Source organism: Pinus tabuliformis, chromosome 9, assembly GCF_031772625.1.
Source record: "Pinus tabuliformis cultivar Carrire ecotype Pingquan chromosome 9, CPIR1, whole genome shotgun sequence".
NCBI classification, from domain to species: Eukaryota; Viridiplantae; Streptophyta; class Pinopsida; order Pinales; family Pinaceae; genus Pinus; species Pinus tabuliformis.
The window spans coordinates 1,125,100,918-1,125,173,006 of NC_142307.1; the positions used below are offsets into that span (position 1 = coordinate 1,125,100,918).

The 72,089-nt window shown below is 38.1% G+C and overlaps 1 protein-coding gene across 1 annotated transcript; it reads right to left on the bottom strand.

Annotated features, from left to right (window-relative positions):
• Positions 1-12,574: 12,574 nt before the first annotated feature.
• Positions 12,575-41,384, bottom strand: ASY1 (DNA-binding HORMA family protein). The gene is made up of 22 exons (XM_089443537.1): positions 41,229-41,384; positions 17,010-17,078; positions 16,678-16,774; positions 16,504-16,572; positions 16,238-16,330; positions 15,951-16,074; positions 15,787-15,856; positions 15,665-15,706; positions 15,428-15,553; positions 15,184-15,333; positions 15,005-15,032; positions 14,880-14,936; positions 14,629-14,753; positions 14,392-14,404; positions 14,170-14,246; positions 13,984-14,088; positions 13,739-13,895; positions 13,469-13,545; positions 13,309-13,366; positions 13,014-13,174; positions 12,728-12,901; positions 12,575-12,625 (listed from the first exon to the last, which is right to left on the bottom strand). Exons 1-22 carry the CDS (start codon positions 41,382-41,384, stop codon positions 12,575-12,577), a joined length of 2,079 nt encoding a protein of 692 aa, XP_089299663.1.
• Positions 41,385-72,089: the final 30,705 nt, after the last annotated feature.

Here is a 72,089-nt window from a genome sequence, read left to right on the forward strand (position 1 = left end):
CTTCATTCGTATAAGTAGAGAGGCCTAGGACCTTAGTAGGATTCAGACTTTTGATTGTAAAACTTTACTCTATTTTCAAGCTATAAGACTTGTGATAGTTTTTGATGTAATCCATTGTTTTGATAATAAGAATGAGTTTTGTTTTGAGCCAGCACTGAGTTAACTTAGAGGGTTGAAGCTCTTGGGTTAGGGCCAAACCCTAGCAGCTAAGGCTCCTCTTTATTGTACATGTATGCTAACGTAGATTCATGGTTTAATCGTTCATTTGCTTAAGTAGCTACATTTCCATTACAGTAGTGTAGCATAGATTAGTTGTGTTTTAGTTTGCTTCCATTTGTGCCTTCTTCCAATTAGCAAGTTAGCCAGGAGTCCTTGCATGAATTTTTTTATCTTGATTCAGTACTAGGTTCATTTCATTGTCATCTTTTTCCATCACTTTTTGCTCATATGCTCATTTCCTTCAGCACGAAATGCTTAAGCGGAAGCTAATAAAACACGTCTTGATCATATTATACCCGTAGATTTCCTTACCGTCCGATCCACAACAAACCTGACCAATCACCGTTTGATTCATTTCAACGCTTGACTTTATGTGCTCCAGATCTCCACCGTCGATCTATCTAGCTTGATCTAATGGCTATCGTGAATTCTTCCACCTACTTTATGTGCTCCAAATCTCCACCGTTGATCTATCGCACCCTCGATCCAATGGATATTCTGTCATCTTGCGTGAATTATTACATGACCGATACCCGACCGCGAGCACGCGAGAAAAGTGGTTTTCCCATGCTACATGTCATTAACTTAGGCCAATCACGTAAAATTTAGAAATATAGCTTATAGCCCTTAGGGCGCACGAGATACTGCTTACCACCTTTATTCATTTCAATGTTTGACTTTAGGTGCTCCACATCTCCGCCGTCGATCTGTCTTGGTTGATCCAACGGCTATCGCGCAATCTCGCGCGAATTCTTGCACGACCGATACCCACCTAAGAGTATGCGAGAAAAGTCATTTTCTCATGCTACGTGTCACTCACTTAGGCTAATCGCACAAAATTTAGGAATTCCACTTACATCTTTGAGGGCGCGCGAGAAACTACTTACCACCTACGAAGACTGCTCCATCATTCTTCACCTTTTTTTCTTCTGTCGCCACGTGATTTAGTGTGATCCATCCATCTATTGACTTAACCTCCTACGATAAGATCTCTGCCGCTTATCTTCCGTTAGTCCTACTTGTCCATCTATTCACTTAAACCCATGTGATAAGATCTCCGCCACTTATCTTCCATTAGTCCTGTTCATCCATCTATTCACTTAATCCCCTGCGATACGATATTCACCACTCATCTTCCATTTATACTGTTCATTGATCCGACTGATCCAATGGTTCCCATGCACTGCTACTTCGTTACGTCCTCCTTTCACTGATTTCGATCTTCGCTTGCTCTTCCACTTGACTCCTTGCATGCTTGATTTTACCAAAAAAACCAAAAACGTGAAAATAGATTTAGTCTAGTTTCCTTGCTTACACATTAGTTTGGTTTGATGCTCTTTACTTCTGTAACTTAGATAGCAGCATTACGTTAGTGTTGATTTAGCAGTTTTTCTTAGCATAGTTGTTTAAATGGTTAATTAGGATATGGTGTGATTTAGCATTACATGTTGTTTTCGTCATTACTACAGTAGAGTAGCTCCCTTAGAATAGATTTTCTCTTCTTCCATCCAAGAATCAAGCTTCTTCTAACTCTATAGAAGTCTAGCTTGGAACCCTTGGGGTCTCTCGCCAGATGAACAAGTGACAACAAGCAGGACCTTCACTTCTACTTGTGCATATAGCATTGTCACCTCCAAGTTTGTATGAACCCTGGGTTGATAAGTAAAGCTGGTAGCCCAAGAGTTGCAGCATCCTTGCTGCAATACTGGCGCTCATCATGATTCACATTTCAGAAATCAACACACAAATGGATTTCCTCGGATTTCTTGCGTACGGGAACAAGGTTTGAAACCTACATGGAATGACAAACTTTGTATATGATTCGTGCATCCAACAACTTGGTAAGCTCTTTCTGTATGAGGGGTTCACGTGACAGGTGTACTTTCATCAGCTTCTGCTGATATGGCTTGACCCTTCTTTGATCAGAATGATGTGTTGGATTATTTACGTGTCATAAGTTTTCAGATCATCATACATCCACACGAACACATCTCGATACTGTTTGAATAGGTGGACAAAGGCTTTCCGCTCTTGCTATGTGCAACATGTGCCGAGATTGACGAACTTCAAATCTTGTTATGTTCCTAAGTTGATCAGTTCATGCATCATGGTGGAGCTGTGGGTTTTGTTGTTCCTCGGCCCCTGAAATGTTCTTGCAAGTCATAAAGCTTTTCCAAAGATGCCACACCCTTCGTGATAAGGTGGCCTTTCATGTTACCATCTTCTGCTTGCAGAGAGCGCTCGTGCTCGTCATCATTTATCGCTGCATCTTTGAAGACGTCAATGTTGGCCATGAAATGCAGTATCTGTTGATCATCATTAAACACGCGTAAGTTAGTTATGTTATCTGGGATAGATGGTTTGTATAAAATTTCAATAGTAAATCTATCCCTAATCGATGACATTCTTGAAGCTACGTTTGCTAGAGCATTGACAGCTGCATTACGCGTATGTTGTACAACAGTGATGTTAAATGATTAGAAGTTAGAGATTAGTCGCCATACCTCTTGCTGGTAACTTTTGAGATGCAGTGACAAACAGTGAATGGTGTTACGTACCTGCCGTACCACTATCTCTAAATCACCTACCACTTTGAGTGTGACCACGTTGAGGCTGATGGCTTTTTGTAAGCCCAACACGAGTGCTTCATACTTAGCAACGTTGTTCATGCACTCAAACTCCAAGCGAATTGAAACCAGATGATTCCTGTTGTATAGGTTGATCAAGGCACTCCCCGCTCCTAAGGCATCCTCTTTCTTTGATCCGTCAAAGTACATGGTCCACAACTCGTTTGTACATGAACCATTTGACGCAGTTGTATTACTACTACTACTGTTTCTACTACTACTACTACTATTGGTACAATGTACTATACATGTTTTATTACCATCAGTTGGGCAAGGAAGGAGTCCCAAATGCGTGTCTGGTGGGGTTGGAGCTAGCCTTGTAGGATCACACCCCAATGTTGTTTCTAGGAGGAAGTTTCCAAACTTAAGTTCTGCAAAGGCCAACAGTTCATTCTCGCCATTGATGGCAGTGACATTGTGCTTCATATACCTCTCGGATAACACCCAAATTTGGTTGTTTTTTCCCTTGTACGAAAGCCACATGTTTGACCAGTCTGTAGAAAAATATTTATTCAGCTTGTTGGACTAGTCCCTGCAGAATAGTAAAACATATGCTTCTGGTATGTCCACAAAAACTATGTTGATGCATTGGTAGACTCGACTGTCATGATATAGTCGGATGATCACATCTCAGAGTTCACCAATGATTGGTACAGATGTTTGATCAAGTTGGATGATTCACGCAGATGTCTCGCTCCATTGTGCATTGATCTTCTTAGCAATGGAGAGCGGCATGACATTGGTTGTTGCGCCATAATCAACCAAGCAATTGCGAACATTACAGTTAAAAAATTCAAATGAGAGCAAGAATGGAGTGCAACCTGAGTTTACATCTTCCATCTGAAGCGTGTTTGGCACAATGGAAGTAATCCGGGCAGTGTGTTGGCCTCCTTACTGGTATAGGTTGCGTTGTCCATTGATGTCTATCCCAGTGCACATAACAGGATGTCTTGTTGAGTCTAGATCTTCGCTAACTCGAACAAACTAATGTTTGCGCAAGTTTTCTTCATGTCATCTGCAATGTTGTAGTCCAGAGGTGGAAGATTCACTGAGGTGTCTGGGATATGACTGATGTTCGCATTGTCCGACAAAGTGTTCTGTAGTTTGCTGCTCATGGATGTACTCTTCTCCATCATTGTCTTCTCGGGCTTGCATTGTGTTTTCTACTTTGGGGCAGTTGATGGATCAACATTCCTCAACAATAGTCTCATATTTTCTTGTGCTTCCCCAAGTGTAAGGGGAGCCGCTTTACTCCTAAGATTGTAACGGTCATTTTTTTGGGGGGCTATTTATCAGTGTTCATCTTTGACGCTACGTGCGAGAACTGATACATTTTCACCACATCCCTAAAACTTGATGCTTCATCAGGTGCAACACCTTCGTCATTATCCGTGTCTTCTAGTTGCTCCTGCATATTGTTGTCTTCATCAAATGTATGATTGCATACAAATCTTGTGACTCGCTTCCAGTCCAAACAAGAGTTCTTGGGGTGGTGTTCTTCATGGAATGAACAAAACTTAGAATTTGCGCACTGATCGAGGTGGAACACAGAGCTCTGTGCAGTTTTTGGAGTGTACCAGTTGCTACCCGATGACATGATTCCTTGCCTCTGCCTGGGCAGATGGCTACTTGCAGACATGTTCTTTTTCCGTTGTTTAACCTTAGACACTTCTATTTTCAAGCTTTTGACAAGACGAGTGAAGGTTTCAATATCATTTGCTTCCTTCTCTCTACCTTTGCTCGCCATTGCCTAGGACTTTCTGCTCACATCTTTGGAGTCCTTTGCTGGTTCATCATCCTTGATGACTCCAATCGCTCGTAGGTATTTCTCAACAACAATAGCCTCTTCACAGTTTTCCAATAGAGTTGGTTTCACATCTCGCTTGAAGAACTGTGCAATGCTGGTCAATAGTGCGGATGTGTAGTAATCAACAGTGATGGAGTCATGAGGTTTGCCATCCACTGCAAACTTGTTCAATATGCGTGTAAACCTCTGATTGAAATCTTTTACCTTTTCTTTCCCCTCCATCTTTAGGCTTCCCAATTCTTTAAGTAACATAGATGGGGTCTTGTCATCAACAAACTTTTCAAGAAACATGCATTTGAATGCACCCCAGTTTTGTATGGAGTTTGGTGGAAGGATGTGATACCATGCAGCTATGTTACAGTCCAAGATACATGGAAACAATATACATGATACGTCATCATACCATACCTCGAGGGTCTGCAATTGCAGGTAGAAGTTGTCCAAATGGTCTTCTACCTTTACTTTGATGTTAGGGTTGAACTTGATGTTCATTCTCTCCTCTCGCTTTGGCATCTTGTGCAAATCACCCGGGAGAGCTAATGGTCCTTGAGTCATCCATTCCAGATTTTGGTCAACCATCTCTTCTTCTTCTTCGTCCTACTCCTCTTCTTCAAAATCTGACGGTTCCAGCTTGAAGTCTGTTGATTTGTCTGTGCCTCCACCTCCTCCACTTCCTTCCCCTCTGCCTCTTGTACCCGAGTCTGATCCCAATATCACAAGGGTGTCTTGTTCCCCTTGTCGAAAGACCAGAGGTTCCTCTCTGTCTTCAATAGATTCTGCCAGACCTTCAAGTGTGGAAAGAACTGCTTCTTCCACTAACGATAGAACAACCCCCGTGGGAGTGGCTTTTGGTTTCCTTGATGCGTATGGAATATGTTATATTCATGGGATTAGTCCGACTGCTTTCACGAATTGGTGGGTGATGGGATGGACGGAGCGAAGGTGATGATATGAAATTTCGTGTTTAGTCTTGGGAGGTGAGAAGTAACCAACTGTAGAGTCGAGCGTAGGTGATAGGGAGTACAAGTCACTGCCTTGACCAAATGATTAATGAGTGAGTGTGAGAGGATATTCAGCCATATATAACTAGCGGCCCTCCTTCTAGCGCCAGAAATGTTGACAGTGTTAGACCCACTGATATTCTAGGGACCACCCTGGTATGAAGTCCCAACTAGACCTCACACCGTTTGGTGTGGGAATCCCATCCGGTATGATGGCCCAATTGCCATTATCTTAAATATTTGCCTCAACTCTTGCTTGTTATCACAATAGAGTGGTCTGCTTTGTCTTCGAGTAGTGAGGTTCACGTGCCCGGTGATTGCTAGTGTTACTTATGTTAATGGTTCTTTCACTGTTGAGGGAGAGCTTGGGAGTGAGTCCCAAGTCAGATGGGAGGAAGCCCCAAATCTGTTAGGAACACACAATGCAATAGGATGTGCACGGCTTCCGGAAGAGCAGTCCACACAGATGCGGCAGTCACAACACACAAGGAAAGATAACACGTACAACACACAGCAGAGGAGTTCGCGCGAGTGTGACGGTTGTTATAGCAAGTTTACGTGAAAGGTTTGTCTGATGTCCGGGGAGGTAACCAACACGGGCAGGATAATGTTAACAACTCATACAACACATTTTCATTAATATATATGTATTACAACAATTGAATGAGTTCAAGTGTTAAACATAGGTTAAAGCAACATGCATTACAAGTGTTCAAGATCAGTCTTACAACAGTTACAACACATGTGTGAAAACGTGTTGCCATGTTAGCAAGCTTATGAATTAAGGGAAAGTTCCAAGACACATTGTTACACCATACATCACTAACCCAATGGGTGGGGCATTTGAGCCACTACTTACTCCTCAAAGAAAAGATTACAGACTCTCAAGGCTATGTGGGAGGAGCCGAGGTAAAATTTCCTTTGCATGTACAAATGAGGGGGTATTTATAGCCAAGGGTGAAACTTACCCTTGTGTTTGTTCGAATACCCTCATGACTGTTTGACTTCCATGACCTTTCGACTTTACATGACTCTTCATATGACAAGTGGGTATCTTGGACTTCCACATTACATTACATTGATTAAAAATATGGCCCATAGTAGAGATGTGGATGACATGACTCATGAAAAGACTTGACATGACAGTGCTGGTACATTTGTGCTACTGCTGGTGTGCATGTCGAGTTGCAGTGTTGCTAGGTGATGGATGTCCTCATAACATGGCAAAGTGCACAGAGTCTTCGATGGTTTTTGGGTTCGCTTGATGTTGCATTTGCACGTTGCCCCTTGCTTTCATGTTGGCATGCTTGACAGGTTTGCCTTCTCGTGAAAAATGCATGCCCGTCCATCCGTGAACACATCCTTGCATGTTCATCATCCATCTATCCACGAACATATCTTTGCATGATCGTCCATCCGTTCGTGAACATATCTTTGCATGATCGTCCATCCGAAAGCACATCTCTTTGCATGCATTGTTTGTTAGTCCGTTGGCGAATATGTCCTTCTACATGTACTCCCTTTGTTCATCCCATCCGTCGTTGCGCCATGTTTGTTTGTGTACTTGTATCTGCAATCACTCATGACGAGACGACATCAAATCAATAAACCTCCTAGTCTACCATGATGCATGATCGTTTCGGATGCAGGTGATCGGGAGAGGAGACAAGGTTGTGAGTTGTGAGCTGGGATGGAGGCTCCGGGCACTGTTGGTGAAAAATGCGTAGAAATCACTGGGTGATGGACATGGGAAATCTGGATTGACAGTGACTATCCGCCAGGTCTGGCTCAGCTCGAGGGAAAAACTACGTAGTTTTTCCCTCGAGCTGTCCGGGCTGTGGGAAGGCTAGGCAGAGAAAATCTGCGCAATATTTGGAAGGAGCGAGAAGGTTGGGCAGACAAAATATGCGCAATTTTTGGAAGGAATGGGAAGCGGGAGCCTGGCAGCCAAAACTGCCCAATTCCTGGAGGGAACTAGTAGCTAGCTGCTGGGACCTTGGTAGCAAAAACTACGCAATTTGCTGGAGGGAATTAGCAGTCCGCTGCTGGGACATTGGCAACAAAAATAGTGCAATTCTTGGAGGGAACTGGCAGTCAACTGCTGGAGCTTGGCAGCAAAAATTGCGTAATCCCTGGAGGGAACTGGCAGTCAGCTGCTGGCGAGGAAAACTGCGCAATTCCTAGAGAGAAATATTAGTCAGTTGCTGACGGGGAAAATTGCGTTGATGTTGGTAGGCTGGCCTGCTGATCACCTCTGTGCAGTTTCTTTGCTGAGCGGATTGCTGGGCAGCAGAGGGCTTGCTCATGAAAACTATGCAATTTTCTGGGTGAGCAGCCAGTCCACTGACTGGAGGGATGGCTGGAAAAACTGTGCAATTTTATGAGGGAGACAGGGAAGGGCACTAAGTTTCTGTCCAGCCTATCTGTGCAATTTTCTCAGTCAGTCGAGCGAGTAAGGTCTGCAGCCTCTGCACAATTTTTAGGGGAGTCAGTCTTGAGGTGACTGTCGGGTCAAACTCTCCGTTTGACCAGCATAAAGGTTGATTAATCTATTTGCAGGTAGTGCGGCTTGAAATGGCTTTCTTGGTGCATCTACGCTGTTCTGGGTGATAGTCGATCGAGTCGATGGCAAGGCAAAGGTGCAACTGTCAGAGGGGAATCTGGTCGTCAGAATGTCAGCAAATGACTAAGTGTGTGAGCGAGTGAAAGATGCATACATGAACTTGCAACACACACACTTACATGACTTGATGATGAGACGATTCAAACCATCCAGACACACATGCTCAACATGGCTTATTGACAGTGTGAGTGACAAGCGCGACGCTTGTGATTGATCATTGGTCGACCATCACGACGCTTGCATGAAAGTGTATATGAGTCTGTGTGTGAGTGTGACGGATGTTTACATAGCGAACATAACATGTACACACGAAGCAGAGACCTTGTGTATGACCAGAACATGGTCGCAAGCATGACATTGACATCAAAATGCAAAAATTGTCGGTGGAATGATCAAGCAAGGTGGAAGCGAAGACTTACATGAGCTCACGGAGTGAACCCGAGTGCATGCAGTCATCAAGTAAAATTCTCTAAGGAGGCTCCGAAATTGGATGCAGGCCAAAATTTTGGAGGGTGTTGCAGTAGCTACAACAGAATGCCAAGGTGTTGTTCTACCTCCACTTTACGATGAACACAAAGACCCTAGCAATAACACATAATTTGGAGAAGAGATATACCTTTATACCGACGAATTCATTCGAGGTGAGTGAGTAGCATCGACTGGAGAGGCCAACAATAGTGTTTTCCAGAGCTTGACTATACAGGGACCTTCGGGGTTGGTATTGTGCCACTCTATGGTCCCAAATGAACACTTGAGTTCTCCTCAATCCAATTGCATGTATACACTTTCCTACATCTACTTTCTTTCCTCTACTGCACGATGCCCGTTCAGCGCATTGGTGGAGCCTTCTTGGCATACTGAGCAGGAATTATCCCCAAAATTCCTCTTTTCATTTCTTGGCTAGCTAATCCTCCTTCTCCCAACATCACTTGAATAATAAATATTCCCAAAGCCTTTGGACACTTGATGTATGGTCAATCAACCAATGGATATCATTTCAATGTTTGAGCATGATTGTTGCGTGTTGGGATGAGGTGACTTAGTGGCCTCACGTATCACTAATTGATCACCCTATCGAGGGAATTTTTATAATTATTAAATTAAAATGAGATATTATAAATTAATAAAATATTTATAATTTATTAATTATTTAATTTAATATATTATTTGAAATATAAAAAAGTTAACAAATAAATAATATTATTTTTTTGGTTAAGTTTGTCATGTCCTCTCTTTTCCCATTCATTTATAAGCAAATTTATGCCACATAGATTGGCTAGGTGGCATCAACTTGCCCATTGGGAAACCAAGTTTGTTGGCCACCTATCTGCATTGTATGCCATCCAAAAACATAAAAATTTCAGTCTTTCTATTCAAGTTATATATGTCTCTGTTTCATGACCATACTCTAGATTTCGACCTATACATATTCTTGCATAACAAAAATTAAAAGCTATCTGCATAGAAAAATTAAACAAGGGAAATTATCTAGTCATTCTTTTCCTCCGAGTCTGATTCCACTGGCGTAGGGTCTTTGACATTTGATCCAAGCATCTCAGACAATTCCAAGATACATGGGATGTGTCTCTCAATTCTTCCGAGCCTGATATCTTGCTTGTGGAGTTGAAACTCAACTTTCTGGAATTCCTGTTTGTAGCTCAGCATATCTTGGACAGAAATGACCATGCCCACCAAGGTCTGCTCCATAGCCTTGCCCAGAGGGCTTTTCATCAACCAATAAATGTATAAGATATGTTTAAATTGTGTCATCCTACCTCTAGTGGTACCTGGGTCTGGGACTAGGGTCCTCCAGTCATCCATGTCCTCCTCTGTCTCACTGCCCTTCTTAACTTCATCTTCCCATTCCTCTAAAATTTTCTGAATGCCTTTATCAATGCCCTTGCGATATGCCCTGACAGCTTCACTGATAAGATTTTCCATCGATTTTCTCCCCCGTGCGAGGCTCATACCTGCTCGGTTCCTTTTCATTTATGGGCACTTGGGCCCTTCTTCCACGACCATGGCTTTTCGCAAGTCAAGCCATGGTGGATATGCCTAAGACCTGTTCAGAGCAGTGATTTGTTAACCAAAAACAATTAAATATGATATCACAATGCTCCCATCCCTGAGTTGAATTACCAATGCTAATCGCCCCACCTTGCTCCTCCCCTTTCCCTTTCGTATTGGTACCTGGGCCTTCGTGGTCAGAGGTCCAATCCCTAGGAGGGGCCGACCTCCAGCCACCAGCAATGCGCCCTTGTCGCCAAACCCATTTGCTCGCGATCGCGGGCAAGTTATCTTCCCCTCACCAAGACCAAGCTAGTGAGCTTTGCCGCTTACCAGCATTAGGCCAGCCATGATTTGCAGACCCTTTCCCCTCTGCCCAAAATACAAGCGCACAGCCTTTGGCATTTTCTTTCCCGTCTTGCCCCCGAAGAGTCCTAACAATTCCATCTCCACAATAGTTTCTATCTATTTCCCAGTAGTTATAATGGCATCGACAGTAGGGGACCGCTCCTAGGCAACAACTTGACTGACACCCGCTCCCCTCAGCATCTAGCTCGCAACCTCTACCCGCATGACCCCTACCGGCATCCCTGCTCAGCCCTCGGCCCACAGTTCCCAGGACCCCCATGCGAGACAACATAAGTTCGAAACAGAGGGAGATTGAAGCAATACCCGGCGGTGACAGAACATATACGCAAAACCAAACCAACACAACTAGGCATCACCCCCAATTCCACCAGCAATTCTCGAATTCCCAATTAACATTCCTATTTTTCCCCCACTCCCACTAGCAGAAACCCAACTAGGTCAACATTGCAATGGAAGAGATGTGCTGGAAAACATACCTGTGGAAACTTGCTGGCCGTCTACAAGCTTGAGGCTGAGAATGGCATTGCCCGACCCTTCCAGAGCTTCAACTCCCCCATCTACGCACAAACATAACAATAACAACCACTTGTCTACCTTTTCCTCCATTAAGACTTGCTCCTTCACCACCTTCGCTGCCACCTTTTCCACTTCCCTTGCATGCAATCATGCCAAGGGCCACCACACCCATCGCCTCGAGCGTGTAGGGGGCGGTGGTACAGTACTCAAAGGTACTCTTCATTAATCCTCATCTACTATCCCAACAACTGGTTCGCACCGCGATCGGGGTAGTTTTTTAATTAATTTAAAATAAATTTAATATATTTTATAATTAAAAAAAATATTTAATTTAATAAATTTTTTTTTTAAATAAAAACTTACGATTAGTAACAAACAAATTATGTATGTCAAAAATAATTGCAAAACAGCATCTTAAAAATGAAAACAGGAGCATCCCATGATATAAAATGCATGTTCGACCGTTTTAACGACGGAAAAAGTTTAAAGGTGAGTCGATTAAATTTAGAAGGGAAAATCGTATTCCTGTAGTCGGATAGCTGGTAAGGTGAGTCAGGCTTAAATTAAAGAGGCGTGAAAATGATTGACCGTGAGTAGTGTGGGATGGTTGGTATTTAAATTTTGTTAAAATCATATTGAAATTTTAAATTTTATTTCTTGTGAAATTTTATTAAGAAAAATTTTATTTCTTGTGAAATTTTATTAAGAAAATTGGTTTGTGAAATTTTGACACACATTTTAAGGCATTAAAAGAATTAATTTTTAATTAAATAAAAAAAAAAAAAAAAACACACACACTTTCATAATTAAACAAAAAAATAAAAAGGAAACCCAAAAATAACTCAGAAAAATTGAAATTAAGGCTCAAATGGGGCGAAATGCTCCTTTAGTAGGTAAAGATTATACTTGCTTTGCTTTGGGTTTTAAACGGCGACTATGATAAAGTATAAGCACGGTTTTAACTTGATTCGCTTTGGGTTTTAACTTGATTCGCTTTGGGTTTTAAACAGCGACTATGATAAAGTATAAGCACAGTAATAACATATTTGGAAATTCAAAATACAGGGGTAAGAGAATTTTCATTTCCAAAGTTAGCTCCGAGCGACCTTTATTAGAAACAGATCACTTTCAAACGTTATTAAAATGTAATCCACCTTCAAACGTTATTAAAATGCAATCCTACAAAGTAATGAATTTGGGCCGGGACTCTTCCATCTAGGAGTCTGCAGTAGGCCAACGAAGTATACACATCGGAAAATAGAGAACTGCAAGCAGTTTCAAGTAAAAATTTCCTACGAATCCAGAAAGTTGCGCAAATGATAGAATCTGGGCTGCTCGTGACAGAATTTGGCAATATTGCACTCGGTCATCGCAGTGGATCTGGATTTCTCCGAGTTGGCAATCTTTACAGTTGAGACTTGAGACGTTTTGTGTTCTGGTAAATTGGCTCTTTCACCTGCACCAACACATTAACAAAGGCGATTACCATCAATATGTACATTTAAAGATTTTGTGAATAAAAGAACTGCAGAGTAACTTCGCAATCAAAAGTAGAAACCATGCTAGCTTTTCGAGTGCGCCTGTCTTGCGAATTGTTCTCCAGGGAGTCTTGACTGCATCTAATTACATCCGCATTGGGGTAAATGCTTCCCATATTGGCTTCATGATCAGCGATCGAATTAGGCTTTGCTATAGCCGTTCCTGGTACAATGCTTTCTACTGATGCCGCTCGCTGAGCACCGGGCACCATTGATAGGAAATGTAAGTTCAAATGCCTTGATCATCAAATTAGTTACTTTCCGAAGAGATTAAAGGTTATTATGAGCACGATAATTTACATTTACCTTGGCCATGCCTGCTCTTGTTCCTGCTGGTGACGCGGGTTTCTTGAAATTCCCTGGTTTAGAGCATGCTTGGCCGCTATGAAATGAACCGTTTTGATGTCCATGTCTAGTGACATCCGATCCCATTGAATGTAACCGTCCACATGTTGAGGTGTCTTTCTCTGTCCACATAACTATTCTTCTTAAATTTTATGAATGCGATTCTATTTCTGACAAATCTAAATTTGGCATTGATATAATCGTCTGATAATTGAGATAACTATTGACATCATGTACAGAGATATGGACAGCGTACCAACAACGGGAGTTTCTGGATTCATCGGTCTCTCGGAGGCACGATCTCCCTGAATTCCCTCGACGGTAAAGCCAGAGTTATCGTTTAACTTGCTTCCAGTTCTCTCCTGTTTTCTTTTAGTTTTCTCTAATTAATTAAAAATGAATGAAATTTATTTTACCTGTGATTGATTTTCCAACGCTTTTTTTAACTCGAGCAGTTTTCTCCTAGTCATTTCTGATTGAATTACACGTTTACCTGTATTGATTTCGATTTTGAACAACTGTTTTAATGGATCGAATCTCAAGAGAATAGGGGCAGATTCAATCAATATTTATCTTAAAACTGCGTCATCCCATCTACTATTGATAGCACAGCTAACTACTCATCAAACTACCTATGCGCCCTAGGAAGACCTTAGCTTATTAATCTAGCTGAAGCATTATATTACCGAGCCTTCTGTTGCTTGAGCCTCGAGCTTCGATAAACCCATCGCTTGCCATCTTATCCATGAGCTTCCGTACTGTACCTTGGTTTACCTGACCTTTGAATTTGTTTTGGAGCTTTGTAATAGTTACATAGTCCATTGGAAGCGCATGATACAACGCCTGAAAGAGGCGAACGAACTTAAGCTTTCGACTTCAATAAACCTATAAGCATAATATATAGCTTTTGAGAGCTAATAAAAAAACATACCTTCATGTACAACAGGTCCTCGTCAGCGCAGTCGACAGCGTTTTGATCTTTCGCTGCATGGCATGGATGTTGCTCTTCTTTGCTAGTAACGTCAGGGTTATTATCCTGCAAACCCACTATTCATGATGGAAATAATGCCAACCTGATTTAATTGCTGACTTTGCGAATGGATGGGTAAGTCCTTACCTTTCGTCTGTTAATTCTGTATTCATCTCTTCCTATCGCCGTTACTAAACCTTCTTTCTGTAGCGTTTTCAGTATTTCTGAAAACAATACTCGGAAAGCCAGGACGAGGAAGGTTAGCCATTTTCATAATGATAGTTAATTATCTAAAATCCTTGACATTAAAGCTATTTAAGAGATCACTTAAATGCACTTTATATAGATATCTCTGGTCAAGACCAGTACCCTCTGTCGATACCTGCAAAACGCCATCACATTTTGCAGCAATTTAATAGTGAACGTAGAGGAGAAAAGTACTCGTGTATAGTACTTGCTACCGAATTGTTAGAATTTATTTAATAAAATTTCTTTCGAATTTTACTTCAACATGGCCAAAGCTACTACATACATGAAGATCGCCTCAAGCATCGAATATATTTTCTACCAAATCAAGAACTGGATAAGCATCGAACAAGTGCTTACAACTGAAATCTCTGGAAAGTTGGACAAAATATCCGTTAGATCAAGCGTGTCAATATGCCTTGAAAGGATCCATTCCTTCGCGCGGGCCAGATTTTGAGCTTCTTGTTCAGAGTCTTGAGTGTCGTCTAAAAGGATTAGCAAAAACCACAAATGTCAAAGAAGTCTGGAATTTCCAACAATATTACCGTTGAATCTTAGAAATGACACAAATAACTATTCCTAATAATGTACCAAACAGACTGATATCTTACCATCAGATTCTGCCATATGCTGATCTTCGGCGGATGTGTTCTTTAATTTTTCAGTTTCTGTGGAAATAATCAATTAGACCAGTTTACTTTTAGAGAAGATCGCGGAATAAGATCATTTCACTTACCAGTAACGGTATGATCCAATTCCTCTTCCTGTAAATATTAAGTAACGAATGAATGACTATCAATAAGGAGTTACAATTGCATATATAAAAGAAGAATTCATCCAAGATCTTTATCAACATGATGGAGTTAGAATTGCACATTTCGGAAAAAAAATTCATCCAAAATCCCCATTTCGAACCTGTGACTTCTCTTCGGAGCTTTCAGAGTCGGTGCCTGTGGCGGACGAATCATTCTTGTTCTTCTTCTCAAAGCCACTGTCCAGACTAACGTCATCTCCATCTTGAAGGTCGTCGTTCTCGTCTTCACAAGGGTCTAGGACGCTTTTAACCTGCAAATTAGGATTTCTTTAAAATTGAGCTCGAAGCTTAAACGATAATGCAAATAAATATTTGGATATTACCTAGGGACTTCTCCGATCGTACCTTTAAAGCGATCATGAAATATTTGCTGTCGACGTCTCCAACTTTCATTTTCAGAGGAGTCCGGGACCATGGATTACTTTCATCTTCGCTGCAGCATCTGAAAAACGGAGGCTCATAGTCGGCTGGCTGCAAATTACTCACAAAAAGAAAACGAGCTTTGTGATGTCAAATTAAAGTAAAAGAATGACTTAAAAATTAAAAACACGCCCATTGGATCCTGTGGACAAATTGCCTTACCGTGACATCTTCGTAGTAGAAGAGCTTCATGAGTATTGTGCGCTGAAAATATGGTTATTAGGTTAATCTTTAGAACATAATCCTATCCAGCTGAACAGCGATGCTAAATTTACAATCTTTACCTCGTCAGGCATCCGATCAAGAGTCCTCATCAGCTGAACAAGCGTGCGTACCATTTTACAGGCAGAGCTTCTGCAATTACAAACGTGTATTATTCTTTCCATTAGCGAAAGTAAAAAAAGCCGTGAACAGTTGATCCAGTGATTACATCTCGATATTTGTGTACCTCATCTGGTTTGGAGAAAAATCTGCCGAGCTGGATTTGAAGGTCGTTCCTTGCCTTTTATTTCCACTTCGATTCACATTCATAGTAACGTCGCCTGATGAAGAGTTCGTATAGCTGAAAGAAACTGAAGGCGGAGAGAATAACGAATGAAATTCCATAAAATCTGTATTCGAAAGCTTTCAATGTACGACTCTCAAAAGCAAGCATTGTTCAGTCATGAATTTAACCACACATAGAAAGAAAATTTAAAGATATTGCCGCTCAAGAAACTTCTCTCTGAACATTACAGGCGTATTCTTCAATCATAGGACCGTCTTCATTCTCGCAGATGCAGAAAAATAGCGATTTGAGATATTTCTTTTGCAGCGCATCATAGACTCCTGCACCGCACACATAAATGATAATAGTAACAAATATTGGACTTAACACATTGTTCATTTGTGGAAAATCCATGTCAGTTAAATATTATGAACTTTTTACTTCACATGTAAATTGAGCAGTAGTACAATATCCGCTCTGGTACAGCTATGGCTCTGGTACAGCTATTTCTTACCTTTTTCCATCCAGTCTATAAGCCTTCGAGATTCCGCATCCATAGGCATCAATTTCTTGATTTTCATTTCTAAAGAAACAAATACAATCAGCAGCTAATAATTCATAAACAAGGAATAACTACAAAATCATTGAAAGTATCTAGAATCTTTAAACGCAAGCAGACACTCCTTACCAAGAGCCGGAACAGACTTATCATTGAAGTAGTTCTCGGGGAACAGTCCTCTGATGTAGCTTATGTTAAAAATCGCAATACGGAGGAGATTTCTTGTCTGTCCAGCCGAATTCAGAAAATGTCATATTGAAGATTCAGTAGATGTTAAATTCAACTGGTGAACTAACAATTTACATCATTTTTGGCCGACTGTCTTTGGTTCTAAAGTAGAGACATATGACATGAAAGAAGTGCAACATCAAAATGCCTTTATTTGTACCAGAACGTCACCGTTATTTAAGAGACATTTGATTTGGAATTCGAATATTAGAATGTAAAACGTGAATAATTACCAGTAGCAAGGAATCCTGCTCGGAGATTTCCATTTCTTTAACATTTTGAGCCTGAACCGAAGCTACAACCTACACAACCACCGTGCTTAGTCACACATTACATGTAGACACCTGAATGCATCATGAGAGTGGATCCTTACCATTGTTTCAGCGAATCGACGAATTTCCGAAAGGAATGGGAATAAGAGCAAAGCGGGCTAACTGTGAAAATAAAGAGTATTGGAGCCAACTTCGATAGAGATCTCCCCTGGCTTGACGAAAGAAAATAAAGAATGCAAATCGGTCCTTCCCTTGACATATAAAGCGGCAAATGGCGGTACTTTTCGCGGTGCAATTTCGTGCGATGAAAACATGGTTTGAGGGTTTCTGGTAAGATACTTATTTTCGGCTCATAAAATATTTAATATAAAAATGATAAAATATGATATAAAATTCATTTGTAACGGAAAATTTGATAAAGCAATAATAGGTTCAAGCTTTGATGTTTTTACTAAGGTTGGCCCTCAGCCTGGTATATTAATTCGAATGCATTTGGAAAATTTTGTACTTCTTTGAAAGTGCCCGCTAAAATAAACATTACTTTAAAGAAAGGGTCAGCACGAATGTCCTGTCTATTTGGAAAAGCAAAGCATGAAATCTGACCTTCAAAAGGGATCGCATGAATCAAATGTGATACTCCCATTCAATAACTTTTTGAAAGTGGGTGTATATCTCCACGTCCAAATTTCTATGTTTGGAAAACCTACTGCTATACTTGAATGAAAAAGGTTTTGTGTTTTGAAAGCAAGATAGATAAAATGTCTTCTTTTACAGAATTGTAACTTTCGAATATAAAAACAGATTTAATGAACCATTAAAGTTTAATCAGGGTAAAATTAAAGATATTTAGTTTGAGCATTGGAATAAGATGACTAGTTTGTGGGTAAATTAAAGATATTTAGTTTGAGCATTGAAATAAGATGGCTGGCTTGTGGGTAAATTTGAGAATTCCATTACAAAGAAATTAAAAGGGATTTGATTCACCATGACAAAGATCTCGATGATCTGACACCATTTTTTTTTGAGAAAGGTTTAATAAAATAGATTTTGAATATAAAAAATATTAAGTTTTTTTAAGAAAGGTTAATAAAAATTGATGAAGTATCTCATTTTTAATATACCATATCTATTTTAATTACGGATTTATCAAGAGCTTAGAGATCAAATCTCATTATAAATATACCATATCCATCTTAATCACATATTTATCAAAAGCTCAGAGATCAAATCTTATTATATGCAATCTTCTTTTTAGAATGCAAAACTTGAAAAATGATTTACACAAAATATAATCATTTTTAGTGCTTGATAAATACATGATTAAGATAGATTTATAGTGGTTTTTTGTCTCCTTCTATATAGACCATGTATAAATTTTCAATGTTTAAAATCTTATTTTTGAATAATTTATTATTATTATTATTATTATTATTATTTAAAAGTTGAATGAGTTCCACATTTTCCTCTTATTAAGAAGTAACTAAACTAACATTTGCACCAGATGTTGCAAAGGAAACGCGGTAAGGCATAAATTGAGGAACAATCATGACATCGGAATAGACAAATCTAAGATGTAGAGAAATGAAATTCTAAGGCTTTATAAACCAAAGTTGATTTAAGTTGCCTAAGAATATATTTTTTATTAATTATTGAATTAATATTGCATATAAATCTCATAAAATTCTTTGTTATTATAACTTGTAGCATTGTTCCAACCAACAAAACTATCTGCACATTTTGGAAGATCAAATGGCAATAAGTTTTACTTGGATTCCATTCGGTGAACTAATGTTGATGCTTCTACATGGTTCCTGTTCATGTTCATATAAGTGGGCTTCTGGTCATGCTTCTACCTTCCCTTACAGGTAACCATGACATGTTCATATAAGTTGGCTTCTGGTCATGCTTCTACCTTCCCTTATAGGTAGCCATGATATTATTCTTAGTTTTTTTTTTTTTTGTGGGGTTGTCTCTGTTTTTTTTTTTTAATTGCTTTCTGGGGCAGAGCTTTGGCATTTTTTTTAATTGTTGATAGATCAAAGGCTAAGGTAGATAACAAATTTTAATATTCATCAAACTTGGGTGGAAGACATATTTGTCTCTTCATGTAACACTAATCAAATGTAATGGAAAACAATAATGAAAAATAAACAATTGTTTTGCCCCATCGAAAACAATATGGAGAAAGAAAAGAAACATACCATAGAGCAAACCTAACCTGTATGAATGGCATGCTTGTCAAATTTGCTTCATATGAACTCACAATTTGCATTTGAAAATATGATCAAATGTAAGAAATCTGGTGTGTTTTCTAGTAGACTGTGAAAAATGTAAGACATGTACAACCAAGAGTACAACCACTCTTCTTCTTTGTCAATAGTGTTTCACTGTTTAATATCAAGTAATGTTTGGAAAAAATTTTCTTCAAGCACAACTTCAATCATCATATTCAAAGTGATGAGCCATTGCACTCTCAACAAATGTAGCTTGATTTATCATCTTGTGGGATTTTCATATTGGTCAGTCAATTTGTGGTCTGAAGTAATACTAAGATTATATATTTTATGTCCAACAAACAAATTCAAGGGGAAAGCATTTGCAAGTACACTGTTGTTGAGAAAAGTGATCTACCAACATCTAGCCACTACTAATTTAGTATTTCGCTTTAGAGCACAAGGAGTATTTGCATTATGTTATCTTTAAGCGAATTCATTTCAATTGCTTTGCTTATATCTGTGATGCTCTTGTGATTTGACATCTACGCATTAGTTTTAAGTGTGAAATTCTTCAAATAGATACACAAATGCCTTGTCAATGCAAAAAATTGATTCACCATGAAATAGCAGTAATGATTGCATAGATATCCCATACAACACTTCTTCGGATGGGCCAAGCACAACATGCACATTCCCATTTATGTTACCATGTTATTTCTCTTTAACGATGCCAACATTATCAGGGCTTCTCATAGATGACGATGATCCTTTGATCCTTGGTCCTGCCATGCTCATTGTATCTTTCCCTTCTAAACCTCCTCTATTCATATGCTTACTACTGCCACTCTCAACATTAATATCCTTGATGCATATTTTCACAAGGGGCTTCTTCCCATTGTTTCTTGGATAATGATGTAGAATCTCCGAATTAACACCTTGATATCTACAACGAAAAAGGACAATGAAAATTCAGAACAACCTAACAACTTCTATTTGGCCCAAAGAGACACCACACCTTGCAAAATACCATCCATAAATCCACAACACAGGTTCAAATACTATCAATGACCCTGAAATCCATGTCAGCAACATTAATCCCATTCTTTTTTGTAAAAAAGTTAAAATCCAAACCCATTAAAGCCCTTACAAGCAATACAACAACATCAAAACCTCTTTAACGGAAAACTAATCTCAATCCTATTACTAAAATAGAAATCCCATGCCATTAAAGCTCTTATAATCATCATTAGACAAACTTTTGCAGAGGAAATTGTTGCTATCACAAATGAACTCACATCGGCTGGTCTGGTCCTCACAATCACTAACCTGAGGCTTGACAAGGAAAGAGGACACATTGCAATTGAAGTAGAGAAAAGTATTGAAATTTGAAATGGAGAACTTTCTGCTGTTGTCAAGACTAAAGTTTATGCTATGGTTGAAGTTCATCTCCTACACTGCAACTCCAGATAGAAGGATATGAGATAATTATATGTGGATTAGCATAGTTGATGTTCTTCACAAGATATCTCCCTGTGGGTGTCCTTAGTTCAAGTTTGGTGTCATTGGTGCATACAAGCAATGATCTATATTCAAAACTCCCACACCCATCATCAATGCCAAAAGGATACTGGATGGGTAAGCCACCATAGCTTGTCCTACAGAGACTGAATTGAGCAACAACTTTAATAATTAACAAACCTGAAAGAGTTGCAAATATCACAATAGTTTTCGAGAACCTATAATCGAAAAATATCTTGTGCACAAATTGGTATTCTTCATCCATTTTGCAAGCTAAGAAAGAGGGAAAGTATTTTCAGAATACAGAGACTTAGACATGAAAATATTGTTATTACATCCTCTCAGTACTAGACATTTGTGTAAGCATGTTCTAGTTGTTTGAAAAAGGAAAAGGAGTATTCATGTGAATATGGGAGAGAGTAAAATAAACTATTATATTCTTTTTGCTTTTTCTTGTATAGAAGGGGAAAAATTCCATGACTAGCTGCAGGAATCTGAAGCTAGTGGAAGAGAAAGACACAGGATCTGCCACGAACATCTAGAGAACATTAAAATTTGATGATCCCATGTTTTTTTTATGAAGGACCATGGGACAAGCAATGACAAGCATTGATATTCCAAACTGTAGTGCTAACTCAAATCCATCCATCGATGTTGGGATCCATGTTTGAGGATAGTAAGAGCAACAAGAGACCTTAGAAAGAGCTTTTGGGCAATCAGACAAACTTTTGCAGAGGTAATTGTTGCTATCATAAATAGACTCACATCGGCTAGTCTGGTCCTTACAATCACTAGGTTGAGGCTTGGCAAGGGTAGAGGACACATTGCAATTGAAGTAGAGAAAAGTATTGAAATTTGAAATGGAGAACTTGCTGTTGATGTCAAGACTAAAAATTATGCTATGGGGAAGTTCATCTCTTGCACTGCAACTCCACGTAGAAGGATCTGAGATAATTATATGTTGATTAACATAGTTGATGTTCTTCATAAGATATCTCCCTGTGGGTGTCGTTCACTAAAGTTTGGTGTCATTGGTGCACACAAGCAATGATCTATATTCAAAACTCCCACACCCATCATCAATGCCAAAAGGATACTAGATGGGTAAGCCACCACAACTTGTCCTATAGAGATTGGATTGAGTAGAAACTTTAATAATTAACAAACCTACAAGAGCTACAAATATCAAAATAGTTTGTGAGAACCTATAATGAAAAAATCTCTTGTCACACAAATTGGTATTCTTCCTCCATTGTGTAAGCTAAGAAAGAGGGAATGTATTTTTAGAATACAAAGACTTAGACATGAAAATATTTTTATTACATCCTCTCAGCTCGGACATCTGTGTAAGCATGTTCTAGTTATTTGAAAAAGGAAAAAGAGTACTCTTGTGAATAAGGGAGAGACTAAAATAAACTATTCTGTTCTTTTTTCCTTTTCTTGTACTAAAGGGAAAAGAAATGCCATGGCCAGCTGCAGGAATCTGAAGCTAGTGAAAGAGAGAGACACATGATCTGCCACCAACATCTAGAGAACATTAAAATAGACACAAGATATGCCACCAATATTTAGAGAACATTAAAATTTGGTGGTCACATGATTTTTTGTGAAGGACCATGGGATAAGAAATGACAAGCACTGATATTCCAAACTGCAGTGCCAACTCAAATCCATCCATCGATGTTGGGATCCATGTTTGAGGAAAGATCCCAACTTCCCCAAAAATGAACCAACCAAGCCAGGTTATAATAGCAGCTGCAACCACTTGAATGCCACTTTTATCATCATTTTCTTGGAATAAATAAATTGCTTGTCAAGATAATATACTTACGAAGGGAACAAAGAAACTGGAAATATTGTTAAATAATACAAAGCTCTCAAATAAGTTGAAATAAAATACCTTCCTCGAAAGGTTTACCCTCCATTTTCTATTGTACAAATCTTAAAATTAAGACTTGGTCAATGACGAATATAACCCTATGGGAACTCCAGGCAACCATGAATACAATTAAGCAGAGCAAATGATAACCCAGGTGCGAAGTAAACCCATTAAATTCTTCAAGCAATTCGAAGGAAAAAGAGGAACCTGGAAAGAAATTACATGAGTGAGTAGTTGTATGCGACAGGGGTTATGAAAAAAACTGAGACTAGTCATTGATGATTTATGTGAACAAAACAAAGCATACAAAGGCTCTATCAATGAAACCAGGGATCTCTAAAAAAAACATAAACGTATAATCACAAGGAAAAGATAAAGAATACCAAATGTAACCAATTACCTGGCCAAAGAAAGAAAGGCCTTGTGCGTTCTGGTGCTATCCAATACAGAAGGAGAATTGTCACACTAGTGATAGAAAACATGACATTTTATCTATGAAAAGTATGCACGTATAGCCAATTTAGAGAAAGTGCACTTTGAAAAGGAACACTGAAAAAACGAGCATCCCAGGTGAGGAGAAAACCACCATATCAACAGTCAATGAATGATATTGAAATGGAGTTGTAGGTCCGAGAGATTGGGTTGTGGAGATTCATTCCTTGTACATTAAATTTCGCTGCCAGTTTGATACCACTCGTTGGGAAATCTAACTTGGATATGCCAAAATTTATTAATAAATATTTGGTTGTGTGGTTCCATGTTGAGAGTTACATAAATGGAGCAGTTTGGTGTTAAGCATTGCATAAATGGAGAAATCAAATAGGTGCATGATCCACCCCAACCTAACCTTGTTGTGCCTCAGCTATGAGATTGGGGGGAAAGTAATGATATATAAAACAGAGAAATGCTAACAAGGTAGGTGGTTACCTGGTTACCCTAACCACCAAGGGAATTATCCAATGGTGGGCAGTTCTTTAATTGTCTAACAAGTGATCAGATGGCGTAGAAGGGTGCACGTGGCACCAGAGGGATTTCTTTTCAGAGGGGAATGCCTTACAACGTAATTATTTTACCTTTAATTAGTTTTTCTTTTTTGAACATTGAAATATTTTATTGAGGTCAACATTAACACACATACATATATACACACACATTATATATAAGTTGTTTTTTTAATTATTTTTCCTTTTTGGATATAGAAATATTTTATTGAGGTCAACATTAATACATATACATATATACACAAACATTTTAAGTATATGTTAATATTAATTCATATTAAAACATTTTATAGATATATATGAAGTTGATATCAGGTGTTAAAAATCTTACTCACATTTTTTTACTTCTAATTACTTTATATGAAATTATATTAAGTCATACGGACAACTAATTATGGACAACTAATTATATGAACAACTAATTAAATATGCATAGCATATTTTTTTATTATTATAGCCAACATTACTTTTCTTTTTAGAGAATATTTTATTTTATTTAAGAGGGACGCACATAGTTATACATGGCTTTCAGACTGAGCTATAGAGTAAGCCTCTTGGCTCAATAAAATTTAAAAAGACTTTTTAGGAAATAGAATTTTGAGAATTATGAAATGAGTGATTTTGAAAAAAATTGAAAATGAATAATTATATTATTTTTGAAAATATTATTTTAAAAGATAAAAAAAACTTCAATAATATATGTAAGGGAGTTTAAAATATGATTTTAAAAAACTTGATAAAACATTAGGTGTGGCTATTATATATGTAATTTTAAAAAAAGAAAATACTTTAATAGATAATGAGCAAGAAATTATGAAAGAAATAACTTCACTATGAAGAAACACTATTGATGAAAGGAATTACTCGAATTTGAAAACTCATAAGGAAGAAAATTTTTCAAAATCAATTATGGTAGAAGCAAAAAATTATAGGTGACTTAAAAAAAGACATTTTAGAATAATAGTAAAGCATGCTATTACCAAGATGTTTGTAACTTTGAATACATTATTGTAAGCACTATTTTAGAGAAATAGAAAATAAAGTTAAAAACAAAATGTAATAAGTGTAAACACAAGGCTTATTAAGGTCTTACCAAATCAAGACATACAAGAGACACAAGGTTTTACTCAATGAACCTATGACATATTATGTGCATTCATGACATACTAAAAATTACCCCTAATTTAACTACATATTGGAAAATACCTCTAAAAATCACAGACATATTATGTGCATTCATGACATACTAAAAATTACCCCTAATTTAACTACATATTGGAAAATACCTCTAAAAATCACAGTATTTAATCCCCTGCCAATACGAACCCAATACACCTTCCCAATTTAGAAAACCCCTACTTTCAATAGATAGTGTAGGTATCCATTTTTTCATTAACGTTTTTTATACCCCTTTATACTTTTTTATACCTTTTTGTTAACTTTGAGCTCCAGTTTTTATACCTGCCAATATAAAAACCCTTTACGCCCTATATATCCCCCAATATATTATGTCATTTTTTCCTCAACATATATACCCCAATATGAACCCACAGGGTATGGTATTTCTCCCCCAGTGAATCCCCCATGACAAGAGAAGGTCTTGAATCTTTGTTATGAACTTCCCAACCATGAGACAAGTAGTGGGAAGACTTTAATCTATTCTCCATGAAGATGCATTTATTTTCAAGTATGGAATCTTGTAATACTCTTCCCCATGAGGGAACCCTTAATCAATTCAATGCAAAGGTCATGGTAACTCATTAGCTATATTGAAAGGATGAACAATGTGATTAATTTATTTTAAGAATGATCCAAATACTTAGGTTATAGTCATGATCATAACGTTTATTTGAATCTAGGGTGAAATTTATTTGCAATCCTATCCTATAATGGTCTTTTAGTATTGCTAAACTACCTACAAATGTTTATAGCTCTAGTGGAGTCTCCTCAACCTCACAAGTCTTGCTCAACTACCATCTACATTTGTAGCCCCAACAAAGATATCTACATGTCCCTTTTATTAAGATTAAATTAATCTCTCTCTTTAAAGCAACGTCTTTTTACAAGTAGTATGATATCATATCCATTTTGGAATAAGGTTATTAATTAATCATACTTGAGTCACGTACATATCCCATTAACATTTTTAACTTTGAAAGTATGGCTAATTGCCTTTAACATGGTCATTTGAATTGAATGTAACTGACTAGATCCCTTCAATTAGTTGATTCATTAATCAATAACTTGAGCTTTGGAGCCATCAAGGGGGGATTTGTTTGCAATGCTTCATGCATACCACTACTTAAGTTACTTTAATAATCTTTAAAGTTCCTTCTTTTTTTCTTTTTTTTTCCCGCTTTCCCAATCATAATTAGGGAATGCATATGAGGCAATGCATATGAAGGCTAGGACTTACCCAAATGCCTCAAGTGCCTAGGTGCCTTAATCATGAAAGAGAGATTTTATTAATCTAAATGTAGAAAAAAAATCTTGAAGACGAAAAGATGAAAAGATTTGTAAATGAAAAAACAATATGGAAAAAGCCATACAAAATAGACCAGAAAAAGACATTTTACAATAGGAAATAAAAGTAATTTAAAACAAATATTGGAAAAGGCCACTTCAACATTAGGTCATTGAAGAAGGTCAAATTTTCATTCTACATCATGAAATTAATGTGTGCCATGCAATTTATTTTTAATTATAAAAGTATAAATTAATAGTTAGTTTGACAAATCACCACTAAAATCATTCGCTTTGTCTCATTTAATAACTAAAACATAAATTTGAAAATTCTTATTAATCGATATTTTCTTCTTAAACCATTTTTTAAAAGAACTACACATTTCTATTTTGCCTTCTCTCTTTATTTTTCTAGCCTTACTAAAATATCAATCCTATTCCAGATATTAGGGGAATTATTTCCTCTTACTACTTGGGACAACTATAAAGAAGATAATAAAAATATTGAAAGGTAAAATGGCTCATTTTCCATACCGAAGAAAATAAGGTGGTGTGCCCAATTTACTTTAGGAATCACTCAAATTATGCCCTCAATGCATTTGGGAGTGCATTGTGCCAATTTACGGTGGTGATCCATTGCTTTTCTTTATTATTCAAATCAATTTTTTTTATGAATGAATTCAACCACAACGTTTCAGTAATAGTTGGTTTAATAACAAAGAACCATATTTAGTAAATTTTAGTAAAGAAAATGTGAAACGTCGTAAAAAACGAACATAAATGAGATTCCAGTAATTATATGCGCCAGCTACATAAGGAGTGAAGGTTAATATCTCCATTTGAACTCAAAGCGTCTCTCAATGTTAGTAGGTTGTGAGAGTATGGTTGAGTCCTTTAGTTTCTAACACACGTGGTATGTTTGGCATTTTATAACACATGCATATGGACCTCTAAAGAGTGTTGGCTAATATTATCCTACTCTTATAATTTTTTGAGTAGCAGTCTCAACCAAGAAGAATCCAACTATTCCCTTAGGTGAATTTCTTAGAACTTTTGGAACATTTTTTTTTCCGTGGGCATATTAGCAAATAAAATATCATAATTATTCTTGAAATGATATCATTAATGAGGTGGTATTGGGAAACAAAGACTTTAGAGTTTTTCTTTTCTTTACATCTAAATAGTTAGGATGACCTATGTTGTAGATAATGTTTTGAAGAGTTGATAATATCATAAGTTAGTGTTTAATAGGGGATAAAGGACATCATTTGCATATTTTTTTTAGCTTGTTTTAATAGTTTCCACTTGACTTAATGTTTTGGGGCTAAATTTTATTTGTATTGGGTTAACTTTTCTTGTTTCTTTCCTAAAAAATGATTCAGCAATTTCCATTTTATTCAACTAAATTTTATGACCTAAAAAATATTTTACTCTAAAAATAACAAATGGTTTGAAGTATTTTATAGCCTTAATCACATGGTATGTTTTATTTTCAGTTGTTGGGTAGTTCAATTAAGCACTATGTAAACCTATGGTCATAAAGGAAATTGGAAACTCACTCTCATCATTTTCCTCATCATTTTCCTTTCAAGTAAGCACAATAAGTAAGGAGTGATAAAACACAAATATGCAAAAGAAGAAATATTTTCTAAAATCAAGGTCCTTTAATGTTGGTGTAACAGTAATTAAAACAATATTTTTTTTTGGAAACAAATTTTTCAGTTTAGGTGCATTTGAAAATTTCATCCATTTTTATCATTTTTATTTAAGCATTTAATGATTTCAACAAAATGTGAAACAAATCCTCTTAAGAAATTTATTTTTCCAAAGAGAGATTGCATAGCTTTCTTATTGTGAATATAGGTAATGGATTTGGTTTTATTAGGATCGGCTAATACACTATCTTAATTAAAACAATATTTTTTTTTGGAAACAAATTTTTCAGTTTAGGTGCATTTGAAAATTTCATCCATTTTTATCATTTTTATTTAAGGATTTAATGATTTCAACAAAATGTGAAACAAATCCTCTTAAGAAATTTATTTTTCCAAAGAGAGATTGCATAGCTTTCTTATTGTGAATATAATTATTGGATTTGGTTTTATTAGGATCGGCTAATACACTATCTTAAAAAATGACATAACCGAACAATTTACCTTTAATAATACTAAAGATGTTTTTCTAGAGATTCAACAAAATTCAATATTTTTTCTTTTTCAAAATTAATTTGTAAATTTTGAAAGTGGTTAGGCCATGTATTTGAATATATAGTGATTTCATCCAAATAGACAACTACACTTGGATTTTATGGGACCTCTATATGAAACAAACTTTGCTTACTAAAAGGTAGCACCACTATTTATTGGCATGAAAGACATTTTTTTATAATCATAAGTTCTTCACTTGAATCTAAAATTTGTTTCCAATATATCATGATTTGCAACTAGAACTTAATTATATCCTAGAATCCATCTAAACAAAATAACATTTTATAGCCACCCTTTATTGGCTTGAAATACATTCTTTTATAATCATAAGTTCCTCACTTCAATTTAAAATTTGTTTCTAATATGTCATGATTTGAAACTAGAACTTAATTATATCCCAAAAACCTATCCAACAAAAATAACATTTTATATATTGTACCTAGTTGTACTATCTATTCGACAATAGATTAATTATCATTTTCAATAAGTGAAATTTAAAATTAATGTTTTTCTTTAAAAAAATCGGTACTTTTTACTTCTTTCCATTCTTTATTTTTATTTTTTTTGAAAGTGGGCAGAGCATCTCATTGAATATGCAATAATGTCATCTAAATAAATAACTACACTACAATGTTATAATACCTCTAAATGCAACAAACATTGCTCACTAAAAGGTAGCACCACTATTTATTGATATGGAAGACATTCTTTTATAAGCCTAAGTTTCCCATTTCAATGTAAAATATATTTCCAATCTATCACGGTCTACGTAATTAGCTATAATATCTAGCTCATAGTGTAAGCAAGACAATTATCTTTTCTATAAGTGCAATTCAAATTTATGAAATTAACACATAGTTTGATTCCTCCATGCTTCTTCTAAATTTGTAACAATTTTTCTACCCATGAAGAATGGTGTTTAGGAAAAACAATTTTTTTATACAACGATTTGTTTATCTTTTTCTATGGTTCCAATATTAAATAAATTTGTTGGAATATTAAATATTTTTTCTAGCTTTTTTGTTGAATAGTTTAATATCTCTCTTCGATGATATGCCATGTTGAATTATGTTTATGCCATATGTCTAAACGAATACATTTCAGTAAAATATCCTTATATTATTTAAATAGTTTATATTTGATTACACATTCCAATAAATATATTTATATTAATTGAATAGTTTATATATGATCACATTTAAGTTTTTGTATAGTATGATCTAATGTCTACATTTTCATATTATTTTTAATATCAAGATTTGTAACCTCATATTTCGTTGAAATAATTTTTGTCTTAACATTGACAATTTTATTTAATTTATCTTGTAAATCTAGATGAATACATCATTATATTGTTTAAACATCTTCATATATGCCTACCTTTTAGTTTCCTTACAACATGATCCAATGTTGACATTTTTTAGTACCAATATTTATAACCTTGTATTTCATTGGTTTTTTAATATGTCTTGTAAGTCAAACAACTTTTCTAATGTCACAATATTTTTGAGATCTTATTTAATTTCACATTATTTATCTTTTCTTTACAATTTCATAATATTTTCAAATGGTCATCATCATTGATTACAACATATTAAAAATTATCCTCATTATTCATAAAATGGATTAGTTGTGTATTTGTTAGTTGGGTATCATCATAAGGGACCTTCTAGTTTTTTACATTGTCTGACAATAAAAAATTAAAAATTGATTTAATAAGAAATTAAATTAACAATAATGTTATTGAAAAAAGCTAAATAATAAGTAATATTAGGTAATAAATCAATATCCACATTAGATTCATCATTAAAATCTTAAAATATCTCTTATTGATGTCTTTTCAAGTGAATTGAGTGATAGTAAATGAAATTTTTACCTATCTCACGATCATTATTAAGTTATCAATATCATTATTGAATTATCAAAAAAATTAATACATATTACATTTAAATTAAAATAACTCAATATCATTATTGAATTATAAAAAAATTTAATACATATTACATCTAAATTAAAAATTTGTTTTATTCTTTATACCAAAATTTCATATTCAACAATAATGTTATTCTTGTATTCAAATTTAAATCTATTAGAAATTTAAAATTTGTTTTATTCTTTATACCAAAATTTCATATTCAACAATGATGCTATTCGTGTATTCAAATTTAAATCTATTAAAAATTAGAGTTCGTGTTTCTTTTGAATGAATCAATATACAACCTACTCTTACACCTTATTAGGACTCAGTGCCATCAATAAACCAAAAAAAATGTTGGGTTCTAAATTATAGCTCCTAACATTACCTTATTCTACTATGTTACAGTAAAAAGCATCCATTTAAGTGGAATAAAGGAATTGTACTATTAATTGGAATTTGGATTAAAAATGAAATTTTTAATATGTACTTTCCTAAACCAGATTCCAAAAAATGATTTCCAAGAACAGAAAACGTGATCATTTCATCCTTTCTCTCAAGTTCAATCATTATACACTTCATATGTTTTTGAGTGGTTCAAATTTTATTTAGCTATCCATTCCATCATAACCATATATGAGATCATTTAATGGTCAAATATCTTTGTAACTTTTGTGACCAATCCCTAATTAACAAAAGACCATTACTAATATATACTCCATTTTAGTAACAATTAATTATTTATTCAATGCTTTGAAGAGACATTAGTGGTTGTAGCTTTCTTGGTAGCTATAAATAATATGGAGTAAAATGGAGGAGTCGTTGAAGAGGTGCTTCCTTACATTGGATATGTTTTTTTGGTCGACATGTGTTCATTCTATTACTTTTTTTCCTTATCGTTTAATTCTTGCAATACATTCTAAAATACCATGATAGATTCTTTCCAATGAACTTCTTTATCCATTTTTTTTTTTTTACAATATCATAGTATATTCTTTCTATTGAACTTTTTTAATCATTTATTCTTTCTTAGTCTCTTTGGTGGGAAATTTGGACAAATATCTTTTGAATGGTTGATTTTATTAGCTATCCATTTAAACTATTCCTAGATAGTTTTTAGTTTAGGTTTTTTCTATTCCTAGATAGTTTTTTAGTTTAGGTTTTTTCTAAATGTTTAAGTGGCATTTATTGTATTATGGTATTTTTGAAGAAAAATCTAAAATATTTTTATGTAGAAATTGCTTTTCTAATGTTTTTTTGTGTTTTGGAATCAATAATTTCATTTAGAAGTTTCTTCACAATTCTTTCCTTACTTTCCATATAAGTGGCATCTTTGTTTATAAATTTCAGATTATGCCAATGATTTTTTGCATTAGATGTGTTATTTTATCTTCAAAACCAAAGCTTCTTTTTAAGGTTAATATTTCTTCTCTTACTTTCTTAATTCTTTGAATGCTTATGGGAAAAAAGTTTTACCATCTCTTTTTACAAAAATTGTGATGGGAACAATAAATTAATGTTATAAAATTGTACATGTAGATCTTGTACATGTTTAGATTTGGTTGGTAATTTATTCAATATGGCGGTGAATATTTGATTAAATCCAATTTTTATCTTTATTTTTTTCTATACCATTCTAATTCTACAATTATTGGAGTTCATTTATCTTTGTGTTGTACAATTATTAGAAAACAAGCATTAATTTTTAAAAATATTTTTTCCGAATCCATCACATAATTAAATAAATTGTCGATATATTTCGAATCAGCCAATGTAATTCATCATCAAAATGATTTAGATGGAGAGACATGATGATATAAAAAGAGGAGGAAAAAAATAAAATAAAATAAAACTAGCCATTAAAAAGTAATCACAAGAAAATAATAATAATACTATCATTAAAAAATAATGAATAAGAAAATACATGAAATAATTTGGTTAATAAGAAAATTAAGAACTAAAAATATAAATGATAATTTATTCTAAATAATAAATAAATAAAAAATAAAAATAATAAAAACTCATAATCCAATAAAATAATAAAAACTCATAATTCTAATTGTGTAAATAATAATAACAAAAAATTACAAAATAAATAAATTAAGAATTTAAATAATTAATTATTAAAAATAAATAATTAAGTAATAGAAGTATAGAAATAATAAATAAATAACTATATAACAAGAATTAGGGATCAAAGATATAAAAAAAGAAAAATTAATAATAATAATATATTTTATTATAAATAAAATAAAATAAAACTATAAAGAATTATGGGATATATATATATAAAAGAGGATCAATAATCAAATTATGAATTAAATAGATATATAATTATATATATAAAAAGGGGAAAAGGGGGTTAGTGGGTCAGAAATAAATAAAATGATTTTAAATAAATAATAAAAAAGAAAAAGAGGAAGGAAGGAAATAAAGAAAATTAATTTCCCATAATAAATAAACCTAAAAAGAGGATAAATAAAGGGGTTAAATAACCAAGGTGATAAGAGATAATGCAATATAGAACAAGAATAAATCAAGAATAAAAAGAAAAAAGGGGAGACAATAAGGGAAAAAAGAGGAAAACTAAAGAACGAGGGAGATAAATTATGAAGAATACCTCAAGGAGAGAGCAGAGATCCAATTTTTATTAATACGCCAGGCGTCGTCCCTGTTAATATTGTTACCCACTCATTTATCTATCTGGATAGCTTCCTTGAACTTTTTGGGATGATAATGAGAAATCTTAGCTTGGAAACATGCATCCTCTATATATATGTGATGCTTAGTATTAGTTGAATGCTCAACAAGAGATGATGATCAAGAGTGATTATGCTTGATGTCCACAACATGCTCCTAGATTATTCACTTGATGGAACGACCAATTTCACCTATGTAAAGCTTCCCATGAGAAAAAGGGATCATGTAAACACCTTTAGAGTTAGAAGGGTGAATCCAGTGTTTAACAGACCTGAGGGAAGACCAAATGGTGGTAAGAAACTTAAAGGTCAAAGAAATATTATTTTTCTTAAGAATCTGAGCCAACTTATTAGTGGTTCCTTGAATAAAAGGAAGATGGACTGTGGCAATGGGATTGCTGAAATCAATTTTTCCAGCTCCTAAAAAAGTGAAGGATTTGGCCACTTTTTTAGTTGTTTGGAATGTAGATTTTTACTTGTAGATTCAACAACTTATGTGACATGTTAAAACACAAGACAAGAATCTACCCTACTCTTCAATGGAAACTAAAATTGATCGATGAAAATAATAAGAAGAAAAAGAAAACTTCCAATCGCACATAATGCAATATTTTTCTGGGGAAAGAAACTGCTAAAAACTTCAACTATCTATATTGCATTAACCAGAAGATCTGGGAAGAAAATACATTGCTTGTTCAACCCGAACAATTCTTGCACAAGTACAATCTATCTACCTGCCGCACAAGCCATCTCAAGCCAACACTTAACCAATTTTGTTGTCTGCCAAGCCCCTACTTCCTTGTGCAATTCCTAAGAGAATTAGCCCATATTTAATTGGGAAATTCTCCACCCATGACTACGTAATCCATCCATAAGCCCTCAATTGATTGCATGTACCATCTGTACAACTCGAAAAATTATACAACTGATAGTACACTATCCTTGAACTCTAATCTCAATTGGGTCTTCCTTTGAACTGACATGCATGAGTTTTTTATGAGTGAATCTTTAGTTAACTGGTGTGGCAATAAAGATGCATTGGTTCATGTCCCCACTAATATACCTCCTACTAGTTCCTCCAACAATTAGAACTAGTTTAACTGACCATAACTCAGTTAGACTGAATTAATTAATTACAAGTTAAAAGAACTCAACCTGGGCCCCTAAAATTTAGCGATCACTCTACATGACTCTAGATAGGCTTCCAACTCGAATTTCCTAAGCCAAATAAGTCAAATTAACTTAGTTAACTATTACAAGTTGCTATGAGAATAGAATTTCGATTTAATTCCTAATTTAATTCAAGGACAAATTGAATTAGGATTTCTTGTTGTTATTTTTAACACTCCCTTTCAACAAGAAAAGGACTATCTGCTACCCCAATCCTTCCTTTGTGAAACTCAAATTTACATATTGACAAAGCATTTTTCAAAATATCTGTATCCTGCTCCTCTGTGGGAATGTACTCCAACAACATAATTCTCCTCTGTACACAATCTCGAAGATGATGATACCAGATATCAATATTCTTGGACCGATCATGAAAAACTAGATTTTCAGAGAGTTTGATACAACTTTGATTTTCACAGTAAATCATAGTTGGATCCATCTGTTGACCAAAGAAACCAACAAGAATCTTCCTCATCCATTTAGCCTCATAAGTTGCTTGACTAGAAGCCATGTACTTTGCTTTTGCTGAACTGAGTGCAACTGATCTATGTTTTCTGCTGTACGAAGAAACAACTGTTGACCCAATACTGAAGATCCCACTTGATGTGCTCTTCCGGTTGGATGGACCCCCTACCCAATCTGCATCGGTGAAGCCTTGAAGCTTCACTCCCTCTGTTCGTCTGTACCAAATACCTTACTGAGTAGTGCCTCTAAGGTATCTCAACACATGTTTAGTTGCCTCCCAATACAACTTGGTCAGCTTAACCATTGCTTGACTAAGCTGGTTAATGATCCGGATTTAAATAGGAACGCAACAAATTACAGAGATAACCATAAATACTGAGATGCAGCGGAAATAATACTTCATTTCATTACTGTAAAATACTGAAACATGCTTACAAACAGAAATGGAAAGAAACCAGCTAGGGCGATGGTAGCTTATCTCTGAGAAGAGATGTGGCGGCTACATGCCTCTGAACTGTTCCGAACTGTGTTACAATGAGGCTCGAAGGCCTATTTATTGTTGAGAAACAATGGAAAACCCTTCACATCCCAAAACCTAACCCTAGAAGATGAAACGCCAAATTGTGGGCCCCGTTTGGGTAAATTGGTACATCAATTTCCCGGGGTCGTAACTTTGGCATACGATCTTCGTTTGACGCGTACGATAGCTCGTTAGAAAGATCTATCCGAGTACTACCACTTTGGGAGGCAACATGGGTCCATGGACCCATGTTGCCCCAGATTTCCCAAAAAATGTCATTTAGGGCCTCAAAACGGCTCCGGAAGTTCAGGACCCGAAAAAATGCTAAAAATAGTAAACTGTGCTACAATTTAGGAAACTGAAAAAGCTGAAAGAGACAGTTGTGGGGGTCCAAATGGGATAGGTGGGTGGCCACCAACATCCACCTGGATCATTCCTCCCCCCTTAGGAAGCAATGGTCCCCATTGCGTTGAGTTCCTCCATCTGCTGAACTTGTCCTGCAATCTCTAATGTGTCCAGTAATGGTGGGAAGCATGGTCGACGATGGTCCATATTGAACACTTGGTGCAGGCAAAGGAATGGAGGAATGATGTGCTCCAAAGCATTGTTCCCCACAGCCTTGGTACTACTGTAAGGACCATGTCGGAGTGGTCTGAGCTTCTGATGGGTTCTGGTAAGTCGTTCTCTGCAGATGCAACCAGACTTTGTTGCCCACCTGAAACTTGTGTGGTATCTTTGTGGGTGAGGAGAAGTTGTTCCTGTGTTCTGTCATGACCGTATCCCTTTGCTGATGCTGCTGCATGGAGGAACCCTTTGCAGGGGTCATGGAGGTAGCAACGATCTTCCCCTTACTTTGGGAGTGAACCAGACAGATAAATTTCCTGGCCTGTGAGATGAGTTTGCTGCCTTTCTTAGCAGTGATCAAAGATGTGGCAGTAGGTGGGGCTACCTCTGGTATCCTGTATAATGAATTACTCAAAGAAATAATGACAGCACGAGGCCTTGACTCATACACAGCATGTCGCCTCCACAAGTATGGTTGGCCTAATAATACATCACAAACATCCAGAGGTATAACATCACACAATACCTCGTCTGTGAAGGGCTTGATGCTGTAGGGAAGGCGGCACTGCTGGCGAACTTTGAGATCTCGTCCTTCATGAAGCCACCCGATACTGTACGGCTGTGGGTGTGGTGTAGTCGGTAGGCCCAACCGCTTCACAACCTCTGCTGAAATGAGGTTCTTTTGGCTGCCACTATCGAAAATGAATTGCAGCGGCAAACCCTTCACCCACATCTGTGAGTGGAAAAGACGCTCCCCTTCCTCTGGATTTTCAGGCTCATCTTTCTGGATCTTGGCAGTGGCAACAGTGGCGTTGGGATCCGCATCAATGATCTGCTTCCCTTTGCCATTCCCCTTGTCGGGTTCTAGCTCAGGGTTGGAACATGCATCTGATTCGGAAGACTTCAACTCAGCCACCAGCGACTGCTTGGTCCGACACTCACTTGTGTTATGAGTGGGACTCTTGTGGAACTCACACCACTTCCCTGTGTCCTTCTTCGGCTTCATGGTGTTGTTCTTTTCTTGCGGCTTCGACGGGTTGTCTTGGGTCACCCCACCTTGGCTTTGTCCTTTGGGCTTCGGATTTGTAGATCTAAAGTCTCGCTTCTTCTGTTTGAACTTTTGCTCGATTTTGACAGCATATCGGTATGCTGTGCCGAGTGAGGAGATGTTCAAGAACACCATCTCTTCCTGGATGTATCTGTGTAGGCAGCCGCGGTATTTGAGTACCAGATGCCGCTCAGAATCTTTGATACCCAACTGTGTGCGAAGGGTATGAAAAATGTTTGTGAACTCTGGCACATCTTGGTCTCGTCCCTGCCACAGTGTGGTCCATTTGATGTATTTGTCCTCATAGCTTCCGACAGGGTAGTACTGCTCCTTGATGGCATCCCGGAAGTCATTCCAAGTGGGTGCGGCTGAAAATAGTGAGCCTGTACTTTCATCCTTCTGCTCGCAGTAGGTTTCCCACCAGTCCTTGACGTGGGGGGCTACTTTGAGAAGAGCGAAAACAATCTTTTCCCGACTTGAAAATTCATGAACAGAAAAATACCCATCTAGCAGATTTAACCATTTATCTACGGCATCTGCGTCTATTTGACCCTCGAAGATGGGGATTTCAAAATTAACTTGTACCTTAAACGGTGTGGCATTTCCAGAGTCGTTGTTGGAAGTCGATGCGTCGCCTCTGGGTAGCCGCTGAAGGATCTGCGCAAAGCTATCCATCATCGCGTTCCTTTGCCGCTCGAGGGCTTCTTCGAGCAAGATTTTGATAGGATCTCCTGCCCCCTCGTCCTTCTTCTCATCCGCCATGGGAGGCCGTCGGGATTTTCGAGGCTGGTCTTGCAAAGGTTCGACTAGTTCAAGCCCTAACTCCTTATATCCCGACCTCGTTGGGGACATGCAAAGAAAAACAGAGAAAAAGCAGACCGCTCTGATACCACTGATCTGGATTTAAATAGGAACGCAACAAATTACAGAGATAACCATAAATACTGAGATGCAGCGGAAATAATACTTCATTTCATTACTGTAAAATACTGAAACATGCTTACAAACAGAAATGGAAAGAAACCAGCTAGGGCAATGGTAGCTTTTCTCTGAGAAGAGATGTGGCGGCTACATGCCTCTGAACTGTTCCGAACTGTGTTACAATGAGGCTCGAAGGCCTATTTATTGTTGAGAAACAATGGAAAACCCTTCACATCCCAAAACCTAACCCTAGAAGATGAAACGCCAAATTGTGGGCCCCGTTTGGGTAAATTGGTACATCAATTTCCCGGGGTCGTAACTTTGGCATACGATCTTCGTTTGACGCGTACGATAGCTAGTTAGAAATATCTATCCGAGTACTACCACTTTGGGAGGCAACATGGGTCCATGGACCCATGTTGCCCCAGATTTCCCAAAAAATGTCGTTTAGGGCCTTAAAACGGCTCCGGAAGTTCAGGACCCGAAAAACTGCTAAAAATAGTAAACTGTGCTACAATTCAGGAAACTGAAAAAGCTGAAAGAGACAGTTGTGGGGGTCCAAATGGGATAGGTGGGTGGCCATCAACATCCACCTGGATCAGTTAACTTCATAACACACGTTCAATTGTGTGTTCACCAAATACATGATTGAACCCACAAGCTGCCTATAAATAGTAGCCTCCACTACTTCACTAGAAGTAGCATCTTCCTTCCTCTAGTTACCTGCTAGAGGAGTATCCATGGGTTTACTTCTCTCCCTGTGGAACCTCTTGAGTATCTCATTGACATACTTTCTTTAAGAGACAAAAAGTTCCTCATCACCTTGCCATACTTCCATACCCAGATGGTAGTGCATGAGCCCCAAGTCCTTCATTTCTAACTCTCTTGCAAGATCCTCTTTGTAAGACTTGATCATCTTATTATCACCTGTCAGAATCAAATCGTCGACATGTAAAACAATAATCAACAATTTACATTCAACCACAATATGGTAAAGGTTCGCATTTGCGTCACTTTTGGTGAAGCCCAACCTGGTGAAATAGCTATCAATCCTGGTGTACCAAGCACGTGGTGGTTGATTCAGCCTATATAGTTCTCACTTAATTCGACACACATGCGATTCTCTGTTGAAGGTCTTAAATCCCTCAAGCTGTTCAATATACACCTCTTCCTCAATCATGTCATTGAGGAATGTTGTCTTTACATCCATTTGATGTATCTTCCATCCCATCTGCGTTGATAGTGCTAGAATGAATTTTATTGATGAGTACCTTAGAACAAGAGCAAAAGTCTCATCATAATCAATCCCCTCCACATAAGAAAAACCTCTGGCCACAAACCTGGCCTTGTGTTTCTCCACACTACTATCTGTTGCTTGCTTTACCTTGTAAAGCCATTTGGAACTCATCACTAACTTGTCTATTGGTCTTGGGACCACATCTGAAACATTGTTCCTAATAATGGAGTCATACTCCTCAACCATGGCATCAACCCAAACTGGTTACTACATTGCTTCCTCAAAAGAGGATGTCTCAATCTCTACACATCTACACATCAGAGCCATGTAGCCCTGTTGTGCAGGAAATCGTTTCTGCAGACATAAACGATCCCTCTAGTCGTATGGGAGGATCTAGCAACAAACATAGACAAATATGTGCAAACTTTCCTAGTTTATACTAGAAAACACGAAGGAGGATAGATGACCTTTCTCACTCTGATGCTAACATCCGTTGGTGTAATCCTTAATTCTTCTGTTTCCAAGCTCAATCTCCTCTTCATTGTTATGGATGAATACTTGCAAGGAAAATCACATGGAGATATAAAACACATACATAGAAAAAACCATTCCAATATAAACCATATAACTGATCAAGGAGTATTATACTAAATGAGAAATGATTGACACATTTTTTGAAAGAAAACACATAATGTATTATTAATAGATGGTAAAGGAAGCATTACAACCACTTAAGCCTTGATGTTGAAAGCCTCCTTTAGGTTAGTTTCCAAGTCCTAGCCTTAACCTTCAAGCACTCCTTTCTCCTTAGCAAAATGGGTAGCATTTGGGCATAGTTCAACACTAAGAAGGCAAGCAACCAATAGCTAACATGTTGGGTGTGGAGCCTGATTATCTTCTTTATTTAGACATATCACTGCATTGGACCCTAGTTCGTAATGTGGCGGCAATGCCGCCCGTAAAATGTGTGCTGTCAGGGGGGTCCGGGGGGGCAATGAAAATTATTTGTAGCCCCCCCTAAAGGGGTATCAGGGGTAGTGCCCCCTGTTATCACTTAGAAGTCTTCCCTAGAAGTTATCAAAAGAAGGAATAATCCAAGGTAACCAAAAACCTAATATTTTAGACTCGGGTTCTATCCAACCTAAGTCCAGAGAGGGCTCTCTCTTTATAATTTAACTTTGTTTTGGGTGGGATTTTAGGCTAGTTCTTAGTGTTCATAAGGTTTTGAATTTGGTTGGGTGGTGGAATTCTAGGAACAGATGGATGGAGCAAGGCCTTCAAGCCATTGGGCTATGGAGTCAATCAAAGGAAGGCTTAACTGGACTAGAGCACTAAAGGGAGTGTTCACAAGGTAGGTTAGCAAAGCAAAAGGCAAATCTTCGGGTTTAATGGATGAGATAGTCCTAACCAGGGTGAAAGGGCAATGAAGAATCCTTAGATCGGGATCAAGATGAAGAGCAGGAAGTGATCATGAGCAAAGGGAAACTAAGAATCCTTTACTACATACCGAGGGGGAAACTACGGAAGTAAGGGAGCATTTAAGAATTCCTTAACTAAGATAGTTTAGCAAAAAACATTAAGAATGTAAACAGTCAAGACAGAGTGCATTAAAGAAAGTTTTGAAATATCATTCCTAGTTTACCATTCAGATTTCATAGAAACAAATATGATTATTAATAAAAATAAAGAAAAACAATAATACACATGGGAGAAAATCCTTATTTTATTTCCACTTTACACAAGAATCCTGTGAAATGTCTTTACTTTATTCCTTGATCCATCAAGCCAATCTAGTCTTGATACAATAACACTTTAACTTGATAGGAAACTGTCTACAGAAATGTCTTTGAATCCACCATAAATACTTCGAAAGGGGAAGTATTTTTACAATAAATATTTACAAAATATCTCATAACAGTTTGAGAATTAATCTAGGAAATCAAAATATCTTCAAGCATGAAGATAGAGACAGATGGAAAACTGCATCATGCTATCCCTTTTATTGTGATAGTGCTGGCTGTTTTCAGTTCGAATTTGAGCTCTTTATGTTGGCTGATATTTTTACACTGGAATCACCTTTGTCTTTAATATTTTACTGAAACTCTTTAACCTGTTATTCTTTGACCCTGTTTATTTGTCCTTTCACCTGCCTTCAGATTTACTGTGGTAACTTATAGTAAACCTGTCATTTTTTCCCACCATTCATCTTCAGGTAACTTTACCTTGAGCATCCTTCTATATATCTCATCTGCCTCAGTGTATTTGGAAAATTTTGGCTTGGTGATAAATAGATGATTCACCTCATGCTCTAGGAAGAATAGATATTAGAATAGATATTCTAAAGTATCATATAATACTTTCCCTATTGGCAATGCTTTGAATCCTGAACTGCTTCCCGATTCCTTGGACAATTTCTTTAATCTGTCAACATAGTCCAATTGGGTCATAAGTTTGTCATCGATTACCATGGGACTGGGAAGGCCTTTATTCCTCAAAATTTGAAACTTTGCCATGAATCTGTCAATGCCAACCTGCATGTTATGGCATTTTTTCTCTAGGTTAAGCATAAGGTTTCTTTTAGAAAGAACCTTTTTGATTTTAATGATGGCTTCAGTTCTGTCCTCCACACCAAGCTCATTTAGTTCATGCCTGTTCTTGCTGTTTAAGAATTGGATGAGTCGATTAGCATCCTCAGGTTGGTCTCCTAGGTCTTCCTTTAACTTTTGTATTGCTTCGGTGGCCACTTTCACCAATTCTGTTTGCTCGAATATTACTTGAATTGATGGCCAAATATCATTGACAGAGTCAATGATATTGGCCTAGAGCATCTCCTTAGTTTTTCCTAGTGGCTTTTGCAATGTTAGATCCTTCTCTAGGAACTTAAGCTTCTCACCCATCCTTAGGGCTTTCTGTGCTTCTTCTTTATATTGTATTTGGGCAAGATTACAATTAGTTTCTAGGCTTTCCATTTTCTCCTTAAGCTTTTTTAGTTATGTTGCTTGGATGGACATTTCCTCCATGGCTTTCACTAATTCTGCTGTCTTCTCTGTTGAAGTACCTGCTGCTGTAGACTCAATTGTGACTGGTAGTACTGTGGCAGGTGGAGCTGCTAGTGCTAAAGAAGCTGCCAATGTTGAAGGGACTATAGTTGTTACTGTGGGAATGGCATCTGTGGAGGTAGTGACCAATTCACTCTATTTGGACTGAATCAATTTGTCCAATTCTTTCTCTGTTTCTTTCGACTAGTCATTTAGCTTGAGGACCAAGTCCATAAGCTCTTCTTGTCCTTTTTGTGTTTCTAGGACTTCTACTATTTGTGGATGATGCAATGGTGGAATTTTGAGTTGCTTCTCTAAAGCAGCTATGTCATCATTCTTCTTCTTTATCAACTTTTTAGTGGCCTTTACATCTTTGGGATCGTATCCCAACTCAATGATTAACTCCTCTAAGGACTTGATTATGGTGTCTTTTGCCTGTGAAGAGGCCTTCTCCAATTGGAACTGAGTTGATATATTATTTAGGGAGTTCTGCAATTGGTGGGCTGCAATGGCTTTCCCTGTCAAGGTGGAGTAAATCATCTCCCCTGTCTGTCTGTGCAACTCAATTTGGTCAATAGGATGTATGTCCTTTGCCAGCACTTCAAAATTTATCTTCTGGAAGTCAGCTGTTGATTTTGGTTGTTGAGTAGTGGGTTTCATGAATGTCATTTGCATTTTTCCTTCTTTCACATCATAGGCTAACATCAGCCTTGCCTGGTTGGTAGGTGCCATCTTGAGGTATTGTGCATAAGTATGGGCCTTTAGCCTCTCATTCTTGGCTTTGATGTCCTTGTACCTTTCTATGATATCTTGATCTTTATCTGCTGGCATCCCAAATGAGGACACTTCAACACTCTGTTGCCTCTCCAACATTTGAGTATGAGATGTGGAAGGTTCTGGTATGCCCCCAGAAGGAGTAGTAGGCCTACTTATTTCTTTCTTTGTGCTAGTGGCCTCCACTGTTTCTTCTGTGAATTCTTGCTCTGAAATAGGATTTAACCTCTACCTTTTGACTAGGCTGGTTTCTGCATATGTTTGTATGGTTGCTCTGCCTGATGTAGTGGCCTCCTCCCTATTCCTTTTGAGGCTTCTTTCCTCATTTAGAGGAGTTTGCAAGTTAGGGGGAGTACTCATATTGGGCTATTGTGTACCTGTTTGACCTAATTCCTCTGATAGGTCTGGCTGCTCTGATTCTTCTTATACCTGGGATTCTTCTTGTGCTTGAGATTCTCCTAGCACTTGCAGGAAAGAACCTTCATCAAGCATTTTCTCTAGATCAATTAGTGCATTTTCAACAACAACTTCAATGATATCTCTGTCCACTAGAGTATTCTCCACCCATTCCAACTGATTTACATATTTCTCTATTTCAAGGATTCGGTGGTGAATATAGGGAGTCAACTTATTTTTCTGTCTTCTATTGTAGATGGAGTCACAAGGATCATATTTCCACATGAAGCTTTGTTTTAGTTTGAGTCTCTGAAGGATTTCTTCTACTTCTCTTCCAGCTTCTCTGCTATTGCATACAAGGGGGCCTAGTTGATCTTTGATTCTGAACTGGGCCTTCTTTCTGGCTTTAACAAAATGTACCTCATCTGAGTTGATTATCTGCCTGTATTACTCCTGAGAAAATAACCTCATTGGGAGGTATCTGGGCAGCTTATATGGGGCCAACTCACAGCCATAAATCCTTATTTCTGTGTGATTTTGGTACAAGTAACGATCTCCCACTTTGCGTTGTTTTGACAGCTGCAGGATCCTCCTGATGTCTGAACTAATTCTTGGAGGAGGACTTCCTAGCAGCATGGTCACTACTAGATATACAAAAAGATCAATGAAATCTGTATATGGATATGGGGAATCATGCTTATGTATCAAAGGAGTCCAAAAAATTACTGACCTAGGATGACCTTTAGTGTCAAGATTTTGGAGAGTGAATGGGAACTTGTCAGCTTGATAGTATAAGAAAAGGTGGTACAAAACTGAAGAATACTTAAACACTCTTTCATTACTCATTCTCAAAAATTGTTCATGCATCCTATCAGCTATGTACTTGGCATAATCATACATGACAACAGGGGGTTTTCTTGGAGTAAAAATGGACATGAAGGCTAAAATGATTTCATCTATGTATTCACTGGTGGTATAGCCTAAAACACAAGAGATCATTGCTACTATATCCTGACCAAATGGGGAAAATATGGTAGCCACATATGGAGGAGGTTCTGTTGGGACATGCTTTCCCTCCCTGACGAAGGTGTGAAGCATTTCAGCAATTTTGGTAGTGGTAAGCTTGGGAAATTGGTCTAGTAGGTCTCCAATTGAAACAGGGGTTAAGTTCTTCTCTGGTTGTAGTTGCAGCATTTCATTGATTGACTCGGCAGTGATGGTGAAAAGTATGGTGTGGTCAGGGGACATCACTGTTCTTTGATTGGGAATATAGTTTGCATGGAAATAATGGACAATCTCTGGAAAGATTTGCACCTCAGGGAATTGATACTTGGGAAAATTAGACTCCCAAAGACCTATTTTATCAGCTTGGTTTAGGTATTGGTCCCTGTATCGGCAGTACAATTTGATAGGGGATTCACGGACAGAGGTGTCCTTGATTTGGAAGCCTTTATCAGCAAAGGGAAGGTGATCCAAGTCCAGGTGAGGAGTAGTAATTGGCCTGACATCCATGGCAATAGGGCAGACATTCTTAGTTCTTGTGGATTTAAGAATGGGGGACAAAAATTACAGTTTCTTGAGGGTAATGGGGGTTTTCAGTCAATTAGGGCAACTGGGTTCCAATACAGAGTAGTCTTGGGTCGTTGTGTAGTTCTTTCACTTAATTCGTATTAATTACAAGCAATGCAAGTAACTAGTTCAAATTTAGACAAGGTTTCCAGTGAATTTTGGGCTAAATACCTGGAATTTGGGGAAAATTGGCTTTGAACAGGTTGACGGGCGACTGTGCATGGTCGGAAAGTTCTGCGTGGGCTGGAAGGTGAATTGAGTGTTCTATGGTGCCTCCAAGTTGGAAAATGGATGTAGGTTGACAGGTTCGTCGTTGTGCACGTGCGTGCATGGCAGTTTCAATTAAAATCACGATAAAAGAAATGATTTCGGGGTTTTTAGCTTTATTAACAAAGTCAACATTTGGCGGATGTTTGGAGAATAGTGGTACTTTTGGCATTTAGCGGGGGGGTTGTAAGTGGATTTTTTCGCACCACTTATGAGCACTGGTTGGTTTTGGGGGGAGGTCGCCCAATTCCACTCATCGGGCACCACGTCGCATTGGGGGCCCAAGGGAAAACGACCCATTTCAAGCGGGTAAAGTTCGGGTTTCGAGCCCGCCTGAATGCTTACTAGCCGACAGATCAAATGGGAGGCAATCACATGGTGATTGGGCGTAGGAATCGTACGGGGGTTAATGGAGGGGCCCGATGGGCAATTAACTCGGCGAGATTTAATTAAACGATGGATTAAGGCGGAGTTAGGGGCTAAGTATAGTTTATATTTAAACTGGGCTAGGGATATTAAATTAAAGGGTTTTAATATAACTATATGGGAAAAGGAAAATTTCAGGATTTAATAATTATAATTAAAATTAGAAGTTAATATGAATATTGCAGAAAATGGATTAGTGTTAAGTATAATGTGTATTCGAAACTTATTTTCTTTTCACATAAAAACATTATAACTTAGGCTAAGTGCATTTCGTGGGTTTTTTTCATAGAAAAGGGTATCCATGGGGGTGATCACTTCTCCTTAGGAAAATGGTGTTTTAACCTTAGGAAAAAGGATTTATTAGGGAAAATGAATGAATTGAAGGGGGTGAATGTTTATGAGGTTTTTTCAGTATTTAAGATCTATAAGTCATCAGGTCGAGGGTCTGGTCCCTCCAAAAGTCAGAGAAATGCTCTGAGCCCCTTTGACTTAAGATTTTGGGTACTTAAAACTTTTCCTTGGAAATTAGTTAAGTGAAAGGTGTAATGAGTGAGGGAAATTAATCAATTGACTTTGTGGACTTGATGCATGTTCAATTGCTCATTCATACTTAGAAATTTCATGATGAGGGTGATAAATATGCTCTTGTCTAACAATCATCACAATTCTACAACCTTTCTACTACTTACCCATCTACTCATCCTATCATTTTTATTTCTCTTTGTTAGGGTGCACTTAAGCTAGAAAACCCTTATCAAAACATTTTTCTTTTCTTTTACAATAGTAATCTAACTAAGTCTAACTTTATTACATCCAAGGGCTCAGATTAAACAGTTGAGCTCCTTTTATTCACTCTACCTAATCTAATTATCTGCCAAGATTACATTGTTTGGTCAAATTTTCATTCTCTAACTATAAGCATGAAATTGAAAACATGAAATAGCCAAGTTTAAACATTTTGACTATCATGGATTGTGGCATAGGTTACAAACTGCACACAATCATTTATTTGGTACAAAAAGTAAATAGTAGTGGCATTTTCACTTGCACACTTTCATGGTCTTTTTTCTTTCTTGGGGTTCATATTTTTCATCTTTTTTGACCTTTTTTATTCTTTTTGTCCTTTGATTTTTTTTTTAGGACATACCCTCTTTACATTTTTTAAATTTTTTGAATATGGAAAACATTTGTAGAAGGCAAAGTTATGTACATATTATAGGTTTAATCTCAACCATTCAAAAATTATGACTCCTATTGGTATAAGAACCTAACACCCCCGAAGCTAAAAATAGATGTAAAATTGCCTTGTAAAATGTTGTAATTTTGTAGTCAATCTGGGTCGTTCATTAGGCAGAGATCTGAGGGTAGAAGTTATGTTTAATTTAGGGTTTTTTGCCCTATAAGGCAACCCCTCGCTATATATGAGGGAATTTTATTGTGTCTATGTAGATATGTATTCTGAGTGAGAAAGAGAGAGGAGATTGTGTGAGAGCGAAGAGGGAATTACAACGGATCTGCTGTAGGTTGTATCTCTTCAATTTGCTAGATAATATAAAAGGAAGGACTGGCTATTTCTCTGTGGATGTAGCCCAAATTGGGTGAACCACATATATCTGTATCTCTCTTGTTTTATGTGTTTTCTGTGTTTATATTTCTGCAATATATGTTATGTGTTCCATTGCTATGTAATATATAATTTTCTAACACAACCAGTAGTGGATAATAGGGATATTATTTATAGATAAAGAGAGGGAGTTGAGGATCCATAAAAGGAGGGATAGGTTCCACATTAGAAGGGAAATATCCATGGAAGTAGAATAAAGGACCAATAATGGGAGATATCGTTCCAATCCTCATTCACCTATAACCAACTTGTTGTTCTCTAGACTTCTAGTAAGAGAAGCTTCTCCTCCACTTTAGGAAAAACTACTTGAAGAGGTTCAGTGCAAGTTTTCCTGATAAAATCTGCGCTTGCAACACTAGGACAGTATAGTGCAACAAGGTGCCAACATGAGTCACTAGTGATGCAAAAAGTGATAATCTTGAAAACAAGGTTTTTTGACACGTTTCTTCAGAATTATTTCAAGGCAAGTTTTCATCTTTCTTTCATGAATGCTTCTGAACATGTTTCATGGTGAATACACTGAAAATTTTTGTCATTTTGATACTTCAAGATACGAGATGGGGAGTGTGACAAAATATTGTATAACAAGCCAATGTACCTCTTCGATGACCTCCTATGCCTCCGTTGTGATGTGGGTTCTCCCACATTCTCTCTAGCATCATGCAATAACCTATCAACCTCTCTGGTGTGCTTTCTCCCATCTCTAGAAGACTCTGCAAGAGTGGGTGTCTCCAATTCCTACTCCTCTGCATGTGGCTGATCCACATCATCCTGAAGTTCCTCCCTAGGAGCTAAAAGATCGTCAACCACATGTAAGTTGAAGCTCCCTCTCAAGGGAACATCTCATGGCCTTCTCTTCATCGAATTTTAAATCTTTGCGAACCACTGTCATCTTGTTGGTCAATAGATACACCCGGTTGTTTTTAGGTGTATCGGTGTACGCCAAAAACATTCCCAACTTTGTTGTTGGCTCAATATTTTTCCGTGCATCTTTTGTTACATGGAAGTAGAATGATGAACAAAAAATCCTGAAGTGTGCTACATCTAGTTTCTTCCTTGAAAAATCCTCTTTCGGTGTACTCATCATGAGAATTCAATGAGGGCTTATGTTCTTCAAATAAACAATTGTGTTGCATGCTTCAGACCACAAGTGTAATGGTAGGCCCTGATCATGCAACATTACCTGTGCTTCTCCCACAGTAATCTTTTTCTTCCTTTCAGCCACCCCATTCTACTGTGGGTTATGAGGTGCTATCAACTCCCGTCGAATGCCTTCTGATACACATAAGTTTTTGAAATCATTCGACACATACTCTCCACCGTTATCACTCCTAAGAGCTTTAAATTTCTTGCCAGTATCTTTCTCGAATAGTGCTTTAAATTCACAAAACTTTGCAAAAGTCTAATCTTTCTTCTACATGAAGAAGATCCAACACTTATGAGAAAAATCATCAACAAATATAACATAATACCTATGCTTGGCCATGGATGTTGTCGAGAACGGTCCACACACTTATGAGTGAACTTAATTGAGGATTGCCTGTGCTCGACTGTTGTTTTCATGAAAGGAAGCTTTGGTGCACTTTCCTAATGTACACCCTTTGCATGTGTTTACCTGCTTGTTGTAGCGGCTACAATCACCCTCCAAAATTTGCCTTAGCTTCGTTTTGGAGCCTCCCTACCAACCATCCTTAGTAGCATGTCTTGCACTATACGACAAATAAGCTTCAATGGTTTGCCGGACTGTGCATGTCAGCTTGCTTGTCACCCTCTCGTAGGTCAGCATTTTGAACTTAAACCATTTGTTGGCTGAGACACTCCCCCAAAAAATTGCACAATTTTGGAGGGGAACCAACCTTCCCTATAGAAATTGTGCAAATAAGTTGGGCAGCCTACTGGGCTCCAGAATTGTGTAGAATAGTCAAGTGTTCCTCCTTCAGAAAACTGCGTAATCTGACCCAGCACTGTTCTCAGCCTAAAACTTACGCAATTCTGGGAGGCAGTGACCCGCTCAGCCCAGAAATTGCGCAATGCCTAACAGACAATCAGCTATGCTCAGCCCAAAAACTGCAAAAATTTTCATTCCTGGTTCGTAGAATGATGCATGTGCCCTTATGTTGACCGGTCCCCTTCGGGACAGAGCAAAACTAATTTGTATGCATAGGTTACTTTTCCTGAAATAGCAAAAGGTAGCATGCAAAAGGAAACCCAGATTTGAGGGGTCTATTTTTAGCAGCTGGAGGTTACATGCAAATATCATTTTAGAAACCTCTCGCCAAGTGTTGCTTTTTCCTAGATTTGTGGCATGCGTGTCATAACCTCTATCTTCTCAAAACTTATGAACCGAACCCTTCAGAGCTCATTCCTCACATCGATCTTGTAGCTCTGACATCCCACATCACATCCAGGAGTCTTCCCACTTGCTATCACTCAGGTTGTTCCCCAAAATATCTGAGAAAAGGGAATACGACCGAGGTAACCACTAACCAGTCTTTTAGCTGCAGGTTCTAGCCAATCTGCAACGAGAGAGGGCTCTCTCTTTATGATTTAGATTTGTTTGCTATATGTTAGGCTAGTTATGAAGCACAAGTATTTGTTTGGTGTTGGGAAGATGACATTCAGTAGAACGGGGTAGCAAGATAAGAGAAGTTCAAACCATTGGGTTAATGGAGTCAGTTGAAAATGAACCTCTGGCATGGTTTCTTAGGCAAAAGGAGGACTACAGAGCAAGATAATTAAACACAGAACAATTTTTAAGCTGGAATAAGATGAAATGAAGTCAGGAAATGAAAGGCAATCAAGAATCTTTCATTATGCTAACAGAGGGAAATGGAATAAACATTACCAAGGAGCAACTAAGAATTCCTTGATGATATTTAGAGTGAAAGAACCAGGGTGACAAGAGAAATCAAGAATTCTTGCCTATGCTGGTCCTGTAGAAAACATAAAAATTGACAGGAATTGAACACAGAGTATAGTCAAGTAAATTCTGGGTTATTCTTTTTTCTTGCAATTAGAACATGATATATAGATGATATGTAAAATATAAGAACAATAAACAAGAGTTAAAAGACTTATTGATCCATGAAGTAACACGAGAATTCTGCAACATATTCTTCTGCCATTAATTCCACAACCCGAAAATTCACCAGCAAAGCATCCCAACAATCTTTATTCAGAAAGTTTCTCAAAATTACAACGCAGGTCCAGAATGATATTCACCAACCAACAACAATACATCTCTTGAGGAGGTATTTATAAAAAGAGTTACAAAATATCTCATAGACAAAATATCAAGCATTAACTTCATCCATCTACTTCTTTAAAGGCAGTAAATGGCATTGGAAACAGAGCGCAATGAATGCAGGAGTAACTTGTGTTGTGCTGGCTGCCTTAGGTGGTCTGATATCTTTGACTTTTTGACTCAGCCAGTCGGCTGGTAGCTGTTTCTTTATCCCGCGTTTCTGCGTTGCTGTCCTGGCCCTTCCATTTGTGCCCGATTTCTCTTTAATGCGTTTTGGCGTGAATGCCTTCCTTGTTGTCTTCATATTTATGATAGGTGGCACACGCATTAAGTTTGATTAAATGCAGACAAACAAAAAAGAATTAGTGCCAACACTACCTTGGTAAAATATCCAACATGCCCTGCCACCATTGGTCTGTTGGCAACTGGTGTCTTTGTAGTTTTATTAATGTTTCATCAGCTTCAGTATACCTGTAGTAATTGGGCTGGACTTCAAAAAGATGTGTCATCTCATGTTCAATGTAGAACAAATTTTCTAATTTGTCATATAAACTCTGTCTAGAGAGAGGTACTGTGTCTTCTAAAATGCTTGATGATGCTGTAATTTGATTGGTAACATAGGTATTTACCCTGTGAGCATACTGTTCATGTGTTAACAGTCTCCAATTGCTGGTAAATAAGCTGGGTAGCCCTTTGCTCTGCAATACTGCAAACTTTTCTCTGAAAGCATTTATTTCTGTCTGCATTTCTTGGCACTTTCTTTCTAAAGTTTGTACAAAATTCCTCATGGTCAGCACCTTTTTCACTGTCAAAATTATACATGTTCTGTCCTGAATATTTAGAGCTGCTAGCTACTCTCTGGTATGAGTATTCAAAAAATGAATTAGTTTATTGGCTTGTTCGGACTTGTTTGCTAATAATTCTCTGGCCTTTTGGGTCTCAAATTGAGCTATCTCTATCCATTTAATCTGGTCATGGATAGTCTGGATTGATGTCCATTGATCAGTGATGGACTGGCCAATTTTAGCCCACAAAATTGTTTTGATTTCTGCCAGAGTTTTGTGAAGAGTAAGGTCCTTCTCCAAGGCTTTTACCTTATTTTCCAGGGCCTTCACTTCTCTTGTTTTCTCAGCCACAGTTATTTTTTATTTATCGTAATTCACTTCTATCTTGGCCAGTTTTTCTTTGGCTTCCTTTAACTCTGCCATTTGGAGTTCTAAAGACTTTATTTTCTTCATCATCTCTTCCATGCTCAGGCTGACATCTGGTCCTACCATTGTTGCTATTGTAGTTGTTGCTGAAGCTGAGGTACCTGCTATTGATTCTGGGACAATGGGAGGGACTGCTGTTGTAGTTGTAGGAGGAGCTATTGTGCTTATTGGAGCTATTTCTGGTGGCTGGGAGGCCAATTCTCCTTGTTTTCGTTGTAATGCTATTGTAGTGTCCTATCTAGGGTGCTAGACTAGGCTATATTTATTATCGACCAGGATGCGTATACTTAGAGGCATGCGTCTAAAATATATAGACATAAAGGATTATTAGCTAAGTGGTTATGATGGTAGGTCACAGGACTTCTTTACGGAAGATTGAGGTATGTTACCTATCACCCAAACACTTAGGTCACTCAGTTAATCTACCTAATTGCAACACTGTCATTCAATTCATTTACCAAATTAAAACACTGTGTATTACTTCAAACCAAGATTTCAATCTCCTTACAGAGACACTATGCATAAAACCCCTGTTCAGCAAATACTCAGCATTCACTAATACTCATGCAAGATAAAGACATATGGAAATCATAAGCATACTTTGAAATGATAACAGAGTTCATGACATTGCTTTAAAAGACAACAAAGGATCGAATCCCTTACAGGATACGATTCACGATCTCAGTGATGAACTGTTCAAGCACTATCATAAACATAAACCATACGCATTCTATTGAAATCGAAAACCAATTCTAATTGCTGTGCATATCATTTAATACCCTAAGTTGCGAATGAAAAGGAAATGACAGTATACCAGTTTAACGCAGGGCCCGTCCGCGTTCCAGAGGTATACTGGACTGTAATCAACCGATTATAAAATCAACGCAACAAGACAAAGATCGTGACTGCAACTGTATTCTTGATATTAAGTTCAAACTCTGTTTTCAAACGATACAATGATAACCAACCAACTGACTACACAGAACTGTGTTTACATATGTTTTTACAACCCTTACATTTCGAAAACGAATGTACATTCATGATGTGGCTGTTGCCGCTTTTATCATGTCGTGATCTTTAAAATGTTTCTATCCTAAACTAATTTCAAAAAGGAACAAAACTAAATCAATTTAGAATGCTTTGCTGTTGCTGCCTTTGTCGCCAACATGCTATACTTTGACCATCGTTGACCGCACATGTAGGAGGGTCGATTCTGCTGTAGGATAGGTATTTGTCCATGCTTGGACATTCTACTTTTCATCCCTACCCTTCACTCTAGCCTAGTTGTCATGCCACATGTCCAACAATAAACCAATTACAGGATGTTGGAACTTCCTGTAGTCATTTTACCAAAAATTCCTAATTCTTTAACATAAAACTCCTAAATCAATTTTAATGCATTTTAATAACTATAGGACTATTAACTAATCAATTTTCAAGGGATCTAAGAGATATATGATGGAAAGAAGTAGGCAAATGATATGTTTTTGGAGGAAAAAAGGAGGTCATGGGATGGTACCAACATCTCTCCCCGACTTAATGAATTAGCATGTCCTCATGCTAACCCCGAAGTGCTTCCCTTGAACTCTGTCCCTGCCTGTATCTCTGCTGCCTTTAGCAATGTATCCACATTCTTTTTCACCTGGGCATCTTTCTAACCATGGAGCTCCTGCTTTAATCTTTTGTATTTTTCTTTGAGGATCTTCTTCTGGTTGTACCACTTAGTGGCCCATTTACAAATATCCGTTTGCTCAGCCTCAAGTTCACTGATTCGCTCCCTTAACTTTTCATTCTTCTGCTGAGTCTCTTTACTCTACGCTCGGAGCATCTCATTTTCTTTCTTGATAACTTTTTCTAACATATTAGCCTCCATGAGTTCTTCCTTTAATTTCTCAATTTGTTTCTCCAATTTCTTCTGTTTCTTAATGGGAGGTGGTGAACCTTTTTCTTGCTTGTTATTGCTTTCAACTTCTATATCAGCTCCTGGTTCTGGTGGTGAGTGGTCACTACTCTCAATATCCATTGGTATAGGTGCATTGGATTCAAGTTGATCTTCTTGTAACTGGGCTTTTGGTGCTCTCCTTGTTCTTCTTGAATAAGTGGTGAAAATTTTATCTTGCTCTGCCTTCTGAGCATCCTCTTTTCTCATTTTCCTAGTCCTTATGCTGCTCACAGGTGGAGGTACCTTGCTTGCTTTGGATACTGGGATCTCTTCATCGATATCCTTCATGAATCCTGAGTTCTCCTGCAGTTCTTCTTTGTCTTCCTCATCTTTAATTTGGTTAGCAGCTAAGAACTCCTTCCACAGTTTCCCTCTTCTCTGCAATTCATGCTCAATAAGGATTTTAATTAAGCCAAAGTGATATAGGCTCTTGTCTTCATTTCTCTTCTGCTTTTGGATGGTCTTCGACATCTTGGTTAGACTTTGTAATAGAAAATATGGTAGACTGATAACACACTGCCTTTTCAAGTGTAGCAGTAATTTAATATGGTATAGATAGACAATACTGTATCAGCCTTCGCAGGTTACAAATTTTTGGAGAATATAGACCATCTCGTCCCAGGGATGCATCAACCAACTCCTTGGGATGCCTTTCTTCCAGTTAACTGATGAGACTCTGGATCTAGACATAAATTGAGTCCATGCCTTCTCTTTAAATTGCTTTGTCTTAAAGTACTTCTCCCCTTCTGGGCTGATCCCTATTGACTGGGCTATGGTGTCTTCCAAAACCTGAATGAGAATTTACCTATCAGGGCTTTCTCTCCGTTGAATGTGAAAGCGAATTGTTTGGTAACCTCTTCATTACTTCCATGAAATTTCTCTAAAAAGGGCAACCACTGTATCTCTTTGAGAATTTAAATGCAATCTTCATGATATTGAGAACTGTCGAACATACTCAGCTCGACCCTATTGGTCATTTTGGCAGAGGGTCGTGCTCTAACTCTTCTCTGTTTATGTTTTGCAATTTCAACAAAGAAATTTCAATTTGTTACCTGGTGGTGTCGCTCCCTTAATATCCAGTATGATGCTCGGTCGACTGTCTTGTGCCTTTGGTGGGAGTCGAAACCGAATGGTTATATTTCCCTCTTGTGGCACTCACTGCTTTCAATCCTTACTGTGGAAGTCACGGGAGTCAAATGCCAGCGTGAAATAACTGAGAATGATGGTGAAATAACCAGCTATACTTACTTCATAGCGTACTCATCTTTTGGAACAGAGGAATGGTTGTACCGCTTGTATAGATGCCATCATAGGAGCGCTGGAAGCGTATATGCAATACTAGGGTATGATTTCAGGGAGTCCTTTTAATCATTTGGCTACGTCGGGTGGTGGAATCATAATTCGGCCGTGTGGAATACAATGAATAGGCCCGCTTTAACATTTGTTTCTTTCCCTTTTTTTTTTAAAAAAACACTTCACCACGTGTCCTGTTTCTATTGGTACTCGGCCAAATGGAAGATGTTGGTATGGCTGTAGGATGCGATTGGCATAACAAGGTTGATATGAAAAGGGGTAATGGACTTAGAGGTATGAAATAGGTTGAAGTATGAAAGATGATAAGAATCAGTGAGATAAGGGATGATGGAAAATGTAGTGTCCTTGAAATCGATCATAACAGTCACAGTCATTAAATTTAACATTAAAAATTAATCTAAGAAATTAAATGTTAAGAATAAGGAACATATTACACTTTTGTTGGTTGTTGTTGCATTGGCATGCTGAGTAAGACTAGTCTCTTTTGACTATTCTTTGTTGTTCATAACAGGTCCCTTGAGATAGATTCGAATGCAACAGGTCCCTCTGAAATCTTGAAGATGTTCATGCAGCTCCTTATATGTATACAAGTTCCTTGAGCTTGGGTATTTGATGGAGTCTTGGTGCCCAGCAACCTGTGAATCCTTGTAGAAACTTGATGAAGCTTTGTTGAAGTAGCCCTGAAGTAACAGTCTCTTAACAGGTCCCTTTTATGTGACTTAAACAGGTCCCATTACTGCTGGTGTTGGTAGCATGGTCTTCTGGACAGAACAGGTCCCCATGCATAATGTTTAACCAGGTCCCTCTAAGATAAAACAATGACAAAACAACTTATTTATTGAAATCTGGAATGCTGGAACAAACTGCTTTGGAAATTTACAGTGAGGAGATGAGATAAGAAATCTTTAAGAATTTACAATGGAGAGATAAGAGAACAAAATGTTGATGCTTCTCTCCCCCACTAAAGTTTTGACTTGTCCTCAAGTCATTATTCAGGTGATAAATCAAATAGTGAACAAAAGAAAGAGAATTCTTACCCGCCAACGAATTGGTTTTCAAGTAAGAATTCGGTGTTAGAGTGTGCCAGAGGCTGGTTTTCACATCTAACCCATTATTATTTTTTATTTTTATTTTTTTTTTAGTTTTTGTTTTGTTTTGTTTTTTTTAACTTCTTTTTGAATTTCTAAATTGAAAGGAAATGAACTAAGGCAGGGATACTGCAGCTGAGGGCTGCAGTATCTTAACCTCTCTTTGTTGAGATACTGTTTGGAGAAAATCTTGCTTGCTGATGGGCTTAGTGTATAGTTTCAGGCGATGACCATTGACAGTAAAGGAATGACCTTCTCCATCAATAGTTTTGAGCTTGACTGAACCATTGTCGTAAGCCTGAATAATTTGGTATGGGCCCATCCAATGGGTGGTAAACTTGGCTTTATGATCTCTGAATTTAGAGTCAAAAAGTAAAGCCCAGTCACCTTCCTTGAACTGCTTCTTCTTGATATGTGCAGCATGCCACTGCTTCCTTTGTTTTTGCATGAGGATTGTGGTTTCCTCTGCTTGCTGCCTCATTTCATCCAGCTGGTTCAACTGTTGAATTCTTTCTTGTTGTGCTTGGTCCAAGTCAATTTGCAAATCTGCAGCCAGTTTAAAAGTATGTATTTGAAACTCAATAGGAAGCATTACCTCTTTGCCGTACACCAACTGATATGGTGTAAATCCTATAGTATCCTTCCACGTAATTCTGTAAGCCCAGAGTGCATCTTTGAGCTTCTCTTCCCAATTCTTCCTGTTCATTGCCACAGTTTTAGTAATGATCCCTTCCAAAGTTTTGTTTGTGGATTCCACCTGCCCATTGGCCTGTGGATGGTAAGGTGTACTCTTTTTGTGCTTGATTTGGTATTTGTCTGTGATGTCCTTCACTAGCTTTGAGGTGAATTGAGTACCTTTATCAGTCACTATCTCCCTTGGTACTCCATACCTTACAAAAATCTCTTCAAAAAGGAAATTTACCACTGTGTGTTCGGTGGCTCTAACCAGTGCTTTTGCTTCAGCCCACTTTGTGACGTAATCAGTACATACTAAGATGTACTTCTTACCATTGGAGGTTGGGTTAATGGGTCCTATAAAGTCTAGAGCCCATTTGTCAAATGGCTCTAGGTGAACTTGGGGCTGAAGGGGCATCTCGTCGGTAGCTGTTGGCCTGCCCATTCTTTGGCAGCTGTCACAACTCTTCACATACTTCTTGGCATCCTTGAAAATGGATGGCCAGTAGTATCCAAGAGTTAGAACTTTGAATGTTGTCCGCTTAGCTGCAAAATGCCCACCACACGGTTCATCATGGCAAGATTTTAAAATATCAATTATCTCATCATTTCTTACACATATTCTAATGATCATATCATAACCAGTGTAAAATAAATCGCCATTAAGCCATGAATATCTAGCACTTTGTTTGACTAGTCTCTTCTTTTCCTTTGCAGTAAGGTGTGGAGGTGTCCTTCCTGTAGACAAATAATTGGCCAAATCAGCATACCAAGGATTTACTATGGAAATTGCAAATAAATTCTCATCTGGAAAAGAATCTTCAACCGGAACAACCTCACCTGGATTTTGCAGTCTAGAAAGAAAATCTGCCACCTGATTATCTTTACCTAGTCTATCTAACACTGTGATGTTAAATTCCTGTAACAATAATAACCATCTGGTAACTCTGCCACTAGTTATTGGTTTATTCATTAGATGTCTAATGGTAGAATGATCAGTATGTACAAAGACTTCATAACCAGTTATATAATGTCGGAATTTATTCACAGCATATATGATGGCAAGTGTTTCCTTTTCTGTGACTGTGTAATTTGACTCTGCAGGTGTTAGATTTTTTCTAATGAAATAAATGGCATAATTACAAGATTCCTCTTTTTGGCCTAATGATGCACCCACTGCAGTGTCAGATGCATCTGTAAAGATATGAAATGGTAGGCTCCAATTAGGCCCTCTCAAGACTGGTGCGGTTGATAACTTCTTTTTGAGTAGTTCGAATGCTTGTTGGCAGTTCTCATTCCAGTTGAAAAGTACATCTTTTGTTAGAAGTTTAAACAAAGGTAAAGCTATTTTACTAAAATGTTCAATAAACCTTCTGTAATAGCTTGCATACCCAAGGAAACTTCTTACCTCTCTTTGATTCTGTGGAATTGGCAAATCAACAATGATCTGGATCTTTGCTGGGTCAACCTTGATGCCTTGAAAAGAAATATAGTGGCCTAATACTATCCCTTCGTTTAACATCATAAAGCACTTTTCATTGCTGAGGGACAGATTAGCTTCAATACATCTTTTCAAAACTCTCTCAAGGTTCTCTAATGCATGTTCAAATGAATTGCCGTACACTGAAAAATCATCCATGTAAACTTCAACACAATCATGAATTAAATCAGCGAAAATAGCTAACGCAGCTCTCTGAAATGTAGCTGGAGCATTGCAAAGTCCAAATGGCAAAACATTGTAAGCATAAGTGCCCCAAGGACAGGTGAATGTGGTTTTGTCCTGGTCTTCTGAGGCTATCCTGATCTGGTTGTAGCCACTGAAACCATCAAGAAAAGAAAATGATGATTTCCTAGCTAGGGTGTCTAACACTTGGTCAATAAATGGTAGTGGGAAATAATCTTTGAGCGTTGCTTTGTTCAGTTGTCTGTAATCAACACAAATGCGCCACTTACCATTTTTCTTGGGCACTATAACCAATGGGGATACCCACTGACTGTCAGAAATAGGATATATAAAATTAACTCTCAACAGTTTTTGCAATTCTTCTCTGACAATATCCTGGAGCATGGGGTTCATTCTTCTCTATGGTTGCCTCACTGGTTTGATGGTACTGTCTGTATAAATATGGTGAGTGCATGTGTCGGGGTGAATCCCATGCATATCGGTGTAGTCCCAAGCAAAGGCTTTCTGGTATTTTCTCAATAGTCGAATCAATTTCTCTTGCTGAGATGAGTCTAGGTGATTGCCTATGTTCAGAGTTTTCCCTGGACTAATCTCTATGATCTGACTCTGTGTGTTGGTGATGGATTGAACTGGAAAAATGTCGTGAAATGTGGTTTGCAAAGATTGAATGGTGCATGTTTCCTGAAAATTTTGGGCTAAAAGTACATCTGCAGCATGATATTGGTCATTTCTCAAATTTTCGGAAATATCAGGTTGAGAAAGGAATAATTCTACCAAATCATTATTGTCTTGTTCTTGGAAATCATAGATTTGGTCAATGCTAAAACCAGATTGTACTTCTTCTTTATCATTGAATTTATCATCAAGCCACAAATTGTGTGTTACTGCTGGTGATTGTGCCGATGGATAAAGAGTGAGTTGTTTTCTTTCGGTCCCTCTTGAAATGATCATGTTGCCCGACCGACATCCTATGAATGCAACAGCAGTTGCTAACCATGGTCTACCAAGGATGATAGGGTGCCCTCCTAAATTGGATTTGGGTTGAAGAACTAAGAAATCCACTGGATACTCCCAAGAGTCCAGTGAGACAATTATGTCCTCCAAAATCCCCTCAGGAATCACTTTAGACCTATCAGCTAGTTCTAGAACAATCATTGTATGTTGCAAATTTATGAGCTGGAGTGTTCTCATGGTTTCAAGAGTCATGACATTGATTGTGGCCCCAAGATCTATCAAAGTGTTTGGAATATGTATGTTGTTAATGATGGTGGTCACTTTGGGAATGCCAGGATCAACATACTTCTCCATGGAGATGGTATTGGTCATAAGGCCTGCTAAATGTCCTATAACATGAATGGTTTGAGGATCAATCCTTTTTCTAGCAGGCTTCTTGAGGCACATGTCTTTGATGGCTTTGGTATATATGGGAATGTCTTTTATAGCTTGCAGCAGTGGAATTTTTATGTAGACATTCTTGAGTTCATCTAAGACATCAAACTGTGGTATAGACAGTGGAGGTTTTATTTGGACCAATCAGTCTGGAAAAGGTGGATGCAATGGTTGCATCTGCTTATCTTTGGTATCATCGTTTGGTTTTCTTTGATTTGTTATTTCATTTTCATTTTCTATGTTTTCTTCTTGCTTATCTGTTATTGGAGAATCTTTGTGGAGTACCCTACCAGACCTCAAGTTGATATTTTGCAAGGGTAGTGTGGGATATGAGGTTCCCTCTTCTACATTGTAGGCTGGCCTCTCTGCTCTATTATTTGGATTTGGGACAGTTTGAGCAGGAATTTGAGTGGGTCTGGGAGGTTGTGAGTTAGCTGGAAATTGCAGTTGTGGTGGATTTATTGGTGGAGGAGCAGGCAGTGCTTGTTGAGTAGGTTGAGGCTGATAAACAACTTGCTGAGGATACTGCTGATATGGTTGAGAATGTGATGAATACGGTTGATGGTATTGTTGATATGGTTGTGAATATGGTGGGTATGATTGAGGATATGTATGACAGGATTGGGAGTACTGTTGAGATGGTCTCCATTGTTGCTGTGGGTGGTTTTGGTGCTGCCATGGCATGGGTACATTCCATGAATTTTGTGCATACATTTGATCATTTACAGGAAATTGCAAATTTTGACTTGGAAACATACCTTGAGGTGCTGGCCTTGGCTACCATGGTCTCTTTGCGCCCATGTAATACACGTTTTCCATCTCTGCATTAGCTGCCATATTACAGTTCTGCAAAACCTTAACTTTAGGACAGTTAAACATATCATGATGTTCAGTACAGAAAGCACAAACTTGGATGTTTTCTAGTGGGCAGTCTTTTAATGCATGTTTCTTCCGGCATTTTGGGCAGAAGATAGCCATTATCTGATCTTCATCTTCTTGTTTCTTCTTGGCTTTTAAAGTGTCAATTTGGTTCCCTGGGGTGCTTAACAGATCTGTTTTAAACTCTTCTAACAGATTCCCTATTTCAGCCCTTGTGACACTTGCGGAGGCAGATTTTGTGACTTTGGATGACAGGGTTCTTTTTCCCATTTTAGCCTTGCTCCTTGAATACTTTTCGCATAACTCAGCGATTTCTTCAAAGGGTAAGGCAGAAATGTCACCTTTGCCCATCAAGTTAAGATCATCCATGTATTCCTCTCGGATACCTTTCAAGAATATTGTGCGGATCAGATCAAGAGGCATAGTTCAGTGTTTGGATTTTTGTAAGTTGTAGACAAACCGTTCTAAGTATTCCTCTAAGGTTTCATCCTCTTGCTGGCTCATTCTAAAGATATCATCTTTAGAATCTTTGGATCTACAGTAAGGTTGTATTTCCTTAGAAATATTCTTCTCATGCCATCCCAATCAACTATAGCATGCTCACCAAGCCTCATGAACCATCTTAAGGCTGATGCCTTTAATGTCGCTCAGAAGAGTCTAAGCCTATGGGCATCATCTGTATAGCCATATGTTCGACATACAATGTCAAACTCGAACAAGAATGAGTCTGGATCTTCCGAAGCCATACCATAAAAGTTTGGTAGCACGGATGGGGGTATGTTTTTCATTTTGATGTCATCATCTTCTTGTGGTTCATGTATAGGAAACTTAAAAGTTGACTCTTCTTCGTCTCCCTGTCCGTGATTTGGTACTGACCCAGCTCCTTCCTTAGCCATTCTAATAGGTCTCTCTGTGTCAGTGTCACTTGTTTGAAAGAGGAGATTAAAGAAAGATTGTTCGGTCATTGTGCTACTTTCTCCTTGTGTGGAAGATCTAGGAAAGTGCTTCTTCTGCGATTTATGTGTTAATAAAGTTTGCCTTTCGATGAGAGTAAGTCTCTGTCCTGACTTTTGTTTTTCTTCTAATGCTTGGATGACTTCCTCAGCTGGTGTTTTATTCCCTAAAGAGTCTGCTCCTGATGATGATGGGTTAGTTTTTAGATGGTGGGGGGTTTTTACAAATCTACCCTGACTGTCTCTAAATCTAGGCATAAATGAACATGATTTCTAACTGTGTTTTTGCTTGTTTTTGTTTATTGAATTTTTTCTCTTTTTAAATCCTTTAAGTACGCCTCCCCGGCAACGGCGCCAAAATGTAGTGTCCTATCTAGGGTGCTAGACTAGGCTATATTTATTATCGACCAGGATGCGTATACTTAGAGGCATGCATCTAAAATATATAGACATAAAGGATTATTAGCTAAGTGGTTATGATGGTAGGTCACAGGACTTCTTTACGGAAGATTGAGGTATGTTACCTATCACCCAAACACTTAGGTCACTCAGTTAATCTACCTAATTGCAACACTGTCATTCAATTCATTTACCAAATTAAAACACTGTGTATTACTTCAAACCAAGATTTCAATCTCCTTACAGAGACACTATGCATAAAACCCCTGTTCAGCAAATACTCAGCATTCACTAATATTCATGCAAGATAAAGACATATGGAAATCATAAGCATACTTTGAAATGATAACAGAGTTCATGACATTGCTTTAAAAGACAACAAAGGATCGAATCCCTTACAGGATACGATTCACAATCTCAGTGATGAACTGTTCAAGCACTATCATAAATATAAACCATACGCATTCTATTGAAATCGAAAACCAATTCTAATTGCTGTGCATATCATTTAATACCCTAAGTTGCGAATGAAAAGGAAATGACAGTATACCAGTTTAACGCAGGGCCCGTCCGCTTTCTAGAGGTATACTGGACTATAATCAACCGATTATAAAATCAACGCAACAAGACAAAGATCGTGACTACAACTGTATTCTTGATATTAAGTTCAAACTCTGTTTTCAAACGATACAATGATAACCAACCAACTGACTACACAGAACTGTGTTTACATATGTTTTTACAACCCTTACATTTCGAAAACGAATGTACATTCATGATGTGGCTGTTGCCACTTTTATCATGTCGTGATCTTTAAAATGTTTCTATCCTAAACTGATTTCAAAAAGGAACAAAACTAAATCAATTTAGAATGCTTTGCTGTCGCTGCCTTTGTCGCCAACATGCTATACTTTGACCATCGTTGACCACGCATGTAGGAGGGTCGATTCTGCTGTAGGATAGGTATTCGTCCATGCTTGGACATTCTACTCTTCATCCCTACCCTTCGCTCTAGCCTAGTTGTCATGCCACATGTCCAACAATAAACCAATTACAGGATGTTGGAACTTCCTGTAGTCATTTTACCAAAAATTCCTAATTCTTTAACATAAAACTCCTAAATCAATTTTAATGCATTTTAATAACTATAGGACTATTAACTAATCAATTTTCAAGAGATCTAAGAGATATATGATGGAAAGAAGTAGGCAAATGATATGTTTTTGGAGGAAAAAAGGAGGTCATGGGATGGTACCAACAGCTATTTCCAATGCCTTCTCTGTTTCTGCCAGCCTTTCATTCATCCTCATTAGCAAACTCACCACGTCCTCCTCTTCTTTCTGTTGTGCAACTTCTGTGGTCTGAGGGTGCATTGTAATTGGCAGCTTGAGCTGCTTCCTGAGAGCTGCGATATCTTCTTCTTTCTTTTTTATTAAGGCCTGAATACCCTTGGGATCCTTGGGATCATGTCCCAGCTCAATGATAATTTCCTCCAAGGATTTAATTCTGTTATCCTTGGCTAATGAGGAGGCCTTTTCCAATTCCAATTGGGCAGAAGTATTGTGCAATGAATTCTGCAGTCTGTGAGCCAATAATGCTTTGTCTGCCAAGGTAGAGTATACCATTTCTCCGGTTTGTTTATGTAACTCAATCTGGTCCATTGGGTGGATGTCTTTAGAGAGAACTTCCAGATTGGTCCTGATATAATCAGTAGCTGACTGTGGCTGCTGCGTTGTAGGCCTGAAGTGACTAAGGGTCATTTTCCCTTCTTGGATATCATAGGCTGCCATTAGCCTTTGTTGATTGGTGGGAGCCATTCTCAGCAATTGATTATAAAGCTGGAACCTTACTGGCTCATTTCTGGCCTTTATTTCAGTGAATTCTTTCTTGATATCCGAGCCTTGCTTGCTCTATTGCCTGGTGGATGTAACCTCCACACCATGCCGCCTCTCTTGCTCTTGCTGATATGAATTAGTTGATGTCTCCAAAATTGGAGGAGCCTGTTGTTCAGTTGTTTCCTCACCCCTTAAGTTGCCTGCTGTTTCCTCCACCAATTCTTCTTCGGAGTAAGGATTTAACCTTTTCCTCTTTTCCCCTTGCTGTTCGGTTGACCCACCTAGAGGTGTGTCTTCTTGTCTGTCCCTTTTCTTGGCTCTTTTCTCATTGAGAGGAGTTTGTAACACAGGGATTTCAGGTACCTTTGTTTGTGTTGAAGGACCTTGCCCTTGACTTTGCTCCTTTGCTATATCTAGCCGGTCTGCCATTGTATCTTGCTGATATGAATGCAGTACTTCCTTGCCTTTGGATGTCCCTGCAGGTGGAGTACTCTCTTGGGCAGGTTGTTGAGAAGTTATAACAGATGATGTGCTCGCTCCAATGTGTTGAGGCAATGTGAAAGGGACCTGTCCAAAAGAGTCTAGGTCAAGTGTTTTTTTCAAGCTCTTTCATTGCTTTTTCTAATTTCTCTTCTTCAGTAAGCTCTTCAACTAGTGTGCCTTCTACCCAATCCTATTGATTAGCATATTGTTCAAACTCAGGGATTTTGTGGTGCACATATCCTGTAAGCTTGTTTTTGACTCTTCTAAAACTTATGAAATGTTCACGATCATATGGTGACCAATGAAAACTTTGTTTCAGCATAAGTTGATCTCTTAAGATCTTATCTGCTTCTTCCCAGGCTTCTTCCCTTTTATTGAAGATAAAAGGGCCCAATTGATGTCTTATCTTGAGTTGTGCTTTTTTCCTAGCCCCATAGAAATGAGTTAAGTCTGAACTACTAAATTTCCGGTAGTATTCCAGGGCAAAGAGTCTCATAGGGACATACTTCGGCAGCTTGTAGGGAGTTAATTCACAGCCATAAATCCTTATCACTGTGTGGTTTTGGTAAAAATACCAGTCACCAATACTGTATTCCTTTGAGAGATGTAAAATTTTCTGCATTTCAGCAGAGAGCCTGGCAGAAGGAGTTGTTATCAACAAACAAGTGGCTGGATATATGAACAGGTCAATGAACTCACAATATGTATATGGGGAGTTGTGGACTTCATGGAATACTGAGGTCCAGAAAATCACAGACCTCCTTTCTCCTTTGAGGTCCAATCTTTTAAGAGGAAGTTGGAAACTATCAGGTTGATAGTACAACAGTAAATGATACATGTAGGATGTGTATTTGAACACTCTTTCTCTCTCCAAATTCATGAATTGCTCATGGATTTTATTTTCTGTGAAGGTGGCATAATCATACTTGACAGGAGGGGGCTCTCCTGGAGTGAATATGGACATCAATACTAAAACAGTTTCATCAACATACTCACTGGTTTTGAATCCTAAAATGTACAATATCATGTCTATAATGAGTCTCCTTGCCTCATTGAACCAGACTTGGAGATAAGGAGGAGGCTGGTCAGGCTGGAAATTTGGTTTCATAAACAACTGTGCAATTCTGGTTATCTCTGAGCTGGGCAGTTTGGCACCTTGGTCAAGCAAGAATTTCATGGTGAGAGGAGCCAAAGGCTGAGTTGGCTTGAAGTTCAACATCTCATTTATGGATTGAGGAGTAATATAGAAGAGCACAGTCTTAGATGGAGCCATAACTGCTCTTTGTGTGCATTCATAATTTGCACAACATAAATGGATGAAATCAGGGAGCACATTCATTGAAGGGAGGTAATAGATAGGCATGTTGGACTCCCAAATTCCCAAGACATCAAAGCTGATTCTATAGCTATTTCTAATTTCACAAAAGGCTTGCAGGTGAGGTTTGTAACCCATCATATCCTTAATTTGGAAGTCCCTGTCAGCAAGGGGTATCCATTCCAATTCCTTATGTGGTGCATTCAAGGGGGAAACATTCAAGGCCACTGGAGCTTCCATGGTTCACTATCTGTGTTACAACAGAAAACAGAGTACTGGCACTGGGGTCTTTCACAGGAATTTTGCAAACTGAGTTTTATATGGAAATGGCCTCACTGGGTAAAATTCAAAGAAAAGACAAAGTCTGCAGAGTTTAATTGGGAAGCTGGATAAAACAGAGAAAATGGTGCTCTTTTGCAAGTGATTTTGACAAATTTAACTCAATATTTGGGCATTTTTGGAGATTTTGCCAACGGAAATGGGCTTGAATTGCAGTTTAATGGGAAATTTGCAGAGGAGAACAGAATTTGCAAGTTTTCTTTGGAAGAATGGGTCAAATAGTGAATTAAAATGCAAAGATTTGTAGGTAGGAGTGCACTTTAATTCGAATTTTAGTTCTTCAGGTGATTTTAACAGAGAAACTTCGGAAAAACAGGGTTTACGAGCGAATAATGAGTAAATACTTGTTTTACAGGTGTCTGGCACAAATTGTGGGTACAAGACTGAGCTGAGGGGGCGGAGTTTGCAGAGCGAATTCCCCTGGGTGGCGGGCTGAAACTTTGGTGGAAAATTCGTCGTAATTTGCATGCACAGTCTCTGCAAACCAACGAAGAGAAATAAACAAAAAACCATCACTTTCACGACTTTTTAACAAAATTTGGGCTTTTTTGGGCTTTTTGGCGCTTTTTGTGATGACGTCATCATGACGTAAATTTGTCATGTAGCGGGGTACGGAAGGTGATGTGGGTGGATGACATGGCAGACACGGTGGACGAAATAGTGACGTGGGCGCTGACGTGGGCGGATGACATGGTCAGCGGGAGGCGGGAGCGGTTTGTGCTTTCTATCGCACCACCCTTTGTACGATAGTGGTTTCTGGCAGAATGGACGGAATGAAATGGGGTGGCGACACGCGTCTTGGGGTACGATGGGAAAACCGCTTTTTATCGAGCACTAATCTTCGTACACCGGAGCGGCTCTGATATGGACGAGCGTTGTTGGATGGGGAGGGCCCAATCCGATGGTTGACGGGAAGGTAAGTTGGCGGTGGTTTATAATTTAGAACCCGCGCATCATTTTAATGTTTTTTAAATGTTTGCGGGGTATAAACCTTGGTTAACAGGGTTTTATGTGGTTTATGCGGGCGGCTTTGGTTTTTGTGGGTCGGTTATTTAATTAACCAAGAGTTAATTAAATCCCATGGTGTATGCATGCGCGGGGAGGGTTGTTATAAGGTTCCAAATGAACCTATAACTCCCGAAACTTTATGGTGTATGGCTATATTAAGCCGGGGGTTGGGATATTTAGTTTTTTAGGGATTTTATGTATTTTTACATAGTATGGGAGGGGAAAAGTTTAAATAGGAGCTATATAATAGAGTTAGGGTGTTAGTATGGTTTTGTAGATAAAAAAAACGCTAAGTTTATAAAGTAATAACTTAGGTTTATAGAGAAATGAAAGGGAAATGGAGTGATTATTTTACACAAGAAATGTGGCTTGTTTTGACCAAGTAAACACAAAGTTTCACTTAGTATTTCTCATAAAATGAAATGAGTTAGGACCACTGAGCAGATCCCAATGTCCTTGAGGGGATGTTAGTAAGTGTTCTTGGGGAAATGAGAGGGGAAATCAGTCATGCTCCACTGAACTGTAGCCACTTTTCCAGGATGTTTGTGATACTCATGAGATAGATCATATTTAACAGGACAAAACTGATCACTAACCTGCTTCTGCAACACCAGAATTACTTACCCATTCTGCTACACCTAACATTTTTTCTTCATCTTGTTTGGGTGCATTTGAACTAGCAAACCCTTTCTTTCTTTTTCTTTTGACTGCCCTCCTATCTAAGTCTACCCTTATCTCTTCCAGGGGCTCATATTCAACTGTTGAGCACCCTTGTTTCTCTACCTAGCTAGTGATCTGCCAAGCTTGAACTATTTGAACAGACCTTATTCTCTAATGTTAAAACAAGAAATTTAAACCTGAACTAGCCAAGATTGAGATGTTGGACCATCCATCAAGTGTGACAAAGTCATTGATTTCATGATTTGAAATTATTTGAAAAAATAGGACAGTAGTGGCATTTTGACTAGCACACTTTCCTCGTCTTTCTTTGGGGTTCATTTTCTTTCTTTCTTGACCAATTCATTTTTCTTGCCCTTTGATTTTTCTTTTAGGGCATACCCTCTTTACATTTTTTAAATTTTTCTGTTTTTTGGAAAATATGGAACCTTTGCAGCATGGAAAGGATAATCATATTTGGCATTTCCATAGTTAATCATGAAATATGACACCTATTGGTATAGGAACCTAACACCACTTTCAACTTAGCTATTGCAGGGTGAGTTTACTTCTCATGTCTTGTGTTGTGTTTCTGTTGCTTTTTGTGTTTAACTTTTTGTAAGTGTTGTCTTCTTGATTTCAATGAGTGCTTTTTGTCCTTTTGATGTAAGTTAGCTTGTAGATGCTCTATTTCAGTTTTCGTTTGCATCTCACTGCTATCACATGCATGACACTGTTTTCCACCAACTATCATTGTTGCGAAAACGCACTTCACACACATGCATGTTTTCCCATCCTATGAATCCTACACTTACTTTTTGCATGCATGATCATTCGCTCTTGTTTACACTCACTATCACCATGCATTAAGACTTCTCATGTTTTCAGTCGCCTGTCAGCGGGTCAAGGCTGCCTTAGCCCAGACCTTGCTTTGTGCAGCTAGCATTGTGCATTTCTGGAAGTGAAGGCTCAGCCTTCCCTCCATAAATTGCACGAGTACGGCCCATCATTGACCTCCAGGTTTGCATTGTGCAATTCTAGGAGGCAGTACCTTGTTGGCCCCAGAAACTATGCAATGCAGTTTGCTGGTTTGCATATCACTGCTGACTAAAATTGAGAATTGTGCAGTTTCAATCCTGAGAAGGCCAGGATGGATTGTGCATTACACGGTTCCAGTAGTTAATTAGCCTCCCGATAGCCCGGACTATGCCTTGAACATTTTTGGTAGTCAGTCTCCCAGCCTCCCGATGAAAATTGTGCAGTCTTCAAATACAGTCACACATGTATGTTGCATGTTAGTCCTCGAGTTTGTTTTGGTTTTCAACTAACAGATTGCTTGAGTGTTGCTATGTCTCCATGTATCACAGGTGTTTGTCTACCTCTCAGCAACACAAGTACAATGGCTTCCAAGACAACAGATCAAAGACACCATTGAGAGCGTAACTGGGGATGCAGTGGACCAAGTGTTAATGAACTTGCCTATCTATGAAGACATCAAGTTGTTCATAGACAAGGATATCAAGATGAAATGGGAGCGACATCACAGCGAGCAATACCATCAACAACAACAGATGGTAGCATACCTGCGTGTGACAAATGCAAGAGGAAGGTTGTTGACAATGCAGAGATGGAGCAAAGTTTCAAGCAGATTCACTTGTGATGTAAACATCTTTGGAGATTGAGGCTATGGGGTGACAACATGACAAGAGGATCGCGTGAAGGCAAAGAGAGAGACAGAGAAGGAATTGTAGGTGTTGAAGTGACAAATGAAGGAAGAACAGGAGCTACACAAATGAGAGAAGGAGTTACAACAAGAACATGTACAATAGGAGGTGCAACATCCACAAACTAATGAAATTGTGCCCATACAGGTTATAGACCCAGCCCAGCAATTGGCATGGAGCAGACAGGGTGAGCATTGTTGTCGATCACATGCAAGGTTGTTCAGGAGCATGGATGTCATTATATGCACTCATGCGATCCCACCCATTGGCACGCTCACCAAGGCGAAGACAAGTACCAAGTCTAACTGCAGCTGAAAATGTATTTCAACAAGTTTATGCACATAGTCACCAGCACACACTTGAAGATCAGTTGAGACAGTATGCATCAGTATGTTTCTGGTCCAACTACACTCAAGACAATGATGTGCATGTTATCAGACGAGTTGGAAAGAGGAGCCATATTGGTGTACCCAGATGCAACGAAGGCAAGAGTTCGCTTTCAACAGGATGTCACCATTGAGCGCGCGGACACCATCACGGATGACCAAAATTGGCATCAGTTCGCCACCATCGATCATCACAAGGATTTCGAAGAGTTGGTCTTACCACAACTGTCTGAGTCTTAGTGCTAGCTTTCATGGCTCGCTCAAGCCTATTTTGTCTCACATGGGTACATGTACAGATTATATGTATCAACTTGTAAAGTGAAAATCTAAGTGTCGATAGTTGAATGTAATAGTCATGCAGTAGGTGAAGATTCTTGAGGGTAGGTGAAGAGCCACAAAGGGGAATGTCAAGGGTCACCCCACCCTTTACTATTTATAGAACCTCATAACTCATTGTAAGGGATTTTGGGCAGCCAAGCTTCTGATAGGAGTATCTTAGAGAAAGCTTGGTATTGTAACAAGCCTTGATTTCTCCACAGTGCAGAGCAAGTACATCTCTTTGGAGGAGTAGGCAGAAGTGATTATAACATTCTGTTATCAGGACTATTTGCTGGTCATGGTTGTACTGTATGATTGGAAATTTCACTTCTTAATATAACAAAGCCAACACATTTCATGCATGTGTTGTTATCATATTTCAGTTATCTTGGTTACTCCAATGATATATGTATCTGTTTGCTTACGCATGTATATATAGACTTTTCTATATATGTGTGTATGAATCTTACTGAGATGTGTTGTAGTTTTAACCATCACTTTGGATTGTTGGTTCGCCTGCCTTCCAGTTCATGATGCACCTTTTCTCGTGTGTTCCCTTCCAAGCTACGTGTTTACACAGGTTTCCAAGGGGTGCACTCAGCCCACTTTCCGTGTGTTAGAACCATTCATGCACCTTCCTTGGCTTGTTGCGCATGTTACACCCTTGCTACCAACAAGGACATGTTACTTACCTTTGTGTGCAACCACGGTCAAGAAGATACTGTACGACCCATTGTTGGGACTCCTATACCAAACGGTCTGAGGACTAGTTGGGACTTCTTACCAGGGAGATCCCCTGATATGTTGGTGGGTCCAACACCGTCAACATTTTGGCGCTAGAAGGAGGGAAAATGACAAGCTGTGTCCTCTCATCCTATTTGAATCTTCATGCATCCGTCATGGATACTATGAAACTCATCCCTCCGCAATGTTTTTCGCATACCGAACCTCTCGACACGAGGGAATTTTTTGATCTCTTGTCGGAATTCACGTATGACGGTGAAGGCGAAGTGGCCTGGCCTATGTACTTACAAGACTTCTATGCATTTCTTGATGATGCAGATGACTTCTATGATGAAGAGGCCAACCTGTTGGTTGCATACACACTTCACGAATCCCCACAATGGTGGCATTGTAGCCTGCCACCTCACAACATGTACTCAGTTGACCAGTTCCGTTATCTCATTGAATCTACTTTCCATCATTTTGATCCAGAACCTCTTGATAAAAAACTATTAAAACAATGAAAGACTCTGCAAGAATCACCTAAGGATTTTTGGGACCGCTTATGTGTATTGTAGTTAGAAGCTCGGGAAAGTCAGATGAAATTTCAGTATCTCATGGCAATATTTGAATATTGCCTTACCAAATCTATCAATCCCAAGAAGAAGTTGAAGTTAAAACCCCACTTAGCATACTTCGGTGATGGAGTTGCACAATCATAAACGAACATGGTTGCTGTCACAAGTGATTGTCCGCCGTCCTCTCATCAAACAGAGTCATCGTTGCAGAGTGATGTGGGGGAACATGCACACACGTTCGTTCAACTGTCACATCCTCCCAACATCACTTCTCTCAATTTTCAGGCAGATTTGGTTGTGAAGCCCATGGGTTATCACATGCATGTCTTACCTAAACCACTGTCTTCATGTTTTTCTCATCCTCCGGATTACACTGTCTTGTGTTCTTCCATTCTGGACTCTAAACCTGTTGTGAATTAGGATCAAGCTATCAAAGGATTTGGTGTTTCACAACCAACCTGCATTGTTATTCATGAAGAGTATGACTGGGGGCCTAAACATTAACCTGCGGTGAAGGACGATTCTCTTATGTCCGCACTTCCTCCATTTTTCCTTGACATCTTTGGTGATACTGCCATCCCTGATTTTGCATGTGTATCTCCATCTATAGATGCACCCATTGTTGATCATTTGCATAACACACCGAATGTTAGTCCATCATCAAAAAATGGAGAGGAGAAATTATTCTTTGAAAATCCACTTGATTTTTCATCTGCCTTTTCCGGAAACGTAGAGGGTGAACATCTTTGTTTCTCATCTACCCCTTTGTGTGAATCATCAAATCATGACGATGCCGACGAACATCCTGAATTTTCTGACCGTGGCCATCGTGATCTCTGTACTTCTTCATTTGATCATGATGTTGATTCACTTGCTGTTAATCTGTCTAAGCCATTGGCCTCCGATGATCTACCTATCGATGAAGTCGAAACCCCCTAGGCTGTCGAGGCACTTCAGCCCGAGCTGATGGTTATGTCAGG

Bases quoted from the DNA above. Each gene is read 5' to 3' on its own strand.
- ASY1 (XM_089443537.1), bottom strand. From the start codon at position 41,384: ATGGCAAAGTTTCAAATTTTGAGGAATAAAGGCCTTCCCAGTCCCATG. The intron at 15,334-15,427 runs GTACGATCGGAG...CCTAATTTGCAG, and splicing joins ATTTCATGATCGCTTTAAAG to GTTAAAAGCGTCCTAGACCC. The intron at 15,033-15,183 runs GTTCGAAATGGG...TAATATTTACAG, and splicing joins GCTCCGAAGAGAAGTCACAG to GAAGAGGAATTGGATCATAC.